Here is a 72,089-nt window from a genome sequence, read left to right on the forward strand (position 1 = left end):
CGATCTTGAAGTAATATAGCAATTAGTAAATAGTTTTGGTAAAGTCCGTTGAAGGCTTGGAGCCGTTGGTTCCATTATGATGCTATTTTGATTTTGCAGAAGCAGAATTGCATGGTTTATGTGGGCTTTGCATGGTTTATGTGGATTGTCTTGTAAGAAGTTTTATGTGCTATAAAAAAAAATTTGAAAATTAACATTGAAATCAAGCTCATTGCAATTGAACACCCTAATTGTCCATTTTTTTTTTTTTTTCCCGATTCATAGAAAAATATATTAAGGAAAGCCAAATGGCACAAGAGTCTATTCAACTCAACATTTATATTAAACAAAGTAAAAATATAGTTAAAAGCAAAAATAAGAGAAGTTATGAAAATATTCAGCTGCGCATCTCGTACTCGTATTGCAAAGTAGAGCCAATCATCAGAGCTCGATAATAGAGTATGTCTGAGATAAATCATAGATCCCAACCACAAAGAGGGTAAGTTTACTGATCAAACACACAAACCCACAGACCACAGCTTCCAGCAGCGGCGGTGGCAGATCCAGCAGTGGCGAAGGCGACAGATCTGGGAAAGGGAGGCAGTTAATCTGGCGGAGAAAGAGCGGTGAGCAAGGGCGGTGAAGGCTGACCAGGAGGAGATGCGAAGGCAACACCAGGTGGAGGCGGAAAAGAGGAGAGACGGCGGATCTGGTGAGGCCATGGCCGAAGTTGCAGCGAAGGAGAGAAGAAACATCTCACAAAGTAGGGAGACAATAGAAAGCCAAAGCTTCCAAGTTATTGGACAGCAAAGCAAGGAAATGAAAGAGAAGGAAGGGAGAGGAGACCGGAGGTCGTTGGAAACCCCCTCCCCACCCCGACTGCCGCTGCACACTAGAAACCTTAGGAGAAGAAAAGTACAGAGAGAGAGCAGCTCTCAACTAGAGGGAGAAAGTTTCTAAATTTAACGTCCGTAATTGTCCTTATTTGTCACACATATATTGTAATTGAAATGACAAGAACTATATTGAAATTCAAGGAAAATTACACGGATTACTGGTAAAATTTGTCTCGAATTTTTTATAAAAAAAATTCGCTTTTTCTGGAAAATCTTTCTGTTCATGATGTAATTCACTTTTCTGGAAAATCCATCTGTTCATAATGTGATTGGATTAATCCTAGAGTTTTGCCAAGACCTAAAGATTGAAGTCTCTGACACCAACACCATTTCCATTTGAGAACTTCATTGAATGAGTTAGATTGTGACCTGTTAGCGTTAATCATCATCATCATATGTTTCTTTGAAAACTAGTTAAAAGCTGATAAGCCAAGGACATAAATCCTCCAGGGCTTGATCATTTTCCTCTTAGCCTGTCTATCTGAAAGCTATTCTCCTAATTTCATCACCTCGAGACCTTTGCTACAAAACATGTTTATCGCTTCGGTTCCAAGATAACTCTCTCTCTCTCTCTCTTCACAGGGGGGCTGAATGAAGATGTCTTTGTCGAGCTCCACTTGAAACAACTGTGAAAACTACCTGGGGAAGAAGTTGTTAAGTCATTATCATGCGCATCGTCTTCTTCTAGTCTTTCAGTTTGAGTCCGACCTTTCTCTCGATTCATGGTTTGTAACTCATGTTCAATCTAGTCGTCCTGTGCAGGACTAAAAACAAGCCGAGCACAATCGAGCTTTGTAGGGCTTGAACTCGACTCGTTTATTTATGGAGTTGGAAAATCAAGCTCGAAAATTAATCCAGCTCAAGCTCTCGGCTCATTTATACTATTCATGTTCTAGCTTAGCTCAAAGCTTAATAATAAAGAAAATGTTTGGTTCAATAATCAAGCTCAGTTAACTTATTAAATATTATTCCATATTAAATATACATTATTTAATATTACTTTTGTTAGACAATCTTCAATGTATTTAAAAAGATTAATTCTATTGTGTACACAACAACAATTAGAATTTAAAGAAATAGAGAAAAAGGAAAGAATTTGTTTGATTACAAAAATCAAACTCGAAATAAAAATAAATAAATAAAACCACAGATTTTATTTTGTTACAAAAACAAAAATAAAATCTGATTAAATAAACATAATAAAAAACAGAATAAAATTAAACAACTTACTTGGTTAATTTATTTGAATAACTTTTCAGATCAAGTCCAGTGTTTAACACTGTGTCCTTAAGACAGATTCGTCCTCTCCACGATGCTTTCAGAATTTGGACGTCTATCTCCCAGGATGAAATGATCTTACCACAAACAATAGCAGCACTACAAATTGTTTGCCTTACGAACACACTAAGTGTTTACACTCTTTCTTTCAGAAATAACATGCAGCAAGATGAGGAATATAATTTGCAGAGGATGGAGTACGAAATTTGAGTAAAATCCAAATGGGAGGCTAGTCTATTTATAGATGTAAAGGTGGCTTTTGGTTTTGAATTGAACAGGTATGAAACCTGTTAGATTCAAATTTAAACAGATTTGAATCTGTTTATTCAAACAGATAGAAACGGGAAGGGCTCTGTTTGGATGAGCAATAAATCCAAAACAGTTTAATTCTGTTTGAAAATGGGAAGGGCTCTGTTTGGATGAGTAATAAATCCAAACAGTTTAATTTGAATTTTGGATTTTATTTTAATTAAAAAAAAATTAAATTCAAATGTTTTTGGCCCAAAAAGATTAGAAGCCCAACCACACACCCGCGCCCAAGCCCAGCCCGCCCGACCGGACGGACGGCGGCGCGCGCGCGTGTGTGGTGATTTTTGGGTCCAATGGGTCTAGCCCATTTTGCCCATAACCTCTCCCTCTAAAACACTTGGGTACCCCTTGGGGCACACCCCAAGTATCTCACCCTAAGCCTTATAAACCCTTTCAAAACTTCCCACCAAATCAATGTGGGACAAGCCAATTTACCACCTTAAGGAATTTCCACCAAAACTCCATTTCCATGGAGCACACTTTGGCTTCAATTTCCCATTCACTCGGTAATGGTTTTGAGCAACCAAATATACCACGTGAATCACAACGCGGCATAGAACGCGTTGCCACTTTGACCCGAGTAAATCGACACTCGGGGCCCACCTAAAAAATAGACCGAACTTAGGAAAAAATCCTGGTTTTATCCAGAATTTTATAACCATTTCCAACAATCCCCCACATGAATGGAATTTGATGACAACGAAAATGCAACAATATGCAGACTTAACGAAAGAGTATAAGTCGAAAATATCTTGCATCAGGATAGGTAGTTTTCGGCCTTGAACCTTCCCTAGTGATAACCTATCGGACTTACTGGCTAACCAATGGACGCGATGCCTTGAATTGTTCAGCCGTTTGTGTAAGCCAAGACAATAGATCTCACACAAAATATCTTCTAACACATCGTGGTTCTCACTGTTGTGTTCATTTTGGCCCTGAACGCGCCTGGTTTTCATAAGTGTTTCTAGAGAATTTAGCCTTTTCATTCTCATAGAACCGGCCCCAGTTCAACACTCATATAGGTGATTCTTATTGTGAGTATCTCCTTATACTCGTCTTGATTTTATACCTTAATCAAGATATAAGTAATCATTAAAAGCAAAACTTATCCTTATACCCCTGCATACAACATATGTTGCAGATATCACTCTCACCATAGGAATGGGTAGGGAATTTTTAATCCCTTGGTGATTTCTGGTGAGCCATACATAACTTAGTTGTCCCTTTGAACTTAGTTCTTGGGATCTCCAGTCATATAAGTAGGGTTACCATTATGACGACTCTTATGTAATAGGCTTTAATCCCATCCCCTTCGATGAACTATACACTAGCTCTTTTGTCAAACCTTTTGTTAACGGATCCGCAATATTCTCTTTAGATTTTATATAATCTATTGAGATTATTCTGTTTGACAACAATTGCCTTACGGTATTATGTCGACGACGAATATGTCGTGACTTACCGTTATACATGTGATTCTGTGCCCTGCCTATTGCAGATTGACTATCACAATGAATGCAAATAGCTGGCACAGGTTTTGGCCACATTGGAATGTCTTCTAAGAAGTGACGAAGCCATTCTGCTTCTTCACCTGCTTTGTCCAAAGCAATGAACTCGGATTCCATTGTGGATCGTGCGATGCAAGTTTGTTTCGTGGACTTCCAAGAAACAGCAGCGCCTCCTAAAGTAAAGACATATCCACTAGTGGATTTTGAATCTTTAGTATCCGATATCCAATTGGCATCACAATAACCTTCGAGTACTGCTGGATATCGAGTAAAGTTCAAACCATGATCACGAGTAAATCTTAGATATCTAAGAACCCGAATGATCGCTTTCCAATGGTCTTCTCCAGGGTTACTAGTGTACCTACTCAATTTACTGATAGCATAAGCTATATCAGGACGAGTACAATTCATTAGGTACATTAGGCTTCCAATGATTTGGGAGTATTTTAACTGAAACACTGCATCACCTTTATTTTTCGATAAATAAAGACTGATGTCTACAGGTGTTCTAGCTAAATTCAAATCATCCTTGATAAATTTATAAAGAATTTTCTCAATATAATGAGATTGAGATAATGCATATCCGTCAGATGTTTTAGTAATTTTCATTCCTAATATAACATCTGCGACCCCCATATCTTTCATATCAAATCTTTTGTTAAGCATTTGCTTAGTTGATTTGATCATATTTTGACTGCTTCCAATGATAAGCATGCCATCCACATAAAAACAAACTAGGACATATCCTTGGTCAGTGTTTTTAACATAGACGCATTTGTCACATTCGTTTATCTTAAACCCATTAGTAAGCATTGCATGATCAAATTTTTCATGCCATTGCTTAGGTGCTTGTTTTAATCCATACAAGTCGACAAACTTTCTTTTCTTGTCCTGATACTACAAACCCTTCGGGTTGCCCCATATAGATCTCTCCATTTAGATCACCGTTTAAGAAAGCTGTCTTAACATCCATTTGATGTATTTCTAAATTAAACAACGCTGCTATAGAAATAAGCATGTGAATGGATGTTATTCTTGTCACAGGGGAATATGTGTCAAAATAGTCAAGACCTTCCTTTTGTCTGTAACCTTTAACAACAAGTCTTGCTTTATACTTGTCAATTGAACCATCTGCTTTCATTTTTCTCTTGAATATCCATTTATATCCAAGAGGTTTAGAACCTGGTGGAAGATCCACCAATTCCCAAGTATGATTCTGCATAATGGATTCAATTTCATTATTAACAGCCTCTTTCCACAAAGGTGCTTCAGGACCTGTCATAGCTGCCTTAAAGCTTTGAGGTTCATTTTCTAACAAGTATGTCAGAAAATCTGGACCAAAGGATTTTGATGTTCTTGCTCTCTTACTTCGCCTAGGTTCATCATTAGTTAAATCCTGTTGGTCGAGACTATTACTAGTCTCTTGTGTTTGATTGTCATTAGTCTCTTGACTTTGTGTACAATCATAAGTTCTTTTCTGTGAACGTAATTCCTGTCCTTTCTTGTAAGGAAAGACATGTTCAAAAAACACAGCATTCCTTGACTCTATAATAGTGTTCACATTTATATCAGGTATTTCTGATTTATAAGTCAAAAACCGATATGCACTACTATTCTGAGCATAACCAATAAACACACAGTCTATTGTTTATGGTCCAATCTTAGTCTTTTTAGGAACAGGTACTTCAACTTTTGCCAAACACCCCCACACTTATAAGTATTTGTAGGAAGGCGATCGACCTTTCCACAATTCATAAGGAATGCTTTTGGTTTTCTTGTGGGGTATTCTATTAAGAACATAATTAGCAGACAATATTGCTTTCCCCCACAAGTTCTGTGGTAAACCTGAACTTAGTAACATGGCATTCATCATTTCTTTTAGGGTTCTATTCTTCCTTTCAGCAATTCCATTTTGCTGTGGAGAATAAGGAGCTGTAGTTTGGTAAATAATGCCATGTTGTGCACAAAATTCATTTAATGGTGCATCATATTCACCACCCCTATCACTTCTAATATAAATCAATGAATTTTTAAAACAAATTCAAGAAAAAACCAAAATAATTATGACTACTCAAGTCAGAATTAATGTTTTGACAAAATCATATCCTCATAAAAAATTTTGCCTAAGAATCAAACAATTCAAAAACCCATTTGATTGTATACATTCTTGCAACTCAATAACAAATAAATGTCACTATCATAAAAATATTTGTGACAGAAGAAAATTAAATTATCTCAACTAATGCAAGAGATACACCCCCATATTTAATAAAATGGTTCATGGTTTAACAAATTCTACTACGCAAGTAAAATAATTATTACTGACATCTCATGTCACATAATTCAATAATCAACATAAAAGATTTCTTAAATTACTTCCCAATTAAACGGACCGATATAATTACATACATCTTCATGTTTAAATTTTTCTGGTGTATAAACACTCATTCAAAATTGATTGGAAATATTCAAATTAACCTGCTTATGTCCAAAGTTGACATAACAATTTATCATTCCAAATCACTTGAAATTATTGTTAAGAAATAACTTGAGTTGATATCATACATGCATATCAAACGCATCAACAAAAAATAATGAATTAACAAAATAAATTAATCATGCACGATCCCATTACTTACATCATGAGATAAAAGGATTCTCAACTCATAAATAAAATTCAACGCATTTAAACTTTAAACTTCAAAATGACAATACATACCTTCATTTAATAAGTTTGATTTGTACATAAATAAACTAATTAAATATGCATGCAAAAGTCCTTGTGAAAATATATAAATATATTTTCCGACTCAAGTGCAGAAACAAATCAAGACTATGAATCCACATTGTAATAAAAATAAAATTAGTTTGTAAAACTAATATTTTACTCTAGAAACAAATTCTACCATGTATACTCACGATGAACTATGATAAAGTCAAAATAATTAACACATTTTCACAAAGGATTCAAAAATAAGTGGTCTACCAAACGAAACCATAAGTTACTTACAAAATTAACAGATTGTGACCGAGTCACAAAGTTACATGATTGATAACAAAATTAATTTCTAGTTACTAAAACCAGAAAATAAATTACAATACAAAATAATTTTATTTTCCTTGTTACTAAAACTAGTAAAATAAAATACCGAAATAATATCTGATTACAAAAATCAGAAAACCAAACCACAACTTAATTTTCTAGTTACTTAAACCAGAAAATAAATTATAACACAAAATTATTTTATTTTCCTTGTTACTAAAACTAGAAAATACTGTAATTTTATTTTCCTTGTTACTAAAACTAGAAAATAAAATACCACAAAACTATCTGATTACAAAAATCAGAACAAACACAAAATAATTTTCTAGTTACCAAAATCAGAAAATAAATTAAAACACAAAATAATTTTATTTCCTTTATTACTAAAACTAGAAAATAATATAATTTTATTTTCCTTGTTACTTAAAACTAGAAAAATAAAATATCAAAAGAATTTTCTGTAATACCAAATAATATTCTGAATTGTTAATGACACCAGTATCGTACTACTAGTTGTTGTCAAAGAAAAGAGACAGTATATTACTACTATCTGTCAAATAGCATAAATCACTATTTGTTTTTCCAACCAGAATATTAATTTGAAAACACAGAAAATTAAATACAATGAAGATACCCAAAAAGGAATCTGTCTTAAGATTGTTAGACAATCTTCAATGTATTTAAAAAGATTAATTCTATTGTGTACACAACAACAATTAGAATTTAAAGAAATAGAGAAAAAGGAAAGAATTTGTTTGATTACAAAAATCAAACTCGAAATAAAAATAAATAAATAAAACCACAGATTTTATTTTGTTACAAAAACAAAAATAAAATCTGATTAAATAAACATAATAAAAAACAGAATAAAATTAAACAACTTACTTGGTTAATTTATTTGAATAACTTTTCAGATCAAGTCCAGTGTTTAACACTGTGTCCTTAAGACAGATTCGTCCTCTCCACGGTGCTTTCAGAATTTGGACGTCTATCTCCCAGGATGAAATGATCTTACCACAAACAATAGCAGCACTACAAATTATTTGCCTTACGAACACACTAAGTGTTTACACTCTTTCTTTCGGAAATAACATGCAGCAAGATGAAGAATATAATTTGAAAAGGATGGAGTACGAAATTTGAGTAAAATCCAAATGGGAGGCTAGTCTATTTATAGATGTAAAGGTGGCTTTTGGTTTTGAATTGAACAGGTATGAAACCTGTTAGATTCAAATTTAAACAGATTTGAATCTGTTTATTCAAACAGATAGAAACGGGAAGGGCTCTGTTTGGATGAGCAATAAATCCAAAACAATTTAATTCTGTTTGAAAACGGGAAGGGCTCTGTTTGGATGAGCAATAAATCCAAACCAGTTTAATTTGAATTCTGGATTTTATTTTAATAAAAAATAAAATTAAATTCAAATATTTTTGGCCCAAAAAGATCAGAAGCCACACCATGCACCCGTGCCCAAGCCCAGCCCGCCCGGATGGCGGTGCGCGTGGTGATTTTTGGGTCCAATGGATCTAGCCCATTTTGCCCATAACCTCTCCCTCTAAAACACTTGGGTACCCCTTGGGGCACACCCCAAGTATCTCACCCTAAGCCTTATAAACCCTTTCAAAACTTCCCACCAAATCAATGTGGGACAAGCCAATTTACCACCTTAAGGAATTTCCACCAAAACTCCATTTCCATGGAGCACACTTTGGCTTCAATTTTCCATTCACTCGGTAATGGTTTTGAGCAACCAAATATACCACATGAATCACAACGCGGCATAGAACGCGTTACCACTTTGACCCGAGTAAATCGACACTCGGGACCCACCTAAAAAATAGACCGAACTTAAAAAAAAATCATAGTTTTATCCAGAATTTTATAACCATTTCCAACAACTTTGGCAAACAGTTTCTATGACTAATCTTCTTCTATCTATCAGAAACATGAAAATTGAAACCAGTTCATACATAGTACACATTAGGGGGTTCATTTGTAACGGTTAACGGTCGCTGTAACAGGTCGTTGTAATAACCCATTTACATGTTATAATCCCAAAAACAAATCAAGTGTTTTTACATTAGGCATCTCAACAATAATATGATGAAATACAAGACTGAAACGTTTGATTTGAAAATGAAACAACAACTCCTTACAAAAACAAACAATCTCACACTCACTTGTCACACATTGCCCACATAACTTCAAACCCAAACAAACCAAAACAAAAACAAAAAATGGGTTCATCATCATACTCTTCTTCCCTCATAGCCACTGCCTTAATTCTCTTACTCTTCCACCTCACATCCTTCCACAACAACCTAGCAGCCAAACACACTCTCCACCACAGCTACTCCACCGCCACCCGCCACCACCACAGCCGCCGCAGCCCCCCCACCACCACAACCAATCCCAGACTCCAGCAAGCTTACATTGCTCTTCAAGCATGGAAGCTTGTAATCTACTCTGACCCATACAACTTCACATCCAACTGGGTCGGTCCCTCTGTTTGCAACTACACCGGTGTATACTGTGCCCCGTTCCCCCACAACACCAAGATCACCACCGTTGCCGGCATAGATCTCAATTCTGCCGACATGGCCGGGTTCTCCTAATTTTTTTTTTTTAATTTTAATTTGAAATTTACTTTTTTAGCTGAATTAATTTTACTAGTCTCTGATTTACTTATGTCACTTACAAGTAATGAGAAATATTTTTAATAGGCTTTTCAATTTTGTGTCCCTTAATTACCTAATAAGCTTTTCTGAACCTTCTCCCATAATATTTTATTTTATTACAACGTATAAGGACTTTTTGGGACTAAATTTTTTCATCTCCAAAACTAAAAATCTTGTTATAAAAGAAAGAGAGACTTATGTGTAGATCTTAATAAGTAAACTTATTGTCTAATAGATCTTATAAGAATTAATTACATTTTTCATCAAACTCTATTAAATAACGTCACTAATTATTAATTTTCAACAACATTTTAAAAATTTTGTTATAAAAATGTCACTAATTATAAATTTTAGAGACAGTTTAAAGAAATCGTCACAAAGAAATGTTACTAATTTCTAATTTTCAGCAATAGTTTGAAAAATGTCATAGAAAAATGTCACAAATGGTAAGTTTTAGTGACAATTTATAAAAACTGTGACAAAAAAGTTACATTTTAGCGACATGCAAAAAACCATCACAAAAAATTATTTTAGCAATAATTTTATTATGACTTATTTTCAATAGAATTTGATGGGAATTAAGTTCAACTGTTAGGATCTATTAGTAGTTTACCCTATAAAAAAAGGTATTAGGAGATTAGTTTTAATTGTCACAAAAAAAAAGTCCCATAAAGTTGGAAAAATAAACTTTTAGCAACAAAATTTTAAATGTTGCTAATAAATGGACATCACATCAATTTTGATCCAAAACATTCTAATTCATTATATCCTACTTCCTCAGTAAAAATATAACAATATACTTTTAACAACTAAATTATTTTATTCTTAAAATTAATTTGATCTCTAAAATCTTAATTTTTTACCGTCAACTTTTCAATCCCGTCAAAATAACACAATTTTACATGCATCAATGTATATATATATTTTTTTGTTAATTACTAGTTTGCTATTTTTTAAAAAAAATTCTAACAGTGAGTCCTGTTTAATTTCTCCAACAGTTTCCTCCCGAACGAGCTCGGCCTTCTCTCCGACCTCGCCCTCCTCCACCTCAACAGCAACCGCTTCTGCGGACTCATCCCCCAGAGCCTCTCAAACATGACTTTCCTCTTCGAGCTCGACCTCTCCAACAACCGCTTCGTCGGTCCATTCCCGGACGTAGTCCTTTCTCTCCCAACTCTTCGCTACCTCGACCTGCGCTTCAACGAGTTCGAAGGTCCATTGCCTCCCCAACTCTTCTCGCGAAACTTCGACGCCATTTTTGTCAACAACAACCGCTTCTCTTCAGTCATTCCATCAAACTTAGGCAAAAGCTCCGCCAGCGTCTTAGTTTTCGCCAACAACAACTTCAGTGGCTGCATTCCTCCCACCATTTCCAACTTCGCCGACACTTTGGAGGAACTAGTTTTAGTTAACACTAGCTTGTTAGGTTGTTTGCCGCAGGAGGTGGGTTTTTTGTACAAACTCCGACTGCTTGATATTAGTTACAACGATATTGTGGGTACAATACCTTATAGCTTTGCAGGGTTGGCTCACTTGGAGGTTTTGAATTTGGGTCATAACATGATGAGTGGGAGTGTGCATGAAGGGATATGTATTTTGCCTAGTTTGCAAAACTTTACATTTTCTTATAACTTTTTTTGTGAGGAAGAGGGGATTTGTGGGAACTTGAGTTCTAAAGGGATTGCTTATGATGATCGTCGGAACTGTTTGCCGGAAAAGAAGTTACAGAGGAGCAAGAAGGAGTGTGATGTTGTGACTGAGCATCCTGTGGACTGTTACAGCTATCAGTGCTGTGGTGGTAGTGGTGGTGGTGCCTCAGGGCCTCTAGCTGCTCCTCCTAGTCATGGCTAGTTTGGTCTTAACTATTACCGTCTAAGATGGTGAGTGTGAAGTTGCAAGCTAGAATAAGAATCCAAATTTGGATGAGTAAGGTGATGTGTAAATACTTTCAATTTGAAGTGCTTTTATGTCTGGGTGTTCTTGCCTAGAGTTATATCTGAACCCTACATTCACTTCCTGTTTCTCAGTTAAATTCTAGTTTCTTAACTTTTTTGATTTTGAAAACCTACAAATAAAAATTATATTCGCACTCTTGAAATCTAACCAGAGAATACTTTTTGATGAGTTCCAATCTATAAAGATGGGGGAAAACGAAGAAAATAAAGTAAGTGAATGGCTTATCCTCAAATTTCTCTTTTTCATCTCAAAACACTTCTAATTATTAAATTATGTCCGAAGGTTTTCGCCCCTCAAGACTTTCACATGACTATCTCCAGGCTATTTCAAGACTTTCATATCGACAATTGTGAAAAAGGCATATAAATAAATTTTTATTTTTAAAATAAATAAATAAATTTAAAAACCCTTAAAGAGAATTTATAGGATGTGACAGTCCATTCTCATCTTAATGCAGCGTCCAAACTCAGTAGGTTCAAATTTTCAACAGTATTTGTATGATATGTATGTTATTTAAAGATCAACAATTTCTTCAAATGAATGTACGAATGAGCAAAGTACACATCTAATTTATACTGGCAGCTTCAAAATTGCTGCATTCGGTTTTCCCTCTCACAGACATGGGCTATAATCTTGAACTAACCTAACCCTTGAAGAGAAATATAATTTCAGTGGGAGAAGAAAATACAATTAAGAATTACAACTTCGTCGTTGAAACAACTACTAATACACAATATACAAACAATTCATGAATATGATTGCCAGCCGCAAACTGTTAGTGTAACTGCAACAGCCCTGACTTGATCATGGTTAATGTGCCGTGCCGCCTCATTTTTTTTTTCATCACCTAAAACAAAATGGCATGTCAGCACATTTATGAAATGAAAAATTCTATAATACGTACACAGCCAAGGCCACGTTGGGCCATAACCAAGTTCAAGTTTGGTTACTACCCAATCTGATCACATGGTCTTGGACTGTATGTGATCACATTGGGTCATAAGTCATAGCCCATTGCGTTGAATCATAACTCGCGTAGTCACAAGCAACTTTTGATGTAGTCAAAAGTGGGTTGTGAATCATGCGCCCTTTGAGGGGCCATATGAAATACCCAGCTCAGGCCAATTATACAACAAAGTTGCTCAGAGAAATTATTGGGATTCAGTCAATGTAACAATGTTAAAACAGATAATATCAAGAAATGTCAAACTTAAAAGAATTTGAGAAAAACTAGAATTAAAAACAAAGCATGTATTGCATCTGAGAATATATAATGAATTTGCGAGTCTCCTGTATAATAATGAACCATTTGTGAAATTTCCAGTAATTGTTTTGCAACATGACATAAATACGAATAGAAATGAGGCCATATTTTTCAAAAGGCCTCAAAAGCTCAAATAATTTTTCAATAGCAGTCATGACATAGAAGTGTCTTCTGCAGGCCCTCATGGGGGCTGAAAATCCGCCCTTCCATGAGAGAGAGAGAATTTACCTCAATTAACAGGTTGGGCTATGTCAATTGATCCAAAGTGATATAAGCATAGAGTAATTTGATTGATCTATTTAGGCTGGTGGTAGTGGACGCCGGCAAGTTGGGCACTCCATCTTTATATCCATCCATCTTTGTAAGCAACCAGAATGGAAGAAATGATCACATGGTGTCACCTATTAGAAAATTTGCCAAGTATTGTTATTAATGGTTTGAAGAGAGATCACATCCTCAACAATTAAATAAGAAATAAATACAGTACCATGCAGTCGTTAGAACGTTGAGTGATATCAATGGCGGTCATGCAAATGACACAGTCAGTGGCATGATTTGCACCCTGATCAAACCTTCTGTAATAGCTATATTTCTCAGGAAGGATCTGCACCATCATATCAAGATAAATTCTATGTAAAATCAGAGTTGACAACCTTTAAGTTCAAAGTGGCGCACTCATGGGATTGCAACTACACATCTGTATCCAAAAATTTAAGAGAGAGAGAGAGAGAGAAGAAGAAGAAGAAGAAGAAGATAGATACAATTATGAATGCTTCAGAACATAAATGTTTCTATTTTTTTTCTTTTTAGTAGGCAGGTTTTATTATTAAGATAATGTATTGAAACTAATACCCTACTTGAGACAAAATCAAGCACACTAAACAATGACATAATCAACCTTCTACACACACAATCATGGTACACAACCTATCTTAAGCCAAATAGGAGAAATATTAGGATTAGAACCATATGAAAAAGAAAAAGAAAAAAAGCAATTACAAACACGAATATTAAAATTTATCAATTGTATGCCAGAGCCTTTGTTTAGTCAAAGTTTTAGTCCTAAACGAGAAATTTGTCCAAAACAAAAATTCTGTAGCCAACCTCAAGTAGCTGGGATCAAGTCGAGCCTAGTATCAGGCTGACAATTCACTTTGATGAACTACAAGGTGCTCAAGCTCTAGCCAAAGAAACTTCTGCTCTGGCTCAGCTCAATGGGGACTTGCTAGGCACATGGGCAGTGATTAATATTCTAAGTGTTAAGTTTTAACAGTCTGTAGGGCATGCCCCAACTGTTTTGCATTCAAAATTTGAATCTGAAACTTGAAAACAAGAGCAAACGCTGCATGACACAGTACATCATGGAGTCATCATAGATAGGCCTAGTACTCAGATAACATGCAAATGTATCATTTTTGTACATTTTGATATGTCCCCTTCCTAAAAGACACTGAACATAAGTTTCTTATGCTGAGAATACAAATAATAAAGTTGCCCTCACTCTAAAAGCTTAAACTTGTAGATGAGTATTAGTCCATCAATATACAGAGACTGCATTCTAGTCACAGGTTTTGTAGGGGCCCTCATTGAGTTGGTCACAATGCTTTCTTAATGCAACAATCAGGAAGGGGTTATTGTGTGTACACACATGGGTTAGAATGTGTATCTTGTTAGTAACAAGAAGAAAATATCACTATTACAGCTTGAAAATCAGAGTTGCACCAAACCTGACGAGGGATGAACCATCGAGATCCAAGATAGTGCTGCAGAAGAAGAATTGATGCTTGGAATCCCATGAATGCACACAAACAAATACACCAACTCTTGTCAGGCTCGATGCGCATGAAGTTATGAGGACAGCCAAAGACATACAATGGAATTGCTAGCCGAGTGATGGTCATGCCTAAGATGTAATGAGGATGCAATGGTTTTCTTGAGTCACGAACGACATTAGTTACGATTTGAGGGATCCAAAAGGAGTGTATAAGGAGAAGAATAGGCCGCAGAAATCTATGAAACTCATACATGACCAAAATGCCACCTAATAGTATCCCATCTGCAGATTATTCAATAGTTACAGTAATTTCAGATAAACATCCACACAATGGTTCCAAAATCAAATAATAACTACTAAAGCCATATAACGGAGCAATTTTATGATTATTAAAAATATAGATTCCATGCCTCGCTATTTTTTGAACAATGTTCAAAAGCATGGTGATGACCATAAATAATTTACCCCTGAAAGTTTTTGTCATTGGTAAATTAACCCGATTTTTTATTTTCTAAATGGATCAAGCAAAACACTAAATAGGGTCTAAAGGCAGACATCAGTATAGATCGTCCAGTTCTGAGTCATGGATATCAAACAAGAGGGGTGCATCAAAATTTACATGCCATAAACGCACCCCTCTCCCATCTTCTGATGGAAATCTCTCTCCATCAGGATCTGAAAACAATTTTAAACCCCCAAAATGGTAACTCAACTTTGGCAGAAAAAGAGACATATGAAATAAAAATTGAATCTCATCGACTTCGACATAATCCAACTAAAGCTTTTTTTAAAACAAAATAAAATAAAATAAAAATTATAAAGTAATTCTTAGTACAGTAGATTTAGTTGTCATTTCACAATGTTTTGTGCTTACTTATATTCCCGGTCAAAGAGGAAGAATATATTTCAACAAAGATATAACTTTTAAGTAGGAGAATGGTAGTTTTTTGACATGTAATATACGTTCCCACACCAAGTAAATCTCTACAATAAATCTCCAGTAAAAAATTTCAATTTTCCACACAAGACAAAGAGTATGTATGAAAAGGAGTAATACTCACAGAACCGGCTGTAAAGAACAGAAAGTTCACGCCTCATTGCTTCCCAACCCTCTCCATTATTCATAGGCCGACTTGCTTTCCATATAGCAAGAAGATACCTCATCTCAAATATTGAAAAAACAACAAACTTGAAAAATGCGGCCGTTGCAAAAGCATTAAACAGGGATTCTGCAAGCAAAAAAGTAACAATCAGGGCATATAAAACTTAATAATAGGCAAGGATATGCACAAAGAAAAGTATTTGTAATGCAAATCCATTTTATAGTAATATTTATTTACTCAATTTATTAGTATCTCATTAAATTTAAGCATTCGCTTTGTAAGTTCATTGAAGTAGTTTTATTTACACAAGTTTCCCCATCTTTTTTTGTTTGTCCACTACTTTCATATTATATATTATATTAATAAATAAATAAAGGAGTTCCAATACATCTGGAAAAAATAGAAACTAAGCATGGGAATCTTGAAGTGATAGCAAAAAGTTTAATATACTGGTGCTCTGATCTCATACACAAACTATTCAATTAAAGTAACAGCAAGGAAAGAAATGATGCCAAAACAAAATCAATTCCTCCGCTTTTAATAATTGATTTATGTACCAAATTCCATTCACCCCTATCAAAAGAGATTTTGGATTAGTTCATACAATCAATTTTATCTGGTCTTGTTTCTACCTTTCCAGTTACTCTAGATGCTTTTTAATACAGGATTTTCCGTTACTTCAATTTCTATCTCTGTCAATACCGCCTTCCACAAAAGCTACAAAAGGACTTCAGTACAAAGGGTCAGTCTCGCAGAGATGTTGAATCTCCAAAACACAGCCACAAAAATGCCCAAAATGTTATACAACCATCATTGGCCAACAGGCATGGATGATAACAAGGAAAAAAGGAAAGAACTCTCATGAGTCACAATACACAATTAAATGCCAAAGGACAAAAAAAATGCATGCCTGCAGCAAAAGCAAACATGTATCCTGGCATGGATAAGAATAAAAAAATAGTGGAGTTTTTTTTTTTGCTATAAACTTGAACCAAAAAGCACAGTTTGAGAAAGGTAATGAATATATTTCTCAAATCCGTTTCCTATTGCATGTATTTGCCATTTTTTTTTTCTCTATAATATGTAAAAGTCACTTATTTAGTCTATATGAGTCGTGTTTATTTGGTTGCTCTCCCCAGAGGAAGCTTTTATCGGATTATTTTAACTACGAAAGAAGAAGCATTTTGAATCTGTCAATGAAATAATTCACAAATTGCCTATTTTGTGTTAAGCTATCCTGCAATAATACAAGCAAAGGAACTCAACACAATAGCGTCTCCTTTGTCCTTAACCTGATTGAATTTTTGGAATATCATTATTATCACAACTCATGGTAGATTAATAAGATGAAATTCACATTAATTATGTTGTACAGAAGCTTTTAAAAGAATTAGTCGGTGTTTGTAATCACAGTATAAAAGAATCAGTTAAGTACCAACATGATTGAGCCCTTAGCTCAAATCCACTCTCCATGCCAACATAAGAATGACAACTCCTTTCCAGAAAGATAATGACCGGAAGCTAGGTCTGTATTCACCAATCAAAGATTGGGCAATGACCCCTTCCTTTTTTTAAAAAAAAAATTCCATTAGAATGCATTAATCATTCATACTAAAGCAAAGGAACTTCTCTGAATTGTAAAACTCCCCAGATGACTTTATCAAACTTACCAACTAGTATCCCTGCAGTCAGATGTAAAAGGCAAAGATAAGCATCCATGATAGCCTGTTGCCCAATCATTAATATTGAAACTTTGGCAGCCCCCTAATAGAATAACATAAATCCATCATTTATTTTGCTTTTATGAAATTATAACACAGTAGAAATATTAACAAGTTTCTTCTTGTACATAAAAGACAAAAAGTAGTGCGTATGCAATCTGAGAATGCTGTTATCAAATATCAAACAGGAAAGACTTGACTGAACAAAAAAGTATCAAAAGTGATAGAGAACAGATCTTACAGATTGTGTGTTGCTATGTTCCATTTGCCGTATCAATAACAGAACTTGAAGGAATGAAACCTGGCACATTAAGAATTAAGGACATCCAAAAGCAGTTGATTTGATATCAATGTGATGCAAGACTAACAAGTAAGGAAGGATACAAAAGTGACCATCAAGGTGTAGTTGACTGCTTTGTTGTAATAAACCTCAATGTTAACAGAAGTAGCATTTAACACCATGGGGGAGAAGCAATCTCCATCATCATCAACTGAAGGACTTTCCATTAATCCTTCTATATGATAACGATCACGATCACCATCTACAAGGAGGTAAGCAACTCCAGATGAGCAAAACATTTTACAAACCCTCATCAAAAACGAATGGATGCAAATAAGACGAGTTAGAATTTCCCCAAAATGCAACAGAGTACACATACAAGATCCTTTATTTGTATCAGATGCATAGTGGGTACCAAACTTCTCATATACTCAATGCTTCATAGATTTATCCACATAATAAATAAATAATTAATTAAAAATCCCTTAATTTTGAACATGTGTATGATACCATCGAACACTCTAGGATGCACGTCTGACGTGCTTTGTAAGTTAAGATGCAGTCCTTTCAGCATAGTAATAGGGATATTTACAAAGGCAAAACATTAACTAGGGTTACTAGGAATTTTCCTCAAAAAATGTTGTTTGCAAATACAAAAAATTTCAGTACTAGTTGAAGTAACAGCCTAATTTGGATCTCCAAGTTCCAGACACAAATTTAAAAGTTGTCCCTTATTGCCTTTTACAAGTACAAATATTTAAAGCAAAAGGCCAGTGTCAGACACATTGTAAGACAACAATGGTCTAGGTGCTATGTAGCACGGACACGGACACGGAACACGACACGGACACTCGAAAATGCAATTTTTCAAAAAATAGGGGACACGACACGCTGGGGACACATTTAATATATATAATTTTATTTATTTATTATATGTCTAAAATAAAAATAAAATCATTAATTCTTATACAATCACAATAATAATAAAATTAATAACATAATTTTAGAAAAAAATTAATAAAAAATGAGTTTTTTAAAATAAAAATAATTTATTTTATGAATTTTAAGTTTAACAAAAAAAAAAGTATAAAACAAAAGAAAAAAGAAAAAAAAAAGAAAGGGAGAGAGAAACGTTGAAAAAAAATATAAAAGAGAAAATGGAGGAGAGAGAGTGTGAAGTCAAAAAGCAGAGACAGACAGAGTCAGAAAAGGGAGAGACAAAAGGGAGGAGGAGAGGAAGAAAATGAAGAGAAGAAGAAGACCAGAGAAGATGGAGACAGAGAAGATGGAGAGAAGATGGAGACAGAGAAGATGGAGAGAAGAAGCAGAATAACTCAGCTTCTTGGATTGATCTGAAACAGGTTAGGCTTCTCTCCCTCGATCTCTTTCTCTCTCCTCTCCTCCCTCGATCTCCCTCTTTCTCTGTTTCTGTCGATCTCTTTCACTGTCTCCGTCGATCTCTTTCTCTCTTTCCCTGTCTCCGTCGATCTCCTTCTCTCTTTCTCTGTCTCCTCTCCAACAGTTAGGGCTTTTCGATCCCCCTCAGGCGTGTCCGGAAAGTGTCCCGCCGTGTCCATGGCGTGTCAGACTGGAAGATTTCAAAAAAAAAAAAGAGACACGTTAGAGAGAGTGTTGGACACGTGTCTACCGCGTGTCCGACGCGTGTCAATGTCCGACACGTGTCTGACACTCGTACGCAGTGCCTGGGGACGTGTCAGTGCTTCATAGTCTAGGTGTCAGATACGCGTTTGAAGCACCTGCTTTGGAACATGTAACCAACAAGAAAGTAGTGCGGGAAAAAAGAAAAAAAATGGAAGAATGCTATAGGTTCTCTTTGGTATCTTTTCACCCAAACCCTATACATACAGATATTTTTGGTTCAGTCAAACACCCATCTCAGACATGCTATATTAGATAACTGCATATCCGACCTGAGACTAGCAAAAGAAAAGTTGGGCAAGCATAACTCAACTGTGTCCTCATGTCCTAGATTTGTGGAAATTTAGTGGATTTGACATTTGGACATATATCCACACCTGGTGCATGCCTAATCCTATGTTACGTAGATCGCTTTTAGCCCTTAATTATTGGCACTGCATGAAGATTATTATATATTCTTCAAATATCCAGAAGTAAGATTGATCCTCATTAAATGAACTCCCCCCATTGATGTAACAGCTGCTAGTACTAGCAGCATGTACAAGATAATTTCACACGGAAACAGGTGAAAAAGATTCTTAGATATGCTTGTAGACATACAATGGGGAAACAAAGCTTAAAGAAAGAATCATATACTGAAAGAATTCAAATACCGTTTTGAGTGGATGATATACGTGAAATTTGAGCAGCAATTTCTACATTACAATGTTTCTCCATGTCATACATTGGTGCTGTAATAAGCAAACATAAAAATCAATACAACGTTAAGGTAAACAAACTTAACATAAAAGTGTAATAGACAAAATTACAATGTTTCCTCTTCCAAATCTTGTCTCGAGGAGACTCCTGGAACACCTGAGATGAGAAAACTCCAAGCTGTTCGAAGAGCAACAAATACAACATCATCAGGAATCCTCACAGATAAATATATTTTGTCATCATAAAGACTAAACACTACTCAATGTTTCCTATCCTCTAGTGCAAGTACATTGTCGATCGAAAGGGGTAAGTCTGGCAGCGTACAACCTGGTTCTGGGTAGCAGGCTACCAGCATAAAGAACAATAAACCTGAGCCAAGAACTTCCAAGACCAGATTTAGAATTCCTCTCTGAACCCCACTCCACAAAGTTGTATGGTGCAAATTCTTATGGGGGTATGAGGTGTCAAAGGAGGGTTTCACTATAGGGTCATGACTAGCATATAAGAATTCAGATGGTTGAAAGGATACCTAAGTAAATTTGATTAGATTCATAGAAATGTCTACAAAAATCCCAGTGGAGTTGCGAAGCCTAGTCAACTTTTCCCAAAAAGCAAATCATTTGAGGTTGTGTTTGGTTGGAAGATTTGATGAGGGAAATGGAAAGGAAAACGGAAATAGGAAAAAAAAAAAAAATCGATAGGATTCGAATTCCAAGCTATGTTTGGTTGATTTGAGAAATGGAGAAAAAGAAGAGCCTAAGTGAACCCAAAAGACAAAAAAATGAGATTACATTTCCCTCTCACTTTCTTTTTCCACGTGTTTTCCATTATAACCAAACAAAAAGTGGGATTGTATTTCCTTTTCCCTTTCCATTTTCTCTCATCAAATCCTCCAACCAAACACAGCCTTAAAGATATTTAGTTAATATCATGTCATGTAGGGATAAGGTGGGGAAAACAATCAATTTTTTTATATCATTCTCGTACTCAATATAAAATGTACGAAACATGATAAGAGAATAATTTATACAATTTAGGAATAATTACAAAAACCCTTGTGGTTGGCCAATATGCAGAAGACCCCTGTCATGTGGGGTGGGGGTAGGGAAGTGATGGTGGCAGGGGAGTGAGGAGGATACATTTACAAGGGGTTCATCCGCACATGGCCCAAAACACATGGGTTAAAGTGAAATCTGCACTCAAAATCAAGCAACAGCTAGATGTATTGCACTAAAGATGTGTGATAAAAAATCATCATAAAAAACATGTAAATCAAAAATAACAAACAGGGGTTACCAAGTGATATGGATTGGATAATATATAATCTTCTTCTTGGCCGAACTCTCCGTCTTTTCCACTGCCAAGTGATAGTGAATGAATATAAAATATAAGTTTCATTAGTTCAATATTAGACAGCCTGAGGACCATTCCAGTTAAAATGCAGCTCTCAAAATTCATACATTATTACCAGTCAATACAATTAAGTGAACTACACCAGATTATGCAAAACATATCTATTGCCTATTGGAGAGAGTGACCTTGCTCATGATAACATCAATTATAATATTCATAAGCAACATTAAGACTGAAATATAAATACCTGCTACTTACAAGAGAAAAAAGAATGGTGAAATGGGTGGTTTTCGGAGGAAAATCCACTGCTTCCAAGCAAGCATGTTTATACAATGAAGTTAACAGTTGACCAAAGAACTATTCTAAGTCTCACAGTTCTACATCTTGTGCAGAAGTCTACATGTAAGTTTTTCTAACCATGACTAAATTTGAAAGTCAAATAACTGAAACATTGTCCCAATAAAAAATATATATACAACTGAAATGCTGTAAGAAGCTACCATTTATGTCAGATTTGAACAAATTTTGTTTTAGTTTCTTGGGCATCCTATAACATTTTCATTTTCTTTTCTCTTAGTTATCTTTTTGTGATGCAAATCGATTGAAAATCAAGTTACTGATAGTTTTTTTATTTAATGTGAACATCAACACATTCCACAGGAAAAACCCTAATTTCAACAAAATGCTACACATACCAACACTAATATTTCCAACCTCGGCTCAGATCCAAACATGAGACCAAATAACTAAAAGCCCCACCCTATGTTTCACGGACTCTTCAAAAAAAATCAAATACCCGTGTCAGACACCGGACACTTGGACAAGGGTATGAGATATGTGTCGGATACTTTTCATTAGACACTTCTTATATATTTGTATTTAACACTATTATTATATGTACATATTGTTGTATAATTGTTATAAATGTCTTTTTGACATTGTATGTTGCATGTAAAACTATTTTATCTCACATAATAGATTAAAAATAAAAATATATATATATATGATTCTTTTTTGCCGAATCCCTGTACCCTTAAATTTAAGGTTTGATAAATCCAATCTCTAGTCACACACTTGTACCCGATACTTATATCCAAGTCCATGTAACTGTAAGATTTCTGAATGTTTTTTGTATATTCAATTGTGTATGATACAAAGAATACAACCGATATATATAGTAATCCTAAACCTAATCTAAAATAGGAAATAAGAATAACTCTATCTAATCAATCTAATATCCACACAATCAATCTAGTCTATTTCCATAAGTAACATAATATTCTCACACCTCCGCTCAAACTCAAGGTATTTTAGCAGAAAACACTGAGAGTTCGCCAATAAGAAACTAAAATTGAGCAGTGGTGCGAGTCTTGGTAAACAAATCAACAAGTTACAATGTCGAAGAGACAAAAGGAAGTGAGATAGAGCCAAAGCTAGACTACAGATACTGACGAACAAAATAACAATCAATCTCAATGTATTTCATCTGCTCATGAAAGGCAGTGTTATGGGCAATCTAAATAGCACTGCGGTTGTTACAGTAAAGGGATAGAACGAGGAGCAGAAATGAACTGACTGACCACATAAACTACATAGGCAAAATTAGGACGAATAACCGTCAGATAGACTAAACAACCCACAAGCTCTCGATATAAATTAGGATCAGGCAGAGGAACACCATCAGTAGTATTAAGTTTCACATTAAGCTCAATGGAGGTATTAGCAATCTTAGTGTCAGTAAGACTAGCATGGTGAATAACTTCATTGGCATAATTGGCCTAAGACAGAAAGTAGCCCTTGAGAGAAGAAGTCACCTCAATATCAAGAAAGTACCGCAATAGGCCCAAATCCTTCAATTTGAAGGTGTGGAACAGATGTTGCTTGACCTTAGAGATAGCAGAAGAATCAGAACCAGTAACAATCATATCATCCACATACAGTAATAAGGCAACAAAACCAGTAGAGATGTGGAGGAGAAACAAAGCAAAGTCCTGGGTAGAAGGATAAAAACCAAGCTCAGTAATAACAATCTAAAAGCGATCATACCAAGCAAAAGGAGATTGCTTCAAACCATACAAAGCACGCCAAATGCGATAAACCTATCCAGAAGAATGGAAAAGGTCAGGGGGAGGACGCATATAAACCTCCTTAGCGAGATGACCATTAATAAAAGCATTCTTAACATCTATCTGATAAAGAGGCCAATGACGAAACAACAACGACAGATATCAAAGTACGGACAGTAGTCATCTTGGCAATAGGGACAAAGGTCTCTTCCTAATCAATATCATACTCCTATAAAAAACCCTTGGTAGCTAGGCGAGCCTTGTAGTGCTCAAGAGAACCATCAGAATGAGTCTTGACTTTGCAGACCCATTTATAACCAACTAGATTCTTACTAGTAAGTAAAGGAATCAACTCTCAAGTACTAGTTTTCTGCAAAACAGACAATTCATTCTCCATAGCTTGAATCCAATGAGGATCCTGACAAGTTTCCTTGTAAGACGGAGGTTTTAAAAAAAAGTGAATAGCAGACAAAAACGTACAATATAAAGGAAAAAAACATGTTATAGCAAAACCAAGTTTGACTACCTGTTTACGGATGCGAAGGAGATACTTACAGTTAGTTAGCAAGATCAGAGTCATTAGAAACAGGAGGATCAGTAATAGGGACAGAGACAACTAGTGGAAGGAGAGCCTTGAAACGAGAACACACTAACACCAGAGGAGAAGGAGAAGGAGTAAGCAGGGAAGAAGGAGGAGAGGAGGGAACAGACTCATAGGGGTCAGTGGAGAGGGACTCAATAAGAGGGGTGGTATAAGGAGAAGAAGGAATAAGCTCATAGGGAATAGCAGAGATATACTCATCAGGAGAGACCTCAAAAGGAAATGGATTAATATGAAGCAAATCCTTTTTGAAAATTGGGACTATGAGAAGAAAAAGCTGAAAGTATGGTAGACATTTGAGAAAGGCAATATGGCGGGAGACATAAAGGTGACGGGAAATAGGGTCATAACAACGATAACCTTTATGAGTGAGACTATAACCCAAAAAGGCACATAGGACAGACCGGGCACTAAGTGTAGTCCTATCTTTACGGGGTAAAAGGAAAAAACAAACAGACCCAAACACACGAAAAAGGAAATAATTAGAAAGTTGAGAGAACAGAGCCTCATAAGGAGACCGATCAGAAAAAAGGGAGGTAGGCATACGGTTGAGAAGAAAAACAGCAGTAAGAACTGCCTCATCTCAAAATGGAGCTAGAACGAAGACAGAGAGGAAAGACCTAGCTATCTCAAGGAGATGACAGTGTTTACGCTCAGCTCAACCATTTTGGGCAGATGTATCAGTACAGGAAGTTTGGTGAATGATACCCAAATTGGCCCAAGTCAATTTTAAAGTATTCACAGAACTCAGTTTTAAAGTATTCCCTGCCCAAGTTAGACCGCAACAATTTAATAATAGACCGAAACTATGTAGTGACCATAGACTAAAAAGTACAATATATCTGGTAGAAGTCAGATATATGAGTCATAAGATAAGCCCAAGTATAATGGGTGCAATCATCAACAAATGAAACATAGTATGTAGAACCCCCTTTAGTGAGAACAGGAGAAGGACCCTAGACATCAATATGAACTAAAGAAAGCGGTGTTTCAGTTATAGAGGTACTTTTACGGAAAGGTAAGGCTATCATTTAGGCAGGTTTACACCCCTGACACTTAATAAGTTGACTAGGAGAAATTTTACCCAATATACCTGATTAAGCTAAAGACCATAAGTGATCAATAGACAAATACCCTAATCTAGAATGCCACAAATAGAAAGAGCGTGACAAAGAATCTAACTGAAAAGAGGAAAAAGCAGTCGGAGAGGTAGTCATAGGTAGATGTAGGCTCTCCACCGCATAGAGATCTCCAACTCTACAACCAATCCCAATCTACTACTTAGACATCTAATCCTGCACAAAACAGATAGAAGAATAAAAGATAACACCAAAACCGAAGGCATCAAACTGACTGATTGATAATAAACTGACAGATAACTGAGGAACATAAAGGACAGATGAAATAGAAACAACAGACATAGCAAACGGTAAGACAGACCCAACAGATATAATAGACATACCAGACTCATTAGTAGCATTAACAATAATAGGAAAGGGAAGGGGAGTACAATTTTGAATTATGGAGAGATGGGGAGCTACGTTACACGAACTTGTTCATTTTTGGGAGGTACCCGTGTCGACACAACACGACACGATGCGGGTACGGGATACAGCCGTGATACGGCAAAATAAAAATGGATACGGCTAATTATTGTTCTATAATATTTTTGTTACAAAATTTCTTTCTTGTTCTTGGTTTGAATAGGAAGAGGGTAAGATAAGAAGAAACAAACCAAGGAAATATAGAAATTCACAACTTGATTTGAATGGAATGGGAAAGAAACCTGAAACGTTGAAACAAAGTTCAGCAAGACGAAGTCAAAGTGCAATTGAGTTCAAAGTGAGAAGTCGATCTCATCTTCCTTACCCCTACTCATGTCGATCTCTTGCTCTTCTCTCTCTTGTTGCGATCTCGATCTCGTGTTCTTCTCTCTCTTGATCTCTCAATCTCTCTTGTTCTTCATCTCTCGATCTCTTCTTCTCTCTCTCCCCCTCTCTCTCTCTCGATCTGTCTTCTCTCCCGTATTGTTCTCTCTCGCTCACCCCAATATTATTTAAAGATAATAATGACTCTCTCAAGTCTAGCAAGCTAATGGCTCCACTACTTTTATTTAAATAATATCTCACTACTATTCCACTCTTTTTATTTAAATATAATGACTCTCTCTCCCCCCACTATTATTTAAAGACAATAAAGACTTTCTCTCTCTCTTACCTCATTACTTTTAAAATAATAACTTTATAAAGATAATAATTTTATTTTAAAAAAAATTATATTTTATTTAATTCATTAAGGTCAAGTTTGGGAAGATAAGAAAAAGTCAAAAAGCCAAAAAGTTACTCAAAAAGTTAAAAAATTAACACTATTCACCAAAAGTCAACAATTACGGTTGCACAACTCCCAATCCTAATTCTCCCCTACAAACCAATTTTTTCAATTTTTAATACACATTTTTCCATAAAAAGTCAAAAAGTTAACCCAAACATCTATATTTTTTTCCTCAATTTTTTAGTCCAAAAAGACAAAAAGTGCACTTATTTAGAACACCCCAAACAACCCCTAAATATTATTTAAAAATACTTTTATGTTGTATTTAATTAATTAAATATTATTTAAAAAATTATTTAGATAAGTTTTTAACATGATAATTTAATAAATAAAAAAAACTAAAAATAACTATTTATCGTATCCCTGTACCTGTATCCAAATTTGGATCCATATCCCGGTATCTTTCATTTTCAGTTTTAAGGTGTCTGACCCCTAGATATGCACCCGATACCCGTACCCGAGTTTGTTTAACGTAGATGGGGAGTCATATGATGAGAGGCACCAGAGTCAAAAATCCAGACAGACGAAAAGATATCTGAAGAAGACCCAAGCAAACCTGAATGAAAAAAAAAAAACAATGGAGGTAGACCGGGATTATTGGGAGTATATACTGAAGCTGACTAACATGAGCACTTAAGGAAATCAAGTCAGGATTAGGAGCCAGAGCAGAAGCGGAAGGAGCCCAGAATTGGTTCTGAGGCTGTTGAAAAGACGAAGCAGGCAGACATCCCTTCTTGGGACAGTGATACTTCCAATGGCCTCTCTAATGGCATAATGGCATAAGGCACACCCATTAGAAGCCAGAGACATCATAATAACCAGAAACTGAAGGGTTCAAGTATAACAAACCCCAAATTTACAACCACAACGTAATAACCAGAAGAGTTCTGGGTCTAAATGTAATATCAGAAAAATAATATCAAATGGGTCAAATACCAAGCAGGCGAAACCCAACCTCAGAGAGAGACAGCAAACCAGAAACAGCAAAACCCAAACAAAGACCACAGAGTGAGTCATGCAACCTGGTTCTTTGACTGAAACAGAGGCCAGCGATGAAGCTTCCTAGAGCTCCGAACAGCGACCAGGTATGTGAGATCAACTAAGCTCAATATGACTGAGCAAACCCACCAGCGAATGCAAAGCAAAATCCACCAACAAAAGTGAAACAAAAAGCCAACAGCAACCAGCAAAAGAGAGAGAGGATGCGACCAGCGAAAAAGAGAGAGAAAGGGTTGCGCCCAGGGAAGGCAATGAGAGAGAGATAATGCGAGGACCAACGAAGGTTGTGATGACCTGCAAAATCACAAAGAGAGGCTTTGCGATCTCAAAGAACCAGATAACAGAGCTTCCAGAGAACTAGGGTGAGACAATCCACAAAACTAGCAAAGACAAACCAAACGAAAGGAAGAAGATGGACCAGATGAGTCGACTTCGAATCAGATGAAAGAACCAAAAGAAGCACACCCAAACTCAGATGGGTCAACTTCGAATCCTATGAACCAAATGATGAAAGGAATCAAAAAGCAAAACCAGAGAGAGATTCGTGTTGGCTGCTAGGGTTTCGAACCAAGCTTTGATACCATGTCAGATTTCTGAATGTTTTCTGTATATTCCATTGTGTATGATACAAAGATTACAACTGATATATATAGTAATTCTAGACCTAATCTAAAATACAAAATAAGAATAATCCTATACAATCAATCTAATATCCACACAATCAATCTAATATATTTCCCTAATTAACATAATATTCTCACAGTAACGTACCCACCTATGTTCTCCGCTACACCAATGATTATTTTGATCAGATTATTGAAATAAAATTATAATTGACCTCATGGTATGCCTTTTCAAGTTATAGGAAGATCTTAAAATGACTAGGAAATTTCAGCCTGAGACAAACATATCACCAATCATTGTGACCATCCTTTTAATTTGATGATAGCCGATAGATGAATGTTAATGACATTATTCAAGAACATCAGATTAGATTAACCGAATTCTCACACGGATAGGGACAAATAACAATTTACATCTAAATCGGACAATAAGAACATTTCAGAATGTAACCGATATTGTACTTCTGCTCTAATTTGTATGCAGACAAGATCAGCTATATTGAACATACCCTCTCCACTAACTAATGATCAAGCAGATCTAAGGTATGCAAGATAAGGATCAAAAAATAAAATAATGTAATGTTAAAAAGACCAAGACTGTAAAGAATGCACAATTAGATAACAATTTGAAGGAACTTAAGATGTACAGCCAATAAACCAGAACCCAAGAGTACCTGTTGGCTACCATTCGAAGTTGTCTGAAAGGCCAAATATATACACCTTCTACCCTGATTTGAGCACCACCAACTTCATGTTCGTTGTCAAACACATCATGAAAAATAATCACCCCCTGTTGTGCACAGTAAGGAAATGAAACAATAATGTACTATAACAACAATGACCAAGCCATGGAAGATCATGTCTCAGTAGGAAAGAGGGACAAAGGAATGTGCATAAAACAGGCTATTGACTTCTCCTAAAATAATTCCTTGGATAGATGCTTGGAATAGTAACAAATTGACTCATGTTGAAACAGTGGAACTAGCCCCCATTCAATCAAGTTTTATGACTAGAAAGTGCCAGCAAGGCTAGCCTAACTCATGAAATCTCTTTGTAACCATAGCAAAAATCTAAGATTCAATCTGTCTTCAACCAGGTTTAAAGGGTTTTTGGTAGGCAATGGGCAACTCGGAGAAATCTATAATAATTGGATGCACAATGCATCCTCCCAAATAAAAGCACACACATTGTTTAGATCTGCATGTATATTAAGGATGGCATGGCACTTCAATGATTTAATATAATAGTATGGCATAATTCATTATGCCGGTCATCAATTTCCAATGCAGTTCGTCGCATAGACAAAAGTCACACAATGGAAGACAGCCCCTTGAAGTGAATTTCAGTTTGCCATTCAATGTAGTTTGCCAAATTATATGTTAAATCTTTAAAACTTCATTTTTTTAAAAATGATAGAAACATTCATTTAAGTTAATTCGAAAAAGGCAAGGTTTCAAGAATTCAGTGGTTGCATTTATTTAATAATGAGAAATTAACATATATGGTATCAGAAAACTCAAATTGGTAGGATAAAGTGCATATAATGATAGTAACCAAGGAAGATGCACTATCTTTCCGCCATTGATTCACTACCTAGCAACTTCATAACAAGACAAAATAGCAAACAAAACAAGCCCGGTTTAACCAATTGAATTTTCCAAAATAAAAAAAAAAAACCCATTTTTGACCACCCCAAAAAAATTAATAATCATTTAATACATGAGGGAAAAAAGAAAAGTAAAGAGCAATAGAAAGAGCACATCCCAATAAGATGTTTTCTTCACTCAAAGTATTATTCATGTGAAAAATATTATTACAAAAATAATAATTAAAAAAAGGCTTACATGGCCATAAACAACCAGTGCAATGACTCACCTGAACATAATGTACACCATTTATTTTTGTCGGTGTAGTAACTAACTCAAAGATGGAATTTCCATTGGATTTCCTGAAATCTGGAAACCTAGAGGAGCTATTTGTGGAATCTATGAACCTCCAAGACCCTGCATCTCACATGGCCAAACAAGTACATAATAAGATCCAACAGAATAAGTACCAAGCAAATAGGGTTTATAAAATACCAATCAAAGAGCATGTATTATAAAAGAAACTATAATTTTAATCTTTTAATATAAACAGCCACCAATATAACCCAAAATGATGGCATGTACATTCTTAATGAGAACCAGGTCAAAAATTGCCTCACCATGTTAGACAACCACACACAGAAAAACTAAAGCTCTAAGGGAATGAACCCAATAATGTATATCAAGCTCTCAGACCCTTTGTCACATGCAGTCCCCTCTCACACATGGAGAGACAAGAATGTAGAAATTGAATCAAATAGGATGCGAAGACACAGTACAAAATATACCCTAATAAACATGACAGGAGAACATATATAATGAAAATTGAAAACAAGATCTCTCAGTACCAGAGCTTTAACACCATATTCAAGGAATCGACATAACACATTACAAACAGAGAGAGAGTATTTAGTTTCTTATGAGCCAAATTCCAAGCAAAAACTTTAATCATGAGTGGCACATTCGCTTTCCAAATCATTTTATGTGAGTCAAAGATTGGTGCATCCAATATATAAATGAGTTTACAATGTATGTTCACACAATTACCTTCATAACAATAAAACAAGCCATTTTTTATTAGAAACTACAAACCTTAAATCAAATCACCTAACTCAAGAAACTCATTATCAATGGACGTTAGGCATAAATAAGGAGCAAGTAAGGAAAATTTCAGAAACATTTAGGTAGTGCCTGGTAGAGTTTTGGAATTATGATTTGAGAATAAAGTTGTATTTTGAGTTAGTGAGTTTTGAAATTATGATTTGAGTATGGAAAATTTGTTTGGTTATGCGCTTTGAAAAGAGTTTAAATTGAGTTTGAATTGAGTGATGTGACATATGATATTTGATACAAAAACTTACAACTCATAACCAAATACATAACCCAAAATTCTATTCAAAGCTCATAAAAAATTTTAAAAAAATTTCACAAATATTTTTTTTTATAATATAAAAATAACAGGTGCAAAAAAAAAAAAAACCGAACACTGTCCCGGTCAACCGGCCGGACGACCGGTTACTCCAAATTTTCCCGCCTTGGAAAGAGTTTTCAAAAGTGAATGTGGAATTAATTTTTGAAAACGCTAAACAAACACCACACTCAAAAGTGAGTGTGGAATTATATTTTGAAAGCTCCACCAAATGGATTGAGTTACACATATGCCCCTAAGACAAAGAACATATAATACAATTAAAGAAGGGGAAAATGAATTAAGCAATTTAAAACTAAAAAAAAAAACTTTTTCCCAATCAGATGGAATAATAAGATAATCAGATTCACAACAAACTTACAAACCTCTGTATGTTCCTGTTATGTTCCAAGCAGAAAATGGGCCAAATTCATTCTCATCTTTTCTAATAGAAAGCCACTGCAAGAAGTGATGACAAGGAAAATAAAAAAGAACAATCTCAGATTCAATAAAACTTAGCTGCATTATAAGACCACGTGTTAGCAATATTTATGTCAAATAGCTAAATTTTCAACAGTCAAATGCAATGTTTAAAAAAATGAACTACAAATTCATATATATATATATATATGAATTGAAAACCAATATTGAAAATAGTCATAGAATTCTAAAGAACAGACGAGCTCTTGAAAAAAGGGTATGATCAAAACTTACTGATAAATACAATAGTAAAAATAGTGATACAATATATTTTCCTCCTAAAGTAAAAATAGTAAAAATGATTATACAATAAATACAATAAAAACTTACTGATACAAACAACCAGAAAAGGAAAAACAAGAAAGAAGAAACCAAAAGCAATTGCCTAAATATGTTAGCTACATGCTCCAACCGAACAACACTAGTTCAGTAGTTCCAAAGTGATAAGAAAAAATAGTCCATGTATAAGATAGGCTTTTTACAGCTAGACATTGACTCCATTATAAGCCAAGAAAATGGTCGTGTTCATTCCTTGATGTAACAAATCGGATTCATATGGTAGACCCTGTAAGTACCCGCAAACATGATAATGGTACGGTGAATAATAATTTGCTTCATAGTCAATCAGTGGGACATATAGGAAATTTGATTCATAGTCAATCAGTGGTCACATGTGGGAGAAGAGTTTAAAGATAATATGGTGGACTGTGATTTTGTTTTGCTCCTTAATTACATAGGCAAGTTTAGAAACAAAAGACTCTGGGTGTTCACATGACCATTAATGACAAAATGGTAATAGACATTTGTATTCAAGCAGGAAATTATTGGGGGAAGGTAGAAATCACTCATTATGGTGGAGTTGAGGTCTACCAAACTATTGTGTAACTCTCTAATGATCTTGGTGCATCTAAAGATATTAGGAAAGAAATGGAAGAAGTTCCTTGAACATATAATGTAATTGTCAGAAGACATATAGGGTCAAGTTTTGGCATGAACGTGGGCTGCCAGGAGAGAGGGGGCAGGGGTTGCCCTTAAGAGAGAACTTGTTCAAACTCAAAGAATTCTACAATAGGTAACCTCCAAGTACAATTGATTGGAGATTGTAAGCATTTATTCCTTGTAAAGGGATATCAAATCCAAACTAACAATGTGTTTATGTGTGTCTACAAGATAGACATGTATTCTAAATGTCCAAACTCCACCTAAAAACATCTAAAAACATAATAGGGCATGTCTGAATGGGTGCCCAACACATGCCCAACATGGACATGGAACCTTTTTAGAAGAATCCATACTTCTTAGATTTTAGCCAGATTCTTGTACTTGTATGGGATGATAGCATGTGTTTCCCTTGGACTGTCTTGTATCCACTTTTAGCACCTTTTGTAAATCTATCTATTATTAATAAAAATACATAACTAAAAAAATTAAAAAAAAAGTTTAGCATCATCAACATTAAATCCCAGCCGAAACATTACTTGGTACCACAATCAATAAAAGTTACATCCCATTAGGTTGTTTAACAGAAAATATTTCTTCCATTTAAGTGCATCTAAAGGCAACAAATATGTTTCCTATCAAATGGAGGTTTTATATCACATTTTTGTGAAACAATTGCAGGAGAGCTACTTATAGTTACAGCCTATAAGTATTTAGATAGCTTCAATTTCACTTAGTCACCAATAACAAAGATCAAATCTTGGTGAAGTAAGAACACTACAGAAAACCGCTATTAATTTCAACTACTATTTCCCTTTCCTAAATGATAACAATTAGTTTCATTTGGAACTCATGCAAACCCAAGTTCCCTAACACCAGCAAACAGGTATCCTAATCCCTGTAGACACTAGACAACAAATTTACGTAGTGGGCCGGGCTTTTAGTTTTACCTTTTTTCCCCCACTTACTCTAACTCCTGTAATTTATTTGGGCTTTTCTCTGTTTTAAATATTTAGCATCAAAATGGCCTCTCTAAAGGTCATTCCTTTAATTATATCACCAAATGAACACTACACACATACAAAAGTCTCTAAGCTTTTGTTACCACAACATGACATCTCGCAAAACCCTAAGCCTTTACACTGCCATCCAGAACATATGCTACTGCCCTCAAGTCAAAATCCTTGTTTCTTCAGTTTACTGGTGCCAAAGTTATGCTTTTCTCCCTGTATCATGCAGGCAAACATGCTGAGTATTTTTTGTGTGTGCGCATCTGAAGTGAATAGGTCTCAGTTTCCCCTACTCTTTGTTTTACTAATATATGTAAAACACAAAACGTATAAAAATAAATATTTCCTTGCAGTCAAAATATTAGAAGTTCTCATCTATCAATTGCAATGTGGCACTTTTTTTTTTTTTTTTTTTTGATAGGTAAGTTAAGGAGACTCAAATTTCAGTCTCTTTCTTGCAATGAAGCACTGTGAACTTAATTCAAGGTCACATGCCAATGTTTTTAGGGGAAATATCATTTTTATGGGAAGTACAAAAACAATCAATTTAGTGGTGAAGTTTATGAACTTCTCTTTTAATGTTATAAAGTTTCCATTAATTTGATACTACTTTTCCTACTTTCCATTAGAATGATATTTACCCACATTTTTATTGCACATTATATTGTACATTGATCTTCAATGAGAGAGCATTTTATGAAACTACAATACCAAGGATCCGATATACTGATATTATCTCTTATCAACTTGTATGTAAGTTCTGATCCAACCACCTCTTAAGGTCATGGAATGTGAACTCATGGTAGAGTTTTAGACCTAACATTTTCTTTTTTCTTTTTCATTTTCAAAACTGATCATCAACAATCACATAAAAATTCAAATTTTTTTTTGTTTTTTGGGTTTGTGTGTGTGTAAAATTTTAATTAGCCAAAATGTATCAAGTTCACTCAATAGAAACCCAGAAAATCAAGTTCAACAGACACCAAACCAATAAGGTGTCAGCAACCTAACCGGTCAACTAATGTACTCGTTTACTACAAACCACATTGAAGAAACTGTATTCAATCATAATTTGTAAATTTGGGATCCTAAAGTTCATTACTTTCATCACCAAAACATCACCAAATTGCAAATTACACAAAAAAAAGTTAAGCACAAATGGCCTAAGAATCCACGACATACCAATTAACAAAACCAAATTCATACTAACCTCATCACCCCACGAACGAACCCCTTTCCTCAGAGGCCTAACTCCCGAAACAGGCCGAAAAAACACGAAACAAACGAAGAAACCAAGCACAATCCGAACCACAAAACCTAACCCCCAAAAATCCAAGTTGTTGGCCATAGAAATTTCAGAATCAGAACACTTGATCGCACAATTCAGCTTCGATTTTGCTCAAAGAATTGATGATAACCATGATTGTTAAGAGGGAGAGGAATTGAAGATGTTGCTTGAAAAGGAGTCAACAAATAATAGGAACTAGCAACCCAACAACGACGACGGAGACACCGATCAAAACACCGAAAGTGAGAGGTCAACAAGAAACTAAGAAAATCGATTCAACAAACTAGACCTTTCACCAGTCAATTCCAGACCAGAAAACACTACTACATACATAATACAATACAAAACAACATATTTTTATATGTATATATATATGGGTTTTGTTTGTGTAAACTGTGAGAGAGAGAAGAGTGGGTGGGGATTTCGTCGTCGTTTACTGTAATTGTGAAGTGAAGGTCAAAACAATGGGGTCTCTCTAACTCTCTCTCTCGCTGTGTGGGTATGCGTTACAAACGATATGTGCGATAGAGAAGACGTGAACGGCACGGTCCAATCAGAGAACGGTATTATGATGATTGATGGTGAATGAACAACGGTTAGATCATAGATGGGGGACACATGTAAATGGGGTTTTGTTGTATGGACGGTTGGGATCAAACTGTGATGTAAAAATATGACAATGCCTTGTTTGATGGGATTTTTTTCCATATTTTAATTTTTAATTTAATTTAAGTTATTTTAATGTATTTGATTCAGCCGCTTATATCTTTTTATAAATTAAAAATCAAATTATTCTTTAAGTGGGAAGAAAAAATTTAATTTATAAGTCAAAAATTAATTTATCTTTACAGCTATAAATTATAAGCGATTAAATTAAAAGGTAAAACCACTTTTTTACAGTTTTACCAAATGAGTCAATAACTTGTGGTTTTCGCTCAAAGTGGAAAAAAAAAAAATAGGGACTCTTCAATTGACACGTGGACAAGTAAATTGGATGATGGTAAGGATTTCAAATTTTTTATTAAATGAATGATTAATGGGGAATTTTACTAATGGTGTGGACAATTTGAGACTCGTGTTATTTTATTTTTGACTTTTTAGTTATGGTATATTTATTTTTAAATTTTAAATTTTATTTTTAAAAAAAATAATTAAAGATATCATTATTTAATTTTAATAATAAAATCTTTAATTTAATAAAATATAAATTAATTTGATAAAAATAGATGTCACAAAATATTTTAAAAATTTTAAAAATTTCTTCTACCCCACTAAAGATGAAATTATGTAAAATTAATAAATCTTTTAGATATATTTTTTTTATCAAATTAATTTTTATTATACGTTTGGATAATGATAATAAAACGGGTGGTTATTAGGATTTTAATATATAATCGTTATATTTAATATATGAAATATTTTTAATTTTAGATTTTTTGATTTAATGGATTGGTATAATAATGATATTAAAATTGGGGAAAATTAGTCTAAGGTCCCTCTCCCACTTTTAGTAATGAGAGAGGTCCACGATTTTTTTTTTTATAGTCTAAGGTCCCTTCATATATCACGCTGAGTCTCTCATTCACTCTCTCTCTCTGTCTCTCTCTCGTCAAACCCTTCGTCTCTCTTCTTTCTTCATTACATCCATGGCAGAGAGATTAGGCGTTTGGCTCGACGGCGACGATCACCAACACTCCTGCTAAAGATCTTCTCACTGTTGTTGCGACCGATTCCATCTCCATTCTCGTTGAAGCTGTTACAAAGAAGTTTCTAGAACTCTGTGGAGAACATATGGATCTTGCATCAACAACAGCGATGTGAACAACATGTTCACCCAGGCGCCTTCCTTCGGGATCAAATCCAGCTCCGGCAAGGTCGACGCATCACAACCAGCCCAAGTGTTTGAGAAAAAGTTTAAGAGACATAAAGAGCTTCTCAAGAACCTCACTGAAGCTACTGTGTAGCCCAACTGTTCAAGTGTTATGAATTTTCAATCTATGGTACTTTCTGTTTGCACCAGTAACACAAATAATTAGTTGGTAATACAAATAAACAATGATGAACAACTATGAGAGAGAGGATTTTTTTCTTCCCCTTTTGTTTTTCACTCTCATTGTGTTGTTTACATTGTGAATTCTTGTTGTGATGCTTTGTGTTGGCTTTTTGATCAATTTTCTCTGGTTAAGTCAAAACACAATTTTCTTTGGTTCAGTCAAAATATAGAGAAAATTGAGAATAAATCAAAGAAAATTTTAATCTCTTTCTTTGAACTTAATTATTTTGTCTGACACTGGACCTTCTTCGTTTAGAAATCCATTTGAGTGTTCGAATACCCAACATTTTTCATCTCACGAACAAGTTCACATTTTGTTTGTAGGTTCCTTATCTATATTTCGGAATACAGTACCTTCTCAAATGTAATCACGTGTTACTTATGCAGGTACTCTTTTGAATATTTAGATAGGGTTGAGATAATAATTGCCCATATGGTGGGTGGAGTTGATGCTTCCCTTAAGATGTCTCAAGGTTGGCCAGTGTCAAATCATGCATTAAAGTTGATATCACTCAAGCACTCCAGTCAATATTCAAAGGAAATTTCACTGAGCTTTCTCTGCAAGGTTGAGGTGAGCTGTATTGTCCATTTTGCTCTTGCTTTAAATGAATAAAATCATTCACTTGACTTCAAAAGTGATCTTTCAAAAGGCACCTCTTAATTTGGGTCATCTTGCCCAAGTTTTTAAACATAAATATGCATTACTCTCCAAGAAATTTCAGCAATATATATTATTTTAGTTCATTTTTTCACTATTTTCTTCACCTGGTTTGTTTGGTCTGGCCACATGGCAGTACTCAACTATGCATTCAAACACAAGTTCATTTATTGTCCTACTATTATATCATTTTTTCACTATTTTTCTTTACCTGGTTTGTTTGGTCTGGCCACATGGCAGAACTCAACTATGCATTTAAACACAAGTTCATTTACTGTCCTACTACTATATTTACAAACTTGTTGTATCCTTAGTCCAAAACCAGAGAAATTTTAATTTTCTCTGGATTTTTATGTGCTCTCTCAAAGAAATTTGTATCTGATTTTATAATGCTTACACATCTCCAATACTAGATATTTAATTCATACATGAATAGAGAACTCTACAATTGTTCTAGAAATGTAACTTGAAGCGTGTATAGAAACATGCATATTCATCTTCCACTCTTTAACTTCCCTGTAGGATGCATGAATCAAGTTTAATTTTAAAAATAAATAAATCTAGTGAGGTTTGAATTTAAAACAAATTAGATTAATTGTTACTAAATAGGATTAGATTTGTGCAGACTTGACAGTCAATTTTGATAATCTATCATTGTTTCTGGTTAATAAAATTTTTATTTATTTATAGTTATTCTTGAAAACCCATCATTGGACCTTCTTCAGTTCAAGAAAAACATTAGCTTCATTTCATACAATCCATGAAAGCCTAGCTACATATGCTATAACAGAATCATATAACTTTCCCATAGTGGATATGCCAATTAATTCTTTTCACTATATACTATGATTCAATTTATGATTCTGCTGATTGTCTTCAAACTCAGAGAAATTTCAATTTTCTTTGGTTTGAACCCAGAGAAATTCTCTACATATAATTTTGTGAATTTTCTCTGGATGTGGCGGCGGAGGAAGAGGAGGAAGAGACTCGTCGTCATCATTGACAGCATTGAGATCAATCAAACCACACATCTTTGTGGGGAAATTTTCTAGAAGAAAAGAAACTGTGGAATTGAAAAGAAATGGAGAAGAGATTGAAATTTGTTCATATATACAAATATAGATATACTGTGAGCAAATCAAATTAAATTTTCTCTGGACTGTGTGAATTTTCTCTGAATGTGGGAACTGTGTGAATTTTCTCTGGTTGTGATCATTGTTTGTAATTTTGTGAATTTTCTCTGACTGTATAAAATTTCTCTGGTTGTATGAATTTTCTCTAGTTGTATGAAATTTCTCTGGTTGTGATCACTGTGTGAATTTTTTTTTTTCATTTGAAGTTGAAACCAGAGAAATTCTCTGGTTTTTTAACTGAATTTTCTCTAGGTTGAAACCAGAGAAATTCTCTGATTTTTTAACTAAATTTTATCAGGGTTGGCCCAGAATTTCTCTGGACCAATTTTCTCTGTGACGTGAGATGATGACAATGGTCATGATCCGGCGCTGAAGAAGTTGCAGAACTCTGCCATTAATGGAAGACTGAAGCAGAAATATAAAGGCCACGAATTGTATACGAAACACAATGGTAGAAAGAATTTTGAATTTACAGCCAATACATTGTTTTTTCTTAGGAATTGGAAAGAACTTGCATCAGGTGATAAAAGGGAAGGGGGAAAAAAAAAATCATTCGTAAACTTTTTCAAGATAAAAAAGACATTTCTTGATTATCAGTGCACAAACATTCACCAAAAACATGCATGGTGTATGTGTGGCTCCCTCTGCATAAAATTCTGAGAATAATTAGATTTTTCAGAGAAATTTGGACTGAAATTTCTCTGGACCAATTTTCTCTGGACTGAAATTTCTCTGGATCAAGGTTGAGGGACCTTAGACATTATGAAAATATTGTTGATGGACCTTAGACATCATAAAAATATTTGATGTCCTTTATGCTATAAAATCATAATATCAAGGACCTTAAAAAAAAAACCCTTAAAATTGTTATCATATTTAATTTTTGAAAAAATAGAAACTAATTTAATGAAAATAAAAACTACCCATTACATGATCATCATCCAAATATATAATAAAAATTAATTTGATAAAAATAAATAAATTAATTAATGTCCACAAGATTTATCAATTTTACATAATTTTATCTTTAGTTGGTAGAAATAATTTTTAAAAATTCAAAAATATTTTTGACATTTATTTTTATCAAATTAGTTCATATTTTATCAAATTGACAATTTTGCCCTTGAAATTAAGTAATGGTATCTTCAATCGTCCTTATTTGGAACAAGATTCAAAATTCATAGTCAAATGTGTCACAATTGAAAAGTCCGAAACCAGAGTGACACAAACCCCAGACTAAAAGGACCATTAGTGTAATTCGCCTATGATTAAATATTTTATATGAGTTTTGTTGATCCTACACTTATGTAATTTGATAAAAAAATTTAAAATATATAATTTTTTTTAATATTTAAAAAAAAAAACTTAACTCGATTAATAAATTTATTTCTCATCATAAAATTTACTTTAGTCATTTTAAAATTTTATAAAGTTGTGAATGTACCAAACCAACCTACTTTAAACACGACTCAATTTCTTTAAACGTGGTTTGGGATGTCCTAAATAAGTGTACTTTTTGACTTTTTATAAAAAGATATATAGAAAAGTAGAGAGAAGATATTAATTGATGTGACCTAAAAAAAAAAAAGATAAAAAGATAGACTAAAATAAATTATGCCAAACCAGGCTTAATTCTTTTTTTCTTTTTCTTTTTTTTAAACTCAACACCTCCCTCTTATTAAAATTAGCTTGCAACTATCACAAATAATGACAATTTTATCTACAATTCACTACTACTAATACTATCTCTGGCCATTACCACAACCCCTCCTTTTCCCTAGCAACCCTCACTTCCTTATTTGCCACTTGTGCAATGCCCGCCCTTACCACCACTCTTCGCAAACCTATTTTTCGCCACTAAAGTTCTCGTAAAATATTCTAAATTGCAATGAAAAGATGGATAAAGAGATTGCGAAAAACACGAGAGAAAGAGAGAGGTTGAACTGTGCTTTAGTGGCAAGGGTCTCCAAAACAGGGGTATACAGTGGTAAATAAAAAATTTTAAAAAAAATTAAAAATTATTGTATAAAAATAAAAGCAATTCCTGACGTCAATTGAGTCTTCATTTGGGATTAATTTTTTTAACTTGACTTTTTTATTATTTGATTAGTTAAAAAAATCATATGTGAAATTATGACTGATTTTATTTAATAATTAATTTAATAGTTGTAAGAGAAAATATAAAATTATTATAATTTAAATGTAATATTTTGTAAAATTTTCTAAATAGCCAATTTTTTTAGTGCCTACGGCCATTTTCAACATTTACTCAAATCTGTCGTGCAATTCAAATTTAATGAAAAAGACTTAAAAAAGTGAGTTTCAACTCTGTCATCAAATGATATCAAATGAAAAAAGTAATAGTTTTTTTTTTTTTTTATCAAATCAAGAGAACAACCTTCTATTAATTTCACAAGTGACCGTTGATAGACGACCAAAAGAACAAACTCTCTAACAATCAATTTTGGTTGAAAATTTACTGTTCACCATACAATCAATAGAATCGATAAAAATAATTAAAATATATATCAAATCGATTTTTTTTTCCAAATTTAATGAATGATTTGATAAACAAATTTAGGGTTGTGCAAAATACTGTTGGAAAATTTATAAAGAGGTAGTTGTGAATTGAAATAGACTCCATTTTGAATGAAATAGTGTAACCTTTCATGATGTCTTTTTGTTTTAAAGGAAGGGTCAAACCTCCATTTGAATGAAAGGGTGCAAACCTTTCATGGTGTCTCTTTATTTTAAAGGAAGGGTTATGTCTCTTTTTCATACCTTTTCTATTCAAATTGAATAGGTGACAACAAAGCCTATATAAAGGCAGCCCCATTTCAATTTTGATTGGATTTCGAAAATTCATTTTCCTTGCCTTCATTTTGCTCTCTTGCGTTCTTTATTCTTCATTTTATTTTAGGAAAAATTTCAGAGAGTTATAGAACACAAGGTTCTAGTTCGCTGGACAAATTTGTTTGAAGTGCTACTACAAATTTGTGAAGATCATTGTATCCTGGGAGATAGACGTCACTCAACCGTGAGCACCGTAGCGGGGCGAATCTGTCTTAAGGACAGAGTTTCACACACTCGACTTGGTCTTTGAATTATTAATTCGGTTCTACAAAATAAATACTGTAAGTTTTATTTTATTTTGTTTGAATTGTTTCAATTTATTTTATTCACACAGAAGATTGTTCCAACAATCTCAAGACATATTCGAATTATTCTATTTACAGAATTTTTCGTTTGTTTCCTTTTCTCTTTCTTTGTTTAAGAAAATTATTTTCTGTGGATTTACAAAATAATATTCTGGTTGGAAAAATAAATAGTGATTATATGCTATTTAACAGATAATAGTAATATACTGTCTATTTTCTTTGACAACTAGTAGTGCGATACTGGTGTCATTAACAATTCAGAATATATTTTTATGAAATTTTTTCAGAAATTAATTTTGGATTTTTTAGAAATTATTTTCTGGATTTTCATTAATTGAAATTCTGTTTCAGTATTTTAATTATTGAAGTGTTACAGAAATTTAATTTTCTGTGTGGAATTAATTTGGTTAAATAAAATTTTATTTTATTTCCAAATTAATTGAAAAATAAAAGTTACATTTTTGTTTCTTTTATTTTTACAGAATTTAATTCTGTAAATTTGGATTAGTTTTCTTTGTGGAATTAATTTGGTTAAATAAAATTTTATTTTATTTTATTTTATTTCCAAATTAATTGAAAATAAAAGTTGCATTTTGTTTTGTTTATTTTATTTTAACATAATTTATTTCTGTAGTTTTGGTTTAACTTGTTTAAATAAAATTTTATTTTATTTTCAAATTAATTGGAAATAAAAGTTACAATTCTTGTTTCTTTTATTTTTACAGAATTTAAAATTCTGTATTTTTTTATTTAAATTTTCTGTGTAGTATAAAATTCTAATTATAATTTTATTTTAGAATTTAGAATTTATGGCTACTAAAACTGGTCAAACTAATATTCAAACCAGTACTAGTATGGTGTTTGCCATTACGCCAATCTCTCCTTATGTTGGGACTGTGCCAGTAAATCATGGTGAAAAATCAGAGAAATTCTTAGGAACTGTTTTTAAAAGATGGCAGAAGAGAATGCTATCTAAAGGAGGGGAAACTAAGAAATACAAGTTTAATGGCATGTGTTACATTTGTAACAAAGAAGGACATCGGGCCAAAAATCGCCGTTACAAACGTAAAGGCAAAGGAAGACCAAGTAAGAAGGTTGCTAAAGTCAAAATGACCGAAATGGATAAAATTTCCAATGGTGTAGATGTCATAAATCTTTCTGCAGTTGTTTCCGAGGCAAATCTTGTCGGAAATCTTAAAGAATGGTGGGTGGACACTGGTGCTACTCGCCATATCTGTGCTGACAAAAAGATGTTCACATCTTATTCTACAGTGGGCAACGGTGAACAACTTTTTATGGGCAACTCCTCAACTTTCAAAGTTGAAGGACAAGGAAACATTGTACTAAAGATGACATCAGGAAAGGAACTCACTCTCAACAATATGCTACATGTACCAGACATTCGCAAGAATCTTGTTTTCGGATCTTTGTTGAGTAAGAATGGGTTTAGGCTAGTTTTTGAAAGTGACAAATTTGTACTTACCAAAAACAGGATGTATGTAGGAAAAGGTTACATGTCTGATGGCTTTTTCAAAATGAATGTAATGACTGTTGTACCCTCTGGTATTAATAAAGATGCATCTTCTTCTGATTTGCTTGAGTCTTAAAATTTATGGCATGGTAGACTAGGACATGTTAATTATAGATCTTTGCGTAGATTAATTAATATGGAATGTTTACCTAAATTTGACATTGATTCAAATCATAAATGTGAAATTTGTGTTGAGGCAAAATTATCTAAAACTCCTTTTTATTCAATTGAAAGAAGTACGGAACCACTAGAATTAATTCATAGTGACATTTGTGATTTTAAATCAATTCAAACTAGAGGTGGGAAAAAGTATTTTATCACTTTTATAGATGACTATACTAGATATAGTTATGTTTATTTAATTCGAACCAAGGATGAAGCTTTGGAAACTTTCATTCAATATAAGAATGAAGTTGAAAATCAACTTGGTAAGAAAATCAAGAAACTTAGAAGTGATAGAGGTGGTGAATATGAATCACCTTTTGGTGAATTTTGTAAAGAACATGGAATAATTCATCAAACCACTGCTCTTTACTCACCTCAGCAAAATGGAATTGTTGGAAGAAAAAATAGGATTTTAAAAGAAATGATTAATGCCATGTTAATTAGTTCTGGATTACCTCAGAACTTGTGGCGGGAAGCAATACTTTCTGCTAATTATATACTTAATAAAATACCCCGAAAGAAAATGAATCAAACACTTTATGAATTGTGGCATGAAAGAGTACCATCCTACAAATACTTAAAAGTGTGGGGGTGTTTGGTTAAAGTGGCTATTCCTAGTCCTAAAAAGACTAAGACAGGTCCTAAAACCATTGATTGCATTTTCATTGGTTATGCCAATAATAGTAGTGCATATCGGTTTTTGATTCATAAATCAGAACATTCCGAAATGCATGTAAATACTATTATTGAATCTCGGAATGCATCTTTCTTTGAACATGTATTTCCAAATAAGATTGGACAAGAGACTAGTAACAATAAAAGATCTCATAATGCTATTACTAGTCATAATCAAGAACATGATCAAAAACAAGAGTTAGATTAAAATGAGGAAGAGGAACTTAGGTGTAGTAAACGTGCTAGAACCTCAAAATCTTTTGGTTTAGATTTTCTAACATATTTGTTAGAAAATGAGCCTTTGACTTTTAAAAAGGCTATGTCCAGTCTTGAAACTCCTTTTATGGAAAGAAGTTGTCAACAGTGAAGTTGAATCCATCTTGCAAAATCACACTTGGGAATTAGTGGACTTACCACCAGGTTGTAAACCTCTTGGGTACAAGTGGATTTTCAAAAGGAAAATAAGAGCGGATGGATCAATTGACATGTACAAGACAAGACTTGTGGTCAAAGGATTTAGACAAAAAGAAGGTCTTGATTACTTTGACACATACTCACCGGTTACTAGAATAGCATCCATTAGAATGCTAATTGCCATTGCATCTCTATACAATCTAGAAATTCATCAAATAGATGTTAAAATCGCTTCCTTAAATGGTGAGTTAGAGGAAGAAATTTACATGGAACAACCAGAAGGGTTTTCTGTTCCAGGGAAAGAAAAGAAAGTGTGTAAATTGGTTAAATCATTATATGGTTTAAAACAAGCGCCAAAGCAATGGCATAAGAAATTTAACAAAGCAATGATGTCAAATGGATTTCAAATTAATGAGTGTGACAAATGTGTTTATATTAAAAACACAGACAAATGTTATGTCATTGTATGTCTTTATGTGGATGATATGCCCATCATAGGTAGTAATAATGATATGATTAAAACTACCAAGAAAATATTGAATAAACATTTTGACATGAAGGACATGGGCATTGCTGATGTAATTCTTGGTATGAAAATTACCAAAATATTAGAAGGTTATGCTTTGTCATAATCTCATTACATTGAGAAAATACTTGACAAATTCAGCAAAGATGATGATCATCTTGCTAGAACATCTGTAGATGTTAATTTGTATCTTTCTAAGAATGTATAGGAAAGTATTTATCAATTAGAGTATGCCCAAATTATTGAAAGTTTAATGTACTTAATGAACTGCGCTCGCTGGATATAGCCTATGCAGTAAGTAAATTAAGTAGATATACGAGTAATCCGGGAGTAGAACACTGGAAAGCAATTATAAGAGTTCTAAGATATCTCCGACTTACTCGTAACATTGGGCTTAATTATACTAGATATCCTGCAGTACTTGAAGGATACTGTAATGCAAATTGGATATCGGATACTAGAGACTCGAAGTCCACCAGTGGGTATGTCTTTACTTTTGGTGGGGCGGCTGTATCTTGAAAATCTTCCAAACAGACTTGCATTGCTAGGTCTACTGTGGAATCAGAATTCATAGCTTTAGACAAAGTAGGAGAAGAGGCAGAATGGCTTCGCCACTTCCTTGAAAATATTCCAATATGGCCAAAACCGGTGCCTGCTATATGCATACATTGTGATAGTCAATCAACAATTGGTAGAGCACAGAGTCATACGTATAAAGGTAAGTCACGACACATTCGTCGTCGACATAACACTGTGCGACAACTACTCTCCAATGGAATTATGTCCATTAAATATGTGAAGTCTAAAGACAACATAGCGGATCTACTAACCAAAGGGTTAGTAAGAGAGTTAGTTGAGAATTCATCGAGGGAAATGGGACTAAAGCCTATTAAATAAGAGTTACCACAACGGCAACCCAACCTAGTTGACTGAAGATCCTAAGATCTAGGTTCAAAGGGACAACAGAGTTGTGAATGACTCAGAAGGATCACTGGAGGGTCTAACTCCTACCCATTTCTATGATGAAATAGTGATGTCTGCAGCGCTTTAGGTTAAGTAAAACTTTTAATGATTCTTATATCTAGGTTAACCTAGTGAAGTATAACAGGATACTCTTCATAAGAATCACCTATGTGAGTGTGAACTAGGCCGGTTCTATAAGATTTGTGAAGGGCTACAATTCTCTAGAGCACTCATGAAAGACCAGGTTGTTCAAGGTCAAAATGAACACAATAGTGAGAACTAAACTGTGTCTGGGAATATACTGTGTGAGTTCTATTGTCTTGGTTTACACAAACGGCAGAACAGTTCAAGACATCATGTTCACTGGTTAGCTAGTAAATCCGATAGTGTCTTACAAGGGAAGGTTCAAAGCCAAAAGCTACCTATCCTTTGAAGAATATTACCAATTTCTATACTCTCTGTTTTTACATCATGTTGTTGCATTTTCTCTCTGTCAATTTCATTCATGTGGAGAATTGTTGGAAAATTTATAAAGAGGTAGTTGTGAATTGAAATAGACTCAATTTTGAATGAAAGGGTGTAACCTTTCATGGTGTCTTTTTGTTTTAAAGGAAGGGCCAAACCTCCATTTGAATGAAATGGTGCAAATCTTTCATGGTGTCTCTTTATTTTAAAGGAAGGGTTATGTCCCTTCTTCATACATTTTCTATTCAAATTGAATAGGTGCCAACAAAGCCTATATAAAGGCAGCCCCATTCCAATTTTGATTGGATTTCGAAAATTCATTTTCCTTGCCTTCATTTTGCTCTCTTGCGTCCTTTATTCTTCATATTATTTTAGGAAAAATTTCAGAGAGTTATAGAACACAAGGTTCTAGTTCGCCGGACAAATTTGTTTGAAGTGCTACTACAAATTTATGAAGATCATTGTATCCTGGGAGATAGACGCCACTCAACCGTAAGCACCGTAGCGACGCGAATCTGTCTTAAGGACAGAGTGTCACACACTCGACTTGGTCTTTGAATTATTTATTCGGTTCTACAAAATAAATACTGTAAGTTTTATTTTATTTTGTTTGAATTGTTTCAATTTATTTTATTCACACAGAAGATTGTTCCAACAAATACCGCTCAATTCACTAAAACTGTATCGATCCGCATCAATCCGCATCGCTCTAACTGCTAACCACGATTTAAACTTTAAAATTTATAATCCGCCAACTGAACTGCTCCGCTCCGCCATAGTTAATACATATATATTTTTTAACCTCCAATGAAATGTCAATGTACAAATGAGTGTGAGAGAGATTTAAGATATGAAATTTATTACAAATTTATAGTTATATATATGAAACATATTATGTAAAATTATTTTGTGTTATATATATAAAATATTATATAAATTAGTGTTATATATTATGCAAATGTATGATAATTAGTTAGAATATTATTTAATTCGGCAATCCGCCCAAAATCCCCCAAACCGCATTTTATCAATCCACTAATCTGCCAACCCACCATTTGGTTTGTAATTTTACTCTCAAATCCTTCGAACCACACCGCGCACACTCCTAAACGAATTCCCAACAAGGTAAACACTCCATCTTCGCCTCTCTGATACTAGACCGAGAATCTCCCCCTAAAACCCTAAACCCCCCTCTCCTTTCATCAACGCTCACAAAAATTAACAATTACCCTTTACACTGGGAATGAAAGACGCATACAAAATCCATGGAAGAGCCAGTGAAAGGAACACTCAAATCGAAAACGATTCAGCTTAATCAGTTAAGTCAAAAGATTAATTAATTTATAATATAATTAATTAATTAAAATTTTTAAACTTTATTTTAAAATTTAAACCATCTTGAACTGAAACATGCACAATACTATAATATTAAATGAGAGTATAAAATTCATTTTATATAAGTGAAATAACCCACTTTTTATTTCTTTTCTAGGTGTGAGATTGTAATTATTTTAAAGTTAAATATTACGAGATTTCAAAATATCATATAAAATTAATTTTAAAATCAAAACGTGAATTGTAAAATAAAAGTTAAATGGAAGCTAACCGATGGAGATTTTCTCAATTGTTTAATGGGAAAATCGGTCTAAGGTCCCTATCCAACTTTTAATAATGGATTAGATCCACAATATGTTCTTTTGTAGTCTAAGGTCCCTCACCCCCGTGCCCTTATATTACACCTGCACTCTCATAGCCAGAGAGGATAACCAAGTCAGGAACATAAAGATCTGAATTTGATTCTCGTTGGTCGAAACCCCGAGAAACTCAAGGAAGTTTCGGAGTCGATCGGAGCCAAATTCGGGAAAACCCAGATCAAGACTGTGGTTATTGATTTCTCTGGAGATTTGAATGAAGGGGTTAATCGGATTCGTGAAACCATTGAAGGCCTGGATGTTGGAGTTTTGATCAATAATGTTGGAGTTTCGTATCCTTATGCGAGGTTTTTCCATGAGGTGGACGAGCAATTGTTGGCTGATTTGATTAAAATCAATGTTGAAGGGACTACCAAGGTTACACAAGCGGTTTTGCCTGGGATGATTAAGAGGAAGAGAGGTGCGATTGTTAATATTGGTTCTGGTGCCGCCATTGGTATCCTTTCTGATCCACTTTATGCTGCATACCTCGCTTCTCTATGCCTTTAACAAATCTGCTTTAGTCTTGGCTTCACATGCTTCCGTCTGTGCTTGGAGGGACCTAATGGGAACATTGTTCAACAAAGAAACACTTTCGATTGAAAAATTCAACTGGAAAAAAGCGAAGAACAGATTTGGGTAAGTTGCAGAATTTTTTCCAGATATTACAAACCAGAGAAATTCTCAATTGTTATTTTTAATAAACCAGAGAAATGTTATTTTTAATAAACCAGAGAAATTCTCAATTGTTATTTTTAATAAACCAGAGAAATTCTCAATTGTTATTTTTAATAAACCAGAGAAATTCTCAATTGATATTTCAATAACAAACCAGAGAAATTCTCAGATTTTTCCAGAATTTCTCTGGTTCTGGTAAGTTGCCATTGTTATCCCTTCTAATGTTGCTTACATATTACAATGTTGAATTTTTCCACTTGAATTCAGTTGAACAATGTTGCTTACGAAATGAATCACAATGATTTGGGTAAGTTGCTGAAATTTTTGTTAATTATGCTCATTCACAACTTTCAATAAAAAATATAAAACATTGTCTCAATCACTAGTCTTGTGCATCTGTAGTTCTCAATAAATTTGTTAGTCATGAGAGGAAGAAGGGTGTTTGAGATCAATCCTCAACACCCAATCCAGAGAATTTCTCTGGTTTCAATCCAGAGAAATTCTGAGAATAATTAGACTTTCCAGAGAAATTTGGTCTGATATTTCTCTGAACTAAAATTTCTCTGGACCAATTTTCTCTAGGCTAAAATTTCTCTGGATCAAGGTTGAGGGACCTTAGACATTATGAAAATATTGTTGAGGGACCTTAGACATTATAAAAATATTGAATGTTCTTTATGCTATATAACCTTAATATCAGGGACCTTAAAAAAAAAACCCTTGTTTAAAATTAAGAAAATCAAAAAAAATTGGTATTGATTATAAAGCTTCTCACTAAAATATTCATTTGCTTATATATATGGGAATATAAGATTCACTTTATATAAGTAAAACAATTCACTTTTTCCTTCTTTTCCCAATGTGGAATTGTAAAATAAAAGTTAAATGAAACTCATCAATGGGGATTTTCTTAATTGTTTAAAATTAAGAAATTTCAATCATTATATAAATTGTATCATAAGATTCACTTTATGTAAATAAAACAATTCATTTTTTTCCCCCCGATTTGGGATTGTAAAAAAAAATGTAAATGAAAGCTAACCAATTGAAATTTTCTTAATTGTTTAAAATTAAGAAAATTCAATAATTTTATAATAAGGGTTTTGAGTTTCTAGTAAGGGTGAGCAGCGGATATACCGATCCGCCAAAACCGACCGAACCGAACCGATCCGCCGCATTTTGGACGGATGCGTGATGACGAGCGGACGGTTGTGGATTGATTTTCTCCAATCCGCCAATTTGGTGGACGGATGGCGGATTTGAGATTTCTTTGGCCGCAACCGAACCGCCAAACCGCCAAACCACAAGCACCCCCTAGTAATTTATAAGACTTTGTGTTTTCAATTTGTTTAAATAGTATGTTTGTGTTTTCAATTGCAAAAGAGTTTAAATATTCTGTTAAAAAAAAGTTTTCAATTTGAATATATTTTTTGAATTGAAAAAAATAAACGTATTATTTATCTATATTTTTTGGTTTTTAAATCTAACTCTAAAAATAATAAATAGAAAATATGATATATGCTGGTTGGTTTTTATTTTCAAAAACATATATAGATGTAACAATACAGAGACATACAATCTCTACTACTGCTCTGTTCATAATTTTTGTGGTTTGAATTGTTATTATATTTTAAGAATCACAGATTGTAATACTTTATGTGGATAAATCATGCTGTGATTGTAATATGTGGATGAGACATGCAGTGATCATGATATTCTAAAGTTTTAAACTTTCTTTCTTTAGATAAGGCATACAGTGATTGGAATACTTTTTTAAGTCATTGATTGTAATACTTTCTTCTTTTTTTTTTTTTTTTTTTTTTTTTGAGGAAGTGTACAAGTTGAATTATGTTGAAAATTTATAAAATTTTAAACCGCCAAACCGATTCGCATCTATCCGTCAAACCGCCAATCCGCTCAATCCACATCCGCCGGATTGGCGGACGGATGTGGATTGGTTTTCTCCAATCCACCAATCTGGCGGACGGATGGCGGATTGGAGGTTCCGTGCGCCTTTTCTCTTAAAACCCCATTTATAAGATTCATTTTATATAAGTGAAACAATTTACTTTTTCTTTCTTTTCCCAATGTGAGATTGTAATACTTTATATAAGTGCAACAACTCATTTTTTCTTTCTTTTCACGAAGTGAGATGGCAATTATTTTAAAATTAAATATTATGAGAGTTTCAAAATCTCATACAAAATTATTTTTTGAATCAAAACGTCTATGTGGGATTGTAAAATAAAAATTAAATGGAAGTTAGCCAATAGAGATTTTCTTAATTGTTTAAAATTAAGAAAATCAAAAAAAATGAGTATGAGATATTGATCATAGGACTTCTCACTAAAAATCTCCTTTTGCTCATACAAATGGGAGCATAAGTGAAACAATTCACTTTATGTAAGTGAAATAATTCACTTTTTCTTTTTTTTTCAGATGTGAAATTGTAAAATAAAAAGTAAATGGAAAACTAGCCAATAGGAATTTTCTTAATTGTTTAAAATAAAAAAAAATCAATAATTTTATAATAAGGGTTTGGAGCTCCTATAAAATTTCTCCATAAAAATCTCATTTTCCTTATATAATATATAGATAGATAGTGAAACAAACTTTTCTTTTTCTTTTTTTCCCAATGTGGGATTATAAAATAAATCATAAACTAATTACAATTTTATTTTTATATGGTTAAATAAGAGTTAGCCAATGGAATTTTTTTTAATTGTTTAAAATTAATAAAATCACTATGAGAAATAGTGACTAAACCGGCGAATCGATCAAACTCAAAATGGTCTAGACTAATCAATTAGGTCAAATGACCAACTAACTGATACAAAAATTAATTAATTAAAACTTTTAAATGTTACTTTAATTTTGAAATTTAAATTGTCTTAAATTGAAATATACACAATACTAAGATTTATTTTATATAAGTGAAAAAACTCAATTTTTTTTCTTTTCTTTCCAATGTGTGATTATAAAATAAAAGTTAACAATTATTTGGGCGGAAAATTTATTTCTAATCAAGCAATCTCACCTTTCAATATATAATCATATAAATCTTTAGTTTATTTCAAATCAAACAAATTTAATCAATATATTTTGATAAAACCGCTAAAATTGCGATTAAACCAACAAATCAATCAAATAAAAAATGATTTAGCCTAATCGGCTAGGTCATAATTAATTAATTAAAACTTTAAAAATTTAAACTATATTGAATTAAAACATGCACAACACTACAATATTAAATGGGATGGGAGTATAAGATTCATTTTATATGAGTAAAATAACTCGTTTTTTTCTTTCTTTTTTTGATGTGAGATTATAAAAAAGAAACTAGTCAATGGAGATTTTTTTAATTGTTTAAAATTAAGAAAATCAAGAAAATTAATATGAGATGTTGAAACTCTCACAAGGCTCCTCACTAAATGAAATGAGAGTATAAGATTCCCTTATATGAATAAAATAACTCATTTTTTTTCATTTTTTTCCTGATGTGGAACTATCAAATAAAAGTTAGCTAATGAAAATTTTCTTAATTATTTAAAATTAAAAAAATCAAGAAAATTAGTATGAGATGTTGAAACTCTCATAAAACTCCTCACTAAAAACACCTCTTTGTTTCTTATATAATATATACATAGATAGGATGTGATATTTTGTAAAATTTACTAAGGCCTCGTTTGGAAACAGGCTATTTTATGATTTTTTTGCTAAAATATAAGGTAAAAAAACTAATATATTTGGGATGAATTTTTAATTTTTTACGAAAAGATGTATAAAAAGTAGAGAGAAAATAAATTTTTTGACTTTTTATTATAAGTTGATGGTTTTTTAATTTTTTTAATGACTTTTTAACTTTCAAATTAAGAAATAATGTTGTCAAAAGTGACCTAAATAGTCAATTTTTTTAGTGCTTGAGGCCATTTCAAACATTTACTCAAATCTATCCAATTCTGTTAGTGCCTAAGGCGATTTGCAATATTTACTCAAATTTATCATGAAATTCAAATTTAATGATAAAAAAACTTAAAATATGAGTTTCAACTCGACCAACAAGCGATATCAGATGAAATAAGCAACAAATTTTTTTATCAAATACAGGGAACAATCTTTCATTAAATTTCGTAGGCGATTGTTAATAGACAACCAAATGAACAAACTTCTGAACAATCAATTTTAAATGAAAATTTACTCTTTACTAGACTATGAATAGAATTGATAAATATAATTAAAGTATATCATACCAAATTATTATTATTTTTTTCAAATTTAATAAAAGATTTGATAAACAAAATAGTCCCACGAAGGTAAACACTTCCATCTTGGTATACAAGACCAAGAAACTGGTTGGTGAATTTTGTGAGAAATTTAAAAAAAATATATATATATATATATATAATTAAATAAAATCCTCTATTCACATTTTACCTATCTTTACTATTTCTCTCTCGCAATCCCTATTCGAATCCCCAACCAAACGCAGCTAAACCCCTCTCTTTTCATCAACGCTCACAAAAATTAACAATTACACTCTACACTGGGCACGAAAGACACACACAGAAGCCATGGAAGAGCCAGTGAAAGGAACAGTAACATCACTGTCGTCCCTGTTCCCCCCTGAGGAAGCCCATAAAGCCTCAAAGCGCGTTCAGGACACCATCGCCGATCGCCACAAAGATCTCGACCAGCTTCGAGAGTTCATAGACGATAACACCAGCCTCATTAATCTAGTCCAGAAACTCCCCGAAGAACTCCACCACGACATCATGGTAATCACCCCCCGAAACCCACTAATTAGTGCCAAAAAAATACTCACACATACACATGGGTTCGTAGATTTTGTCGCGTTTTTAGTCTTTGATTGTTCTTTTTGGGGATGGTTTGCAGGTTCCATTTGGGAAAGCCGCCTTCTTTCCTGGTCGTTTGATTCATACCAATGAGTTCTTGGTAATTTCATTTTTAATCACACTGTATTGTTGTTAAATTGCAAATTCCTTTTTTGGGTATCAATCCATCGATCTCAATTTTATACATGCAACTACTCTTTTAAGTTTGTATCAATTTTTTAATATGAATTGTTCATACCAATGTGTTCTTGGTAATTTCATTTTTAATCACACTGTGTTGTTGTTAAATTGCAAATTCAATTTTCGGGTGTCAATCAATCAATATTAATTGTGTACGTGCAATGCAACTACTCTACGAATGGATAGTTTCTTTAATTGACAGGATTGTTTTGCCTCCAGAGCTATCAAACTTTTTCAAGTTCTTGGAAACAGACTCTTCCTTTCATGAAAATCTTTTTATGATGCGCATATTAGTAATTTTAATTTAGGGTCTGTTTGGTTGTTAAAATTAAATTATTAATTGACTAGTTCAATGTCTGCATATTTGTAAATGAAATTATCCAAAATTTGTGTAGGCATTGAACATAATAGATTTCGAGTCTTCTATTTCGAGATTGGGTAATTATAATAGGACACTACGCAATGTTGGTCCCCATTAATTGAGGGTGCTGTAAACTTATTTTCCTCACAAAAATTTACAGTTTTTTTTTTTTTTTGTGGGTTTGTAAGTTTTTCATCTTGAAACAAATTTAAATTTTCATAAAGAGAGGTAATTTGCATTTCTACAACTAAACACATTTAATTCTAAATAGGCCTTAAAGAGCTAATTCCAAAATTGCTTAATCCACTTCTTTGGGGACAATTTAAAAGCCCATTAATGATTAATTTAAGGGTAAATTATAAAGACAGTGTAAAAGGTCATAGTTATCTTATTAAGAATTTAGATGACGAGATAGGCTATTGCCTGATTAGATCCCTGTTATATATGACTTGATATTTTTTAGAAAGGTTTTTGATTTATTTTGGAGGGCCAATCAGCTTTGCATAGGCATTCATTTGCCAATCTTTGCCTTTGGGGACTTCTAGTATGATTTTGGGGCCAATCATCTTTGCCAATCTCAACCATTGTCTAGAATAATTTGTTCATGATATTTAGTTTGTCACTCTGGAATAGTATTTCTCTGAAATGATTTTGTGAGCTACATGACATAATATAATTTATCCTTGCATGTTATGATTACTTTATTTGCAGGTTCTCTTGGGAGAAGGTTATTATGCTGACAGAACATCTAAACAAACCCTTGACATTTTAAAAAGAAGAGAGAAATCTTTGGAATCCCAAGTTGAGTCCCTTAAGGCTGCGATGCAGGATCTGAAGGCTGAGGCTTCATTTTTTGATGCCACAGCTGCAGAAGCGGCAGTATGTCTTTCAATTCTGTTGTTTTGTGGAATTTAAACAAATTTTGCTTGAATTAGCAATTTTTCATTGCTTTTTATTGAGCCCAAACCTTGTTTGGTTGAGTTTTCAAAAACTGTTATAAAATAAATAAGGAAAATGTATGTGATGAAAAAACAATCACCCTGTTAGGTTGAGTTTTCAAAGACTTTCTTCTTCTTCTTCATATTATATATAAGAAAAACAGAAAACAGTTTTTGTGCTTATGCTTGTTCTCAACTTCTTATCCAGACTTTTAAGGGCAGAATGATCTGTCCATCCTAACCTCGAAGGACAAAATAACCTGTCTTTGTGCTTGATGTGGTGGGCTTACCTATGTAATCACGTTATTTGTTCTATGAATATTCATCTTGTTCTATGTTTTTTTTTTTCATATGCCAATGTTCATCTATTGATATTTTCATTCATGGGTAAAACAGGAGGGTCTTGTGGAGATAAGAGAATATATTGAGGAAACTCCTGTTGAGAAGGTGTCGAAAGCAGGCAGGTTCTTGCCTTTTATTATCTTTGATTATCCTTCGAAATTTTGGACTGCAGTTGAATTTGTATGTGTTTGGGGGATTTTGCTTACTGTTTTTTTATGTTGGGTTTATATGCTATGTGATGTATTTATAGTTTTAAAAGTTGTTAAATTAATATTCTACTTGTTTAAATAAAACTTATTTTTTCTTTACTAGTCATCATTTAGAGCAAAGTAATTTTTACTAGATAGTTGGAGGATATGGGTATTGGACCGGTGTTTGTTATGTTCAAGTAGCACCTGTAATATCATAGCAAAAAAATGTTTGTTACCCATCAGTGAAAAATAATTCATTTCTAGTTCTTGGTTATTGTGAAATGCTTTGTCTTTTGCCTCATTGTTACGTGTGCAGTAGCTGGTTCTTTTTTGCATGTCTTTATTTCTACGCTCCAATCAGCTGACTTCTTTGGGTGACAAAGGCATTTCTATTGGACTTCTAATTTCCAGTGTTGAGATTGTTGTTATTGAGGCAGTAATACTCTTTGTATGATTTCAGGTACCGCAGAACCAGATCCTCCTAATTTTTCTGTGGCAGACAACATGAATGCTGTTGTTGAAGATGAAGATGAAGAATATGCCCGTATATTGTCCAAGATGGATGAACTTGAAAGAGAAGAACTTGCAGCCGAAAGTGTCAATGAGGTTGATGAAGATGAAAATGAAGACAATGCTCGTATGATGTCCATGGTTGATGAAGTTGAGAAAAAGGAACTTGTAGTTGAAAGTGTCAGTGGGTGCAACGAGGATGAGCACACCAAAGCTGATTTTGGTGGCTATAAAATCCAATCTTCTCTTGATCAGAAGCCCAGAAGTTCAGAGGTAATGTTTAGGATAGTTGATTTTTCGCTTGAAATGTGGAACTAATAGCTCCTCCACCAAATTTGCATTAGTTATTTACTGAGTTTCAGGAACTGATCAAATAGGGCCATCAGTTAAGTAATCCACCCAAGCAGTCAAAGGATGAACATACAATTAGTAAAAAGCTTACACGTAAGGTCACTTTTCAACAAGATTCGGACAGCCAGGTGAATGTAATAGCCGTATCTTCACCATTGCTTTCCTTGTCTAGCTATTTTGCAGATTTTGCTTACTACATGTCTGATGAGCTTATTCTTCGAAACACATGTTCACATTCATTTCTTTGTTCATTTATGAAAATTCAAAATGCAGTTTGAAGGTTTTAAGGTGCAATCAGTATCTGAAGGTTAGTCTGATGCATTCTCTGTTTTTCTGTACATGCATCATACATGGTTGCATATTACGTTTGTTGTGTTGAATTTGCAATTATATTGTTACATATATATAGTTTTCAGAAATAAGTTGTGAAACAGTCTGGGATCTTTTATGTACTCCCTCTCTCATTTTATCGTAGTTGACAACACACAATTTAAGGAAGCATCTTTGGACAATAAATTTACAAAATGGCCTTTTTATTTGAATATATATATTTTGGGGAATGGGATTCTACACGCAGAAACTCAAAGAAGAGTAACATAGGAAGCTGACTAAATTCCTTAGATTCTTAGTTGTTTTCAAGGTTATCATGATTTTATTTTATTTTTGAACAGCAACAATTTAGGCCTCGTTTGGAAACCCTCCCTTTTAGTAAAAAAGTCAAAAAGTTACTAAATTAGCCAAAAAGCCAATAATCCATACCAAAAAGTCAAAGATTCTCTTTTCTCTCTACTTTTTGCACATCTTTTCATAAAAAATCAAAAAGTCATCCCAAACATACTAGTTTTTTTTAGCTCATATTTTAGCCAGATAGCCAAAAAGTTACTAAATTAGCATGTTCCCAAACAAGGCCTTAGTATCATGATTTTATTGGGGGCATGCTCTCTTTTTGCAATGCTGACAATGATCTTAAATTTTGTATTTGAAATTATGCTGTTGAGATTGTAGAGCATATTACATCCACCTGTAGTTGTAATTCTACCTTAAATTGTTTCCATTGATTGGCTTGTCATTATCTAATTGCAGATAAAGTTTCAAGTGATAAAAGTTTCGCACTTAACAAGGCCAGTTCCGCTGAGAAGCCTTTGTTACTTCCTGAAGTCAAGGAGAATGATCAAGTGGAACACCAGTCAAAACATAAGGTATTGCTCGCTTGATTCCAGTATCAACATGCTTGCTGCTTGAAGCAAATTTTTTTTTTCCCTTTCCCCAAATGGAAAATGCTTGTGTTCTGGTCAATAGTCTTAAGTAGATAGATGTGTTACTGGTTGAGAATATAAGCTCTATCCTTTTCCGGCACTGGTTTAAATTAGTTATGTAATCATTAATAATGTAAGCTCTTTCTCTCGTTTGTGAAGTTGCAGGCTTTTACAGGTTCGATTGTGGAGCACACTCACAACTTAGAAACAAGTCGAATGGAACGAACGACCGCTTCGTCTAAGGTTGATCTACTGCTGCCTTTTATATCCATACATAATTTTTGTGATCCTTGTTTCTTTGCGAACTTTAATTTTGAATATTTTCTTCTTTTTTTTTCTTTTTCATTTTTCTTTTTGTCTTTTGTAGTCTACTACACCCCAAACGTCAAAGCCAGTATCCAGATTCAAGATGCAGAGAAGATAGCCATTGATACTTTTAAAATATGAAGAAAGAAAAGATGTTAAAAGGTCCAGCTTGTCATTGTAGATTGGGCAGTTTCTGTGAACCTCATACATGAAAAGGTGTAAGGTAGTGATCGGTGAGGCCGAGAAACATGATAAATTTTGTCATATTTCTATCATGTCATATTATTTGAAGGACACAAGATTCTCTATTCTAAAATCTCTGTCCCTGTTCCCATTGCATGTTCTTAGTTGCATTGGGAACAAGTATTTTGAGATAGAGGAAGGTTATGAAGTTGATTTTCAATAGATACAATTCGAGTTTAAATCAAATATCATCACATGGTTTGCACTTTTGACAAGATTAAATCCAAAAGCCCACCAGCTCGAGTTGATATTAGGAAAACCCAAAACATGGAATGGATTAAAATTAAATCAAATTAAGTTTGTGTTCCAATCATGATTAAATATTGAGTGTAATGGAACCACCTTTTGAAGTGGTATTACCAACTAATGATTAGATGGACACTTCATCTCTCATTAATCCAATTGCATTGCAATGGGAGATTTTTTTTATTTGTTGATGATGTCACATAGTATTATTATTGTTATATGAATATGTTCTGTTATTTTTTAAGGTTTTTTCTTCACCTAACATTTTTATTTAAGGTGATCATATTACTTTTCTTTATTGTTACATTTACAAATTTTTGTTGTACAGAGAATTAAATTGCAGTTGAAAATTGAATCACATATTTTAATCTCAAAGATTTGAGTAGACATTTGAAGAGACGGAAAAAAAGTAAATGAAATATATGTTCGTTGTTTTCGTTTTCTCATATCTTTTTTCTTTACAAATTTTTTCTTAAATTTTTATCCAAACATAGTAGTAATAACACAAACCGGTCGGAGTGGAACCAAGTGGAATCATCAAGTCTGCTATAATAGATCAAAATGAGTTTCAATTTCAACATTCTTCTTTTAGAACTCATCTTAATGTTCATACAATTGCAGCCCTCAGATTTGAACAAAGTGTTTTTGTTGAGTGATAACAAAATCATCAAATGTATAACTTATTTGATTTTGGTATACTTGGTCTACTAAATAACACGAACATGTGGTAAGTCCAAAATTGAATGTTTTAGCATTCAAACTTGGACTTTAAATTTTTCTTTGGGTAAATTACAAAAAAAAAAAAAATTTAAATTTAATCTTTTTAACAAATCAAACTTGAAGTTTTAAATTTTTTCAATTTAAACTATATACTTATATATATTATTTTCAACTAGTGGTAAACATGTGCACGGGATGTGAAAAAATTAATAACATACTTTTAAATAAAATAATATAAATAGTTAGATTTTTGTATGCAAATTATGAAAATAAAAAATATTGAAACATACAATTTAAGTTTCACAATTTGTGTATCAATTTTTTAATTTGTCACAACTTCAATTACATAATTTTCAACCTCCTTGTCAGAATTGCAAATTTTGGCGAGCTCAACTCGAACAACTTGAGTCAAGCTTGAAATTTTATAAAGATTGGGTAAAATAATTTTTAATTCGATGAGAACCTATATAAAAATTCAAAAATTTGAATTAAATTTGAGTAGACTTAACACTAAATAACTTAAGCAACTGAAACAAAACTGTATATATAAATATATAAAATTATTGCTACTTTATTTTTTAAAATAATAAATAAAATTAATTAAAATTTTAATATTAATGAACAAAAGCAAAAGTAATATGCTTAAGTTTTTTCAATAGAACTTTTTTTTTTTTAAAAAAAAATGTTTAAAAATACACATTTTGGAAGGTTATCATCAAATAAGTTGATATTAAAAAAAATTACAATTTATAATGACATAAAATAATTTAAATATGATTTTTCAAAAATTATTTTTAATTTGAAAATTACAATAAATATTTAAATAGAATAAAAATAATTTTTTTACAAAATTAAAGTATTTGAATAAAAAAAAGGTAAGAAGAAAATTTAGAATGGTATTTTTATTTGATTTGCAAATTTTAGGTGAATAATAAATTATCGCTTATAACCCTCATCTTTTTTTAATAAAAAAAGAAGTTTTTCAAACCATCATTGTGAATAGAAAAATAACGTTTCTTTCTATTTTGTTTTAGCAAAAGTCACATTTTAGTAATTTGAGACCAGAAAAAAATTCTTTTTTATTTTAATTTGTTTAATTGACAATTGAGATTAAAAACAAAATTAATAGGATCCAAAATGTTTAGCAAGTGCTAAACAATCTATATGAACAATAAATTATCACATGTAACTTTCATTTTGTTTAATCAACAATTGAAACCCCCCTCCAAAAAAAAAAAAAAAACAAACAAACAAACAAATAAACAAACAAACAGAATCCACCATCTTAATGATTTTGTATTTTGTTAAAAAATGTATATATTTGTATTAAAAAAATTTATTGTTCAAGCTCTTGTAGTTTAAAAGGTTATAAAAATTTTTTATAAAATTTAAAACCAAAAGAGGCAAAAATAAAAATATAAACTTTTAATAGTGAATAATAATTGGAATACTTGTATTTAATAATATATTATATTTAGACCAATAATATTATGATATATCGGTATGACACATGTGAATATTGATCTCATTCTAATTATAGTAGCATAATTTAAAGAAGTATTTAAATTTAAAATTTTATTTTGTAATTCAATAAATGATGCTGAATTTCAGGAATGAATATTGATCTCATTCTAATTATAGTAACATAATTTAAGGAAGAATTCAAATTTAAAATTTTAGTTTAAGAATATAAAATTAATTTATAAACCAATCAGATTATGACACATATTAATATTAAACAAAATTAAAAAATGATAAAAAAGAATTACAACTTTTAGCCTTAAAACTTACTAAAATACAACTTACTAAAATACAATGTGAATTACAACTTAATATTTATTTTATGTTTTTGCTACTATGTTAATGTAAACATTTACACTGCAACGTGAAAATATAAAACAAAATTGAAAAAAAGTAAAAAACGACTATTTCAATTGTTCAACGGTAATAAAAATGATTGTTCAACTAATAAACATAGTAACAAAAACAACAAATATACTTAACTTTTGAAAAACAAAGCTTATACCAAAATATAATGTTAATGTTCACAATTTACAATTAATATACAACTAGTTTTTTTTTTAAAAAAAAAAAAAAACTCATACCAATATGAACATTTACATTGCAACATGAAAATATAAAATAAAATTGAAAAAAATGAAAATCGACTATTTCAATTGTTTAGTGATAACAAAAATGATTTTTCAACCAACAAACATAGTTAAAAAAACAAAAACAAAATACAACTAACTTTCAAAAAAAAAAATTTAAAAAAAAAACTCATATCAAAATACAAGGTGAATGTTTACAGTTCATAATTCACAATTAACATATAACTAATCTTAGAAAAACTAAATTCATATCAATGTGAACATGAAACAAAATTGAAAGAAAAAAATGACTATTTCAATTGTTTAATAGTAACAAAAAATGATTGTTCAAACAACAAATATAATAACAAATAACTAATAATATGTGAACATTCACATCTTGCAAAATATATTATTATGTCCATATCTATATTCCAACACTTATTTATCAGATTTTCAAACAATGTGAAATGTGAACATTCACACTAATTGATAAAAAAATAGAAACAACGGCAGCAATAGAATCAGAAATCAAAAAAAAACTCAATCACTTTAAAAACAAAAATATCACCCATATTCTTATCTTCATCATTATTTTTATCATTATTACTATCATTAACAATCTATGTAATTTCACAATTCACAAATCCAAATCAAACCAAACCTACATTTGAAGACTATGTTTGTAACAAAATTGACTAGACATAAACAGAGTTTCGACTTACAACAATGGAGAAATATAGAGTTTCGAACACAGAATAACAATGGATGAATACAGAACTTCGAACACTAAGTGACAATGGAGGAATACACAGTTTCACCGCAACAATAGAGGAACATAATATTATTTCACCACTATGTGTAAACTAGAGTTTTTAAACCCTACCAAATAGAAAGGTTTCGAAACCCTAACACAATGAAACAATACCACAAATGTGAATGAAACTGATCAAAAAGAAAAGCATGAGCAGTAGTAACTACAAAAATAAAGGTAGCAACAAAAAGGAAATGTGTATATCTTTTTTTTATGTAATACATATTAACAATAGACATAAGGGTATTATAGTCCAAAAATAATATAAATCAAGTAAAAAGGATCTCGTGGAATAAAAGTATAAATACATTGGACTAATTAAGTTATAATTTTTCTTAGTGAATTTATTGGATTAGAACACCTCTAAATGAAATTTATCAATAAAAAGTCATTTTTTTATTTAATATATTTGATATACTTTCCATTTAAAAGTCATAAATCAAGGATTTTTTTTTTAATGAGATAAATAGAAGATTTTTTTAATTATTTAAAATCAAAAAATTAGAAATTTTAATTTGAGATATTAGAGCTCCCACAAGATCTATGAATTAAAAAACCCCTTCTCCTTGTATAATATATAGATATATAGATTCAATCCATCCGTTTATCTCCGTTTTAAAGCACTAAAGGAGAAGAAAGATAATTTTGTCAATTTACCATATAAATATATACATACATCTAGGGATACTCAACGGATATTTTGATCTGCTCGAACCAAACTGAACCGATCTGTTACATTTTGGACGAATGCGTGATGACGAGCAGACGGTTGTAGATTGATTTTTTTCAATTCACCTAGTTTTGGACGGATGGCGGATTTGAGGTTTCTTTGACTGCAATCGAACCGCCAAACCGCAAGCACCCCTATTAATATGTAAGACTTTGTATTTTTAATTTGTTTAGATATTCTGTTTGTGTTTTTAATTGAAAAAGAGTTTTTTCTATTATGTTTTCAATTTATTTTCAATTTAGAAATTATTTTATCAAATAGCAAGTGTTGATATTTGGTATTTTTGTGTGAAAAATAAAAGGCTTAATTTTGTCATTTAAAAAAAAAAAATCAAATTAAATAGTTTTTGAATAAAAAAAGAAATAATGAAATATTTTGATAATACATGGTTTTCTTATATGTGTTTATTATTTGGGTTTTGACAATTTACTTGATAATTTTTTGATTATATTGAGTTGGATTGTTATAAAAAAATAAAATAATGTTGACAAGTTGTTATATTATGTTCAAAATTTGTAAAAGTTTAAACCGCCAAATCGATTCGCATCCATCTGCTAATCCGCTCAATCTGCATATGCTAATCCAATGGACGAATGTGGATTGATTTTTTCCAATCCGTCAATCCAACAGACGGATGATGGATTGGAGGTTCACCGGCGGCAACCGAACCGCGAGCACCCCTATATACATTAGATACCTACACAACATCATATATATGCATATATATACATCATCTTCTTCCTAATATTTAATCACTGCTACCACTACCACCATCAATGCTTGCCCCACCTCCCATTACCACCACTACCAGTAATCCCTCACTACTCTCCCTTACTTCTTCCTCACCGACACCCCTACAAGCGAACAAATTTATTTTTTATCTTTTTCGATTTTGCTTGTATTTAGGCTTCGTTTGTCAATTATATATTTTAGCTAAAAAGTCAAAAAGTTATTATAAATTGTTACATCACTCTCTTTATATTTGAGTGCTGCTATTAGCATCTCATAAATTATTTTGGACCTCCTATTTTTTAATTTTTTTATTACAATAATAACCTCAAAAAAATTACTACAAAGGATATCATTAATTTTGGGACATTCCATTTAATAATTAAACCTACACACCTACTATATCATGAACTAGAGTTTATGAAGGCACCCACTTCCATCACTACTTATCCATCTTTCCCAAATCCTACCTTCAAAACTTACCCACCCTAAAAACCTTGAAAACCCTTTGGCGGCAATATTCTGGCGGTAACGGTGGCAAACTTGTTGGAGAAAAATGGTTGAATAAGAAATTGCCTCATAAATGTGTATATAACTCACACATTTAAGGCTCATCAGTTTTACAAAATTGATTGGGCAGTTTTGCTAGCATTAGTTGCCAGCCTTGATGGCTAGAGGCTCCTCCCCTCTCCCCCATGGTGTATAAAAGGAGGCCCTATTTCTTGAAAAGAGATATAGAATTTTTCCTTGACATCCATACACTGTCAGTCTACTTCTCCTATAATTTTTTTCCTGAGAGAGAGTGCTGCCGTTGTCCGTTTGCTAAGCTAATCAGAAGGTGCTTCTGTTGTACCTGGTAAAATCCGTCGTATCCTGGGAAGTAGATGCCGGCGTACCTCCAGCACCCAACGGTGAGGCGACGAATCTATTTTAAGGAGACTGTGGTATCACACAGGCTTCGGTTTGCTTCCTTTAACCATTTTATATTTTATTTGTATTTTATTCAGCATGTTATTTTTCCTGGGATTGAAGGTTTGTTTTGTTCATCTCATAATTTTGCGATATGCAATGTGAAATTATGTAATGTGAGTAGTTTTTCCCAACAAGCTTAAAATAGATTTGACGTTTATCATAGAATTAGATTAATAGATTCATAGGTGTGTGTAATAATTTTGCATGTAATTGGCCACTGGTAGTACTAGCGAGTTAATTGGTTTATTAGATGCATGTACACAGGGTTAAGCTTTTGATTTTGCCATTTTGTGTATACTACTGATTGGTCTTCCTATGGCATGGAATAGGCCACTGTTATCAATAGGGAATAAGAGTTCCATTGGTGCTACGTTAATTCACTGTATTTTCTAATTAATTTATTAATTTATGGTGTACCGGTTCATGCCCTGTATTTCTAGATTTACATGCTTCTAGTTGTTCATTCGGGTTCAATTTTTAGTGTAATTTACATTTCTAGCATGTTTATTAGGTAGTAAATTTTCATGTAACTTGTACCTATTAATCTTTAATTTAGGTGTGGAGTTGTAAAGTTTATAACTTGCCTATATTTAAATTCATGTTAATTTCTCTAGAATTATTTGCATATTAATCATGTCATTTGCAATTCTTGCCTAGTAATGTGATTTAAGTATTTAGGAGTTATAAAATGTTTGTAACTTGCCTCAATTAATTACATGTTTAGTGTACCATAATTTCATATGTAACCTTTACCAATTTAAAATATGGTTTAATTATATTTAATTTAGGTCTGTAACTTATATAGTTAATTACATGTTTATTATGTAATTAATTTTTTACAGTTTTTTTTTAGTTTGAATTCTAGATGTGTAACTTAAGGGTTGGTTTTAATCTTTACTTACAGTTATTTATTAGTTTGTTTGCTAGTATCCTCCTCTTCAATCACTACTTTGCCAAAAGCAAAGAAAAGCTGAGGGAGGTTTTGTTGTATTTTGCTGCTAACTCTTTATTGCAGGAATACCTATGGAAATGGGAAAAAGGATTAATTTGTACTAAATATGTAAAGCAGGTTTTATTTGCTTGTAATTATTGTAGCAATTTTGTTGTAATTGCTTGTACAGTTTGGAACTTGGTGTGTTTAACCTAGTTCATCCCTTGGAAAATTTAATTCTTAAAGTTGTTTCCCATGGACTAGGAGTCAACATACTCTTGAAAGTTTTGTCTAAGGTTAACTGGGTTTTAAGTGGGACCGGTGTGACCCCTCCAGTCTTCTTGGAAACTTTCCTGACCATGTTCGATTCTAGGTTGCGTGGTGAGACTAGTTTTGAATTAAATTTCCAATTGTGGGATTTTTTAGTGTTAAATTTGATTTCTGAAAATACAGAATAGTGAAAATTCTGCTGTAATTTTTCAGAAATGGCAACTGTCTCTGATGCTGCTACTGCTGCTGCTAATGTTGGTGGGGATCCGAACCCCAGGGCGACTGGCTTGCCAATCCCTACTATGACCTTTGTGGTCAATCCTCCTGTTATTACTCCGGCTATTCCGGGAGGACCGCTCAATCATTACGAGCGCCCGGAGAAGTTCACGGGAGTGAATTTCAAGAGATGGCAGCAGAAGATGCTCTTTTATTTGACTACTCTAAGCCTTGCGAGGTTTCTAAGTGAAGATGTACCAGCCGTAAAGGAGAATGAGCAAGATAAACAAAAGCTCATGGCTCTGGACGTTTGGAAACAAGCAGACTTCTTATGCCGGAATTACATTTTGAACGGCTTGGCGGACCCGCTTTTCAACGTGTTCTATGCCAAGAAATCGGCTAAGGAGTTGTGGGATGCCTTGGACAAAAAGTATAAGACCGAAGATGCTGGGGTAAAGAAATTTATCGTCGGTCGGTTCCTGGACTTCAAGATGGTAGACTCCAAAACTGTCATGAGTCAAGTCCAAGAGTTCCAAGTGATTTTGCACGAGATACATACAGAAGGGATGGTCGTCCTAAATGTGTCATTCCAGGCAGCTGCTTTGATTGAGAAGCTGCCTAACGGCTGGAAAGACTTCAAGAACTACTTGAAGCACAAACGAAAGGAGATGACAGTCGAAGGGCTCGTTGTCAGGCTCTGGATTAAAGAGGACAACAGGAAGAAAGGAGGGAGTACCTCCACTGTCAAAGCCAACATGGTTGAGCATGGCGAGTCCTCGAGGGCGAGGAAAAAACCACCGACAGACAAAAGCTCAAAGTTGGGGGCTAGAGGAGAAATCTCCAAAAGGCCAGCCTACAAGCCAAATGAGCCTACTTTTAGGTTCGATGGCAAATGCTTCAACTGTGGAAGTGACGGGCATCGGGCAGTTGATTGTCTGAAGAAGAAGCCCTACAGGAAAAACCCTCCCCAACACAAAAATCGGGAACATATGGCTGAAATGGAGGAATTGTCATACGATGTGGACGACATGCATTTGTCAGCCGTCGTGTTAGAAGTGAACATGGTGGGGTCAAACCCGAGGGAGTGGTGGGTGGACACAGGGGCCACTCGCCATATTTGTGCAGAGAAGAGAATATTCACAACTTTCGAACCAGTTTCAAACGGGGAGAAGTTGTTTATGGGAAACTCTGCAACCTCAGCTGTTGAGGGTAAAGGCAAGGTGATCCTGAAGATGACTTCAAGAAAAGAACTGACTTTGAACGATGTCCTTTTTGTGCCGGACATTTGTAAGAACCTTGTCTCGGGGTCTCTCTTAAGCAAGCATGGCTTCCGCATGGTGTTTGAATCAGACAAGGTCGTGTTGGCCAAGGGCGGGGTCTATGTGGGGAAGGGATATATGTCAGGTGGTATGTTTAAATTGAATGTAATGACACTTATCCCTAAGATTAATGAGAAAGCTTCTTCTTCTTCTTCTTCTGCTTATATGCTTGAGTCCCCTAATTTATAGCATGGTAGATTGGGTCATGTAAATTTTGACTCTTTACGTAGATTAATCAAGTTAGATCACATACCATCTGTCAAGATTAATCCACAACACAAGTGTGCAACTTGTGTAGAAACAAAATTGACAAGGCCTTCTTTTCATTCTATTGAAAGAAGTACCCAGCCTTTGGGTTTAGTGCATAGTGATGTGTGTGACTTGAAAGTTGTATAATCACGTGGTGGCAACAAGTGCCTCATCACTTTTGTTGATGATTGCACTAAATACTGTTATGTGTATTTGCTTAAAAGCAAAGACGAGGCTATTGATAAATTTATTCTTTTTAAGAATGAAGTTGAGAATCAATTAAGCCGGAAAATCAAGGCATTGAGAAGTGATCGCGGTGGTGAGTATGAATCCCCGTTTGCCGAGACTTGTGCTCAATTTGGGATTATTCACCAAACCACAACGCCTTATTCGCCTCAGTCAAATGGTGTTGTTGAGCGGAAGAACAGGACGCTGAAAGAGATGATGAATGCATTGTTGATTAGTTCTGGGTTGCCACAAAACTTATGGGGGGAAGCAATTCTCTTCGCGAATTATATTCTTAATAGAATACCACGGAAGAAAGTGGACAAGACTCCATATGAGTTGTGGAAAGGTCACAAGCCTTCATATAAATACCTACGAATGTAGGGGTGTCTTGCAAAAGTAGCGGTACCTACACCCAAGCGGGTTAGGATAGGTCCGAAAACCGTGGATTGTATTTTCATTAGTTATGCACAAAATAGTAGTGCATATAGATTTCTTGTGCACAAGTCTGATATTTCAGATATACACAAGAATACTATCATGGAATCTAGAAGTGCATCTTTCTTTGAAGATGTATTTCCGTGTCGTCCCCAATACAGGGTTTCGAGTTCCATAAAAGAAATAGATGATCACGAAGACGATCACATATATGATCACATGGATGATCAAACAGCTGATCAAATAACTGATCAAGTAGATGATCAAGTTGATGATGTAGATGAGCCAAAAAGAAGTAAAAGGGCTAGAACCACAAAGTCTTTTGGTCCAGACTTCTTGACTTATATGTTAGAGGGAGAACCTCGAACGTTCCATGAAGTTGTGACTTCACCTGAAAGTCCTTTATGGAAAGAAGAAATTAAGAGTGAGATTGACTCCATCTTACAGAACCATACTTGGGAGTTGGTTGATCTACCCCCAGGCAGTAAGGCCTTGGGGAGTAAGTGGATTTTTCGAAGAAAGATGAAAGCAGATGGGTCAATTGACAAATATAAAGCTCGGCTAGTTATCAAAGGATACAAATAGCAAGAAGGCCTGGATTATTTTGATACATATTCATCTGTGACAAGGATTACATCCATTCGCATGGTGATTGCAATAGCAGTTTTACGTGGTTTAGAAATACATCAGATGGATGTAAAGACAGCTTTCTTAAATAGAGATTTAGATGGAGCAACGCGAGGGGTTTTCAGCTCCAGGAAAAAGTAAGAAAGTCTGTAAGCTTGTCAAGTCATTGTATGGTTTGAAGCAAGCTCCCAAACAATGGCATGAGAAGTTTGACAATGCTATGTTGTCAAATAGGTTTCGAATTAATAAGTGTGATAAGTGTGTATATGTTAAAGACACTGACAAATGTTATGTCATTTTGTGTCTATATGTTGATGACATACTCATTGTTGGTAGCAATGATGAAATGATTAAAGCTACCAAAAGATTGTTAAACTCTAAGTTTGACATGAAGGATATGGGCCTTGCAGATGTCATTTTGGGTGTTTAGATCACCAGAACATCTGGTGGTATTGCACTTTCTCAAGCTCATTATGTTAATAAGATACTTGAGAAATTTGAAAAGTCAGATACAAGTATGTTTAGGACACCGGTAGACTTAAGTCTATATTTGACCAAGAATAATGGTGAGAGTGTCTCTCAACTAGAACATTCTTGGGTTATTGGGAGTTTGATGTATCTGATGAGTTGTACAAGGCCAGATATCGCCTACGTTGTTAGTAGGCTGAGTAGATACACGAGTAATCCTAATGCTACTCATTGGAAGGGCATTACGCGGGTGTTGGGGTATATCCGTTATACCCTGGGTTATGGGCTGCATTATACCAGATACCCAGCGGTACTAGAAGGGTATAGTGACGCAAATTGGATATCTGATATAAAAAATTCCAAATCCACTAGTGGTTATGTGTTTACTCTCGGAGGGGCAGCCGTGTTTTGGAAATCTGCCAAGCAAACATGTATCTCGAGATCAACGATGGAATCTGAGTTTATTGCTTTAGATAAAACAACTGAAAAAGCTGAATGGCTTCGCCAGTTTGTTGAGGATATTCCACGTTGGCCGAAACCTGTGCCAGTTATTAGTATTCATTGCGATAGCCAATCAGCGATTGGTCGGACACAGAGTAATATGTATAATGGAAAGTCTAGACATATTCGTCGTAGACATAATTCCATATGACAACTACTCTCAAATGGAGTTGTCTCTCTAGACTATGTCAAGTCTAAGGACAACATTGCGGATCCGCTAACCAAAGGGTTAACTCGAGAGTTAGTAGAAAAGTCGTCAAGAGGAATGGGGTTAAGGCCTTTAGTAAAGGTTACCGGAACGGAAAACCCAACCTAGTTGACTGGAGATCCCAAGATCTAAGTTCAAAGGGACAACCTAACTTCGTGTAACAGGTGAGTCACTGAAGAGATAAATCCTCTTGCCCATTCCTTTATACAGTGATGCCCTGTGAGGGTGGAAGGTTAAGCTAATGCTTTTAATGACCTTAGTGATGTGGTATAATAAAATACCGTATCTAGGTCACCTATGTGAGTGCGAAGTGGGGCCGCTTCTTTAAGAATTGCCAAGGCCGAATTCTTTAAAAACACTCACAGAACCAGGCTAGTGTTCCAGGGCCATACCGGACATACCAGTGAGAACAAGAACAATGGTTGGACTAACTCCTGTGTGAGGTCTATTGTCTCGGTTTACATAAATGGCAGAACAGTTCAAGACATCACGTTCACTGGTCAGCCAGTAAATCCGATAGGCTTTCACTACGAAAGGTTCAAGGCCAGCAGCTACCTTTTCTGATGCAGGGTTAGTCTATGTGCTCTCTCTCTGTCCGAGTCTTTGTTGATAAACGTTGAGCGTTTGCTGTATTCGGTCAACGTTTATTCATGTGGGGGATTGTTGGAGAAAAATGGTTGAATAAGAAATTGTCTTATAAATGTGCATATAACTCACCCATTTAAGGCTCATCAGTTTTACAAAATTGATTGGGCAGTTTTGCTAGCATTAGTTGCCAGCCTTGATGGCTAGAGGCTCCTCCCCTTTCCCCTATGGTGTATAAAAGGAGGCCCTATTCCTTGAAAAGAGATATAGAATTTTTCCTTGACATCCATACACTGTCAGTCTACTTCTCCTATAATTCTCTTCCTGAGAGAGAGTGCTGCCGTTGTCCGTTCGCTAAGCTAATCAGAAGGTGCTTCTGTTGTACCTGGTAAAATCCGTCGTATCCTGAGAAGTAGACGCCGGCGTACCTCCAGCACCCAATGGTGAGGCGGCGAATCTATTTTAAGGAGACCGTGGTATCACACAGGCTTTGGTTTGCTTCCTTTAACCGTTTTATATTTTATCTGTATTTTATTCAGTATGTTATTTTTCCTGGGATTGAAGGTTTGTTTTGTTCATCTCATAATTTTGTGATATGCAATGTGAAATTATGTAATGTAAGCAGTTTTTCCCAACAAAACTTACCCACCCTACACTTCTCTAGCAATGACAATGAGTGAAAACTTTTTTGGCAACCACAACTCCATAAGACGAGAGGAGTACAACAATAAAAGCTTAGAGGAGGTTCATAACTTTGATGTTGTTCTTAGCTCAGAGGAGATTGATCTTGAAATGATAAGTTTCTTGAGAAAAAATGACAAAAATAATAAAATCTATTGTCATTTTTTTGGAACATATGACCGAAATTCGGGAACACAGGTCCGAGCATTGTTTATTTGTTCAGGAACCGGTAATCGAACATTTATTATTTATTCGAAAACAGGTAACCGAACATTATTCATAGGTTCAAACCCGTTTTATTGAGAAAACTAAACCAATTATTATAATTTTTTTTGCAAGAGAAGAAATTATTATGAAAAAACTAAGAAATTATGTATGTATATATATATATATATAGAGAGAGAGAGAGAGAGAGAGAGAGAGAGAGAGAGCGAGCATACTACTTGTGACAATTGTGGATGAGGCAGCAGAGACAATAATCACATTGTCTCTTCTTCTTATTTTTCGTGGGCTTTGTTAGGATTTTTTTGAAAGGGGTTTTTTTGTGGTGTGGGGGTGTGGGGGGTGTACATTCAATGGTTGGAATATTTTCATAAG

General features: G+C 33.6%; 3 protein-coding genes and 1 pseudogene across 7 annotated transcripts; 3 read left to right on the plus strand and 1 right to left on the minus strand.

Moving 5' to 3' along the window:
* The first annotated feature begins 9,146 nt into the window (after positions 1-9,146).
* On the plus strand, positions 9,147-11,724 carry LOC114307399 (Leucine-rich repeat (LRR) family protein). The gene is made up of 2 exons (XM_028252806.2): positions 9,147-9,619; positions 10,691-11,724. Exons 1-2 carry the CDS (start codon positions 9,252-9,254, stop codon positions 11,541-11,543), a joined length of 1,221 nt encoding a protein of 406 aa, XP_028108607.2. The 5' UTR covers positions 9,147-9,251; the 3' UTR covers positions 11,544-11,724.
* Positions 11,725-12,197: 473 nt separating this feature from the next.
* LOC114307398 (transmembrane E3 ubiquitin-protein ligase FLY2) lies at positions 12,198-35,378 on the minus strand. Of its 2 annotated transcripts, XR_003645083.2 has the most exons (15): positions 34,755-35,378; positions 31,502-31,574; positions 29,997-30,124; positions 28,796-28,911; positions 21,445-21,505; positions 20,259-20,325; positions 20,103-20,180; positions 17,895-18,052; positions 17,752-17,811; positions 17,460-17,553; positions 15,748-15,915; positions 14,640-14,968; positions 13,400-13,516; positions 13,141-13,313; positions 12,198-12,495 (listed from the first exon to the last, which is right to left on the minus strand). XR_003645083.2 is itself a non-coding variant. In XM_028252805.2 (14 exons), the coding sequence occupies exons 1-14, from the start codon at positions 34,890-34,892 to the stop codon at positions 13,212-13,214; spliced, it is 1,689 nt and encodes a 562-aa protein (XP_028108606.2). In that variant the 5' UTR covers positions 34,893-35,378; the 3' UTR covers positions 13,139-13,211. The 2 variants fall into 2 exon arrangements, 1 of the variants encoding a protein (XP_028108606.2); XM_028252805.2 differs by lacking the exon at positions 12,198-12,495 and having other exon boundaries at positions 13,139-13,313.
* A 1,940-nt stretch (positions 35,379-37,318) lies between these two features.
* Positions 37,319-48,774, plus strand: LOC114318263 (very-long-chain 3-oxoacyl-CoA reductase 1 pseudogene; annotated as a pseudogene).
* A 4,487-nt stretch (positions 48,775-53,261) lies between these two features.
* On the plus strand, positions 53,262-58,659 carry LOC145797175 (Prefoldin chaperone subunit family protein). Of its 4 annotated transcripts, none has more exons than XM_082883685.1 (10): positions 53,262-53,717; positions 53,836-53,895; positions 55,048-55,215; positions 55,671-55,734; positions 56,268-56,590; positions 56,695-56,796; positions 56,942-56,975; positions 57,752-57,867; positions 58,084-58,167; positions 58,292-58,659. In XM_082883685.1, the coding sequence occupies exons 1-10, from the start codon at positions 53,514-53,516 to the stop codon at positions 58,346-58,348; spliced, it is 1,212 nt and encodes a 403-aa protein (XP_082739811.1). In that variant the 5' UTR covers positions 53,262-53,513; the 3' UTR covers positions 58,349-58,659. The 4 variants fall into 4 exon arrangements, with proteins under 4 accessions (XP_082739811.1, XP_082739810.1, XP_082739812.1 ...); XM_082883684.1 differs by having other exon boundaries at positions 53,360-53,717; positions 56,695-56,802; XM_082883686.1 differs by having other exon boundaries at positions 53,360-53,717; positions 56,695-56,802; positions 58,090-58,167.
* Positions 58,660-72,089: the final 13,430 nt, after the last annotated feature.

Source organism: Camellia sinensis, chromosome 8, assembly GCF_055761805.1.
Source record: "Camellia sinensis isolate YWXY chromosome 8, ASM5576180v1, whole genome shotgun sequence".
NCBI classification, from domain to species: domain Eukaryota; kingdom Viridiplantae; phylum Streptophyta; class Magnoliopsida; order Ericales; family Theaceae; genus Camellia; species Camellia sinensis.

Bases quoted from the DNA above. Each gene is read 5' to 3' on its own strand.
- LOC114307399 (XM_028252806.2), top strand. From the start codon at position 9,252: ATGGGTTCATCATCATACTCTTCTTCCCTCATAGCCACTGCCTTAATT. The intron at 9,620-10,690 runs GTTCTCCTAATT...TTTCTCCAACAG, and splicing joins AATTCTGCCGACATGGCCGG to TTTCCTCCCGAACGAGCTCG.
- LOC114307398 (XM_028252805.2), bottom strand. From the start codon at position 34,892: ATGGCCAACAACTTGGATTTTTGGGGGTTAGGTTTTGTGGTTCGGATT. The intron at 18,053-20,102 runs GTATTTGAATTC...ACCTCCTTGTAG, and splicing joins TATATCATCCACTCAAAACG to ATGGTGATCGTGATCGTTAT. The intron at 13,314-13,399 runs GTACTGTATTTA...ATTTTCTAATAG, and splicing joins AACGTTCTAACGACTGCATG to GTGACACCATGTGATCATTT.
- LOC145797175 (XM_082883684.1), top strand. From the start codon at position 53,514: ATGGAAGAGCCAGTGAAAGGAACAGTAACATCACTGTCGTCCCTGTTC. The intron at 53,718-53,835 runs GTAATCACCCCC...GATGGTTTGCAG, and splicing joins AACTCCACCACGACATCATG to GTTCCATTTGGGAAAGCCGC. The intron at 57,868-58,083 runs GTATTGCTCGCT...TCGTTTGTGAAG, and splicing joins AACACCAGTCAAAACATAAG to TTGCAGGCTTTTACAGGTTC.